Here is a 72,089-nt window from a genome sequence, read left to right as displayed (position 1 = left end):
ACTCAGAAAATATTAAAAAGGAAACCACGGATGATACAGTGAAAGGCGAGAAGGGTACGTACTCCCCCAAGCTTAGGCTTTTGGCCTAAGTTGGGCTTGGGTACTGCAGGCTCCAGGAGCTCCCTCTGGCTCCGGGGTGGTACTGGTAGCTCCAAGAATCATACGGGGCCTCGGGCGCGTAGACTGATGTGACAGCCCGATGCCGATGTTCCAGAAGATTCCCCTTCTATTCCGTTTTTGTCGTGTGGTTATTTTTATTTGTTGCATCATCGTCGCATCATGCGCATCATCTGCATTTCATCGGCATCTCCGTTGCCGCGCGTTTTCAAAACTTGCATCCGTTGTTAGTTGCCGGTTTGCGTCGTTGTCTGCTCTCAGCCCGACCGCACATGCACGCGCCCGCGGCATCGTCAAAACCCTGTTTTAAAAGTGTGTTGAAAACTTTCTCTGATTGGGTTGAGATTTGACGTGCGGTCTTATTTTAATATAGGTAGGCCACCTGTCAAGTTTCGTCATAATCGGAGTTCGTCTGGTACCCGAACGGTCGACCTTAGCGGCACCGTATTCGGTCTACCCTCGGACGTCTGTCGGTGTTTTAAAATTTGTTGCCGCGCCACCCGATCTCCCTCTCGTCTCCGGATATCCACTCTACACGGCCTCGTAACCGTTCCCGCATTCGGAATCGTCCGAATCTGACTCCACGCTTGGATCCAGAACGAAATTCCGGCTAACCTAGCCCCCCATTTTTCTATATATAGACCCCCTCTTAATTTAGACAACCTCTCTCCTTCTCTCCTCGAAATTCGTGCCCCCAAAACCCTAGTCATCCTCCACCTGCTCTCTCTCGTCCCACCAGCGCCGCTGGCCTGCCAGGCCTGAACCAGGCTGCCTGGGCCCAGATCCGAGCCGCCCCGCTTCTCCCGAGCTGCTCCTCCTGCCCGAGCGAGCCCTCGCCGGAGTCCTCCCGCTCGCGCCACCGGGCTGCAGCCCCGCCTCGCCCCGGAGCCGTGCCCCGCCTCCGGCCAGCAGCGCCGCTACCGGAGCACGCCCTCGCCGCAGTGGCCTGCATCGCCAGCCCCGCCGCCATGGCCGTCCTCCTGCCCGAGCTCCTCCCATCGGGGTCCCTAACCTGTAGAAGTTCGCCGCCCTGCTCGATCTCCGCCGACGCCGCCCAGATCCGGCCGGTTCCAGTGAGATCCGGCCCGGGATGGTGCATTCCCATCTCGAGTCGGCCCCGCCCTTGTCTGCTCGCCGGAGCTCCATCGAGCGGCTCTGCACCGGCCGCTGCCAGAGCTCGTGCGCGAGGAGATCGGCAGCGCTCGATCCCCCACGCTCGCGGCGCCTGGGCCTCCAGCGCCCCGCAGCTGGCCTGCACCGCTGAGGGCCGGCCCAGCTAGCTCCCGAGCGAGGCCAGCGAGGCCTGCCTGCCTCCAGCGCCCCTCCAACCGGCCCAGGTAAGCCTTGATGTATTCCATGCCCTAGGCTTTTCGCTATTATCGTGCGCCCCGTGTTCGGCCCATTAGGATTTAGGTCATTTTCTTAATTATTTAATTCCAGAGTATAACGTATATTTGAATGCCCGTAGTTTATTATCCGTATGTCAGATCGCGATGAATTAGATATGTATCTCGTGTAGAATTTCACGTAGATTACGATTTTACAACTTGCATGCTTGTTTGACGTAGTTTGAGCCGCCATATGCCTAGGTTTACGTGTTGTCTAGATAGCATAGAGCCCGTATTTATTTTTCGCACAAGACCGGATTGCTCGAATGACGTAGGTTAAATGTCCATGTTTTAGGAACCACTTTTCCATGTATTTTAGAGTAGACATTGGTATTTTTGCATGTAGGGATTGCCGCTAGTTTATTTTCCCGTGTATAGGTTATCATCTCGCATTTACGTGTGGTAATTTTTTTGTATTGCAACCCCACATATTTTATATGTTTCCGGGGTAGGAAAATCCATGGGACATTTCTGTGCAATTAGTTTTAGCTTTTGAGCAAGTTAGTTCGCGCGATATTTTGCTATATTGCCCTCTTGTCTTTTTTGTAGGATTTATTCCGTGCTTCGGTTGTTTAAGTTGTCAACTAGGGAGTTGTTCTTGGGTGTTTACTCTAGCCCCTGGTATTTTTGGTTGCAATAGGAATGCATGTTTAGGTGTGGTTTGCTTGCCCTCAAGTTGCTAGAAATAGTGCTGATTTGGAGGTGCTGAAATATTTCTAAGTCTGAAATCTGTTATATTTTGTTGATGTCTTGTCTTGCTTCTATCTTGTGATTTGTAGCTCTTTTGAGGTTGGTGCAATGGAGTTAGTTGTAATCCTTGTCATTCTCTAGCATTCTGTGAATTTTCATGCCATTTGGAGCCCTGTAGCTGTCAATATGCCTTCAGATCGAAAACTGCACTCTAATGAAGTGTAATTTTCACTAAGTCTGAAATAGTGTGTGAGATGCCATTTTGTGACTTCTTTCCCTAGTGATCCGTGATGCCATGCTAGTTGTTGTTAGTTGTTTGTTGTAGTGCTTCTTGCCCTCTTTCGTTTCATGCCTTGCTTGAGTTTATCGGAGTTTTGCAGCTCGTAGTTGTGGGGTGTAGAAAGTGCTATGTGGCTGATTTTGGCAGATTGTAGTGATATCTTGTTTTGCTCGTAGTTTTTGAACTTAGCTCCGTTTTGATCGTGTCCTCTATTGAACTTGCTTAGAATCTCGTGTAGTTTCATTTTATGTTGCTGGTTGTATGTTTTGAAGTGCTCATGACCGTCGTTGCACACATATTGCATTCATGCCTTCATATCTTGCGGTGCTTGTATCTTTTGATCCGTAGCTCCGTTGGAGATGATCTCTATGTGTAAATTGCTTGTAACGACGCGTAGAATCACGTGAGCCTATTTGTGTTGCTGTTTAACAACTTATTAAATGTGTTAGTTCAGATCTGGACAGAATTGTAAATTAACATGTGAGGTCGTTTCGGAGGTGCTATATGTCATTTCCGACCTAATTTAAAATGCCTAGATAGGTAGATTAAATTGCGCTTCACCTCTTGCCATGTTTAACCACATTTAATATTGTCGTGTATCTAATCGGGATAGAACTAAATAAATAAACATGGAGTTTCGTCAATATGCAATTCGTTGCATATTGAACTTCACTTAATGTGTAGTGTTTGTTTGTCGTGATTTTTCATGCCGTGACTTGCATGTATTCAGCTGCTCATGCATCATATGTGTTGTGCGTCGTGTGGTGAATATCGTGTGTTGATTTGTGTTTTCGGTTTGCTTCGTATCGATAGAGTTCCACAGCATATCGGATTGTGAGGACCCGTTCGACTACATCGCTTCGTCTGCTTCACGGGGGCATTCTTCTTCCAAGCGAGATCTCAGGCAAGATGACCATTTCCCCAGATACCATTACTATCATTGCCATGCTAGTTTTACTGTTTCTATCGATTATGTCTCGTTTCCTACCACATGTTAAATATCAGCCACTTAACAATGCCATGAAAACCTTCAACCTGTTCAACCTAGCAAACCACTTTTTGGCTATGTTACTGCTTGCTTGACCCTGTGTTAGCGTTGCTAGTTGCAGGTGCAGTTGTTTCCATGTGACAACATGGGTTCCTTGTTATATCACCATATTAAATGCTATTTAATATAATGCACCTATATACTTGGTAAAAGGTGGAAGGCTCGGCCTTTCTAGCCTGGAGTTTTGTTCCACCTTTGCCCCCTTAGTTTCGGCTACCGGTGTTATGTTCCATAATTGAGCGCTCCTAACACGATCGGGGTTGTTATGGGGACCCCCTTGATAATTCGTTTTAGATTAAAGCTGGTCTGGCAAGGCCCAACTTTGGTTCACATTTGCCCAACATAATAATTTTGTTAAGCTGAAATGCATAGGGAGTTAGCGCTACCCGAGGAGTAATTTTACATAAACAGGGGGGGCCAGTGCTGATGGTGTTGGTCCCAAACGGTCTGCCTGTGGGGCCACCGCGAGGAAACTCGAGGTTTGTCACCGTAGCTAGTTCCATCCGTCGTGTCCTGAGAACGAGATACGCGGCTCCTATCGGATACGTTGACACGTCGGGCGGCCTTGCTGGATTAGTTTTACCTTTGACGAGATATCTTGTGCATCGGGATTCCGGTGATGCTTTGGGTAATCTCAGAGTTGAGGTTTTCCACTAGGGAATCTGACAAGATCGCGAGCCTCGTGATTGAGGATTTCTATTCGGCTTGTGGTAATTTGTGATGGACTAGTTGGAGCACCCCTGCAGGGTTAAATCTTTCGAAAAGCCGTGCCCGCGGTTATGTGGCAACGTGGAAACTTTGTTTAACACTGGTTCTAGATAACTTGAAGTTAACTTAATTAAAACTTGCCAAACTGTGTGCGTAACCGTGATTGTCTCTTTCGTGAGTTCCTTCTCCGATCGAGGACACGGTGGGGTTATGTCTGACGTAGGTAGGTTTTCAGGATCATTCATTTGATCATCAGTAGATCACGTCCGTTATGCGTAGATCTTCTCCCTCCATATTCTTGTACTCGTAAGTTTAGCCACCAAATATATGCTTAGCCGCTGCTGCAACCTCACCACTTAACCATGCCTCACCCATTAAGCTTTGCTAGTCTTGTTACCTTTGGAAATGAGATTGTTGAGTCCCATGTGGTCACAGATTACTACAACACCAGTTGCAGGTACAGGTAAAGGTTACTTGACGCGAGCGCGTTGATTGTTCATTTGGAGTTGCTTCTTCTTCTTCTTCATCGATCTAGGATGGGTTCCAGGCCAGCAGCCTGGGATAGCAAGGATGGACGTCGTTCTTATTTTTCTCGTTTGTTTTCATCCGTAGTCGGACCCTGCTCTTACTCTTAATGATTATGTATTGTACTGTTGTGACTCCAATGTAGCTTGTGGCGAGTGTAGGCCAATTCTATATATATATATATATATATATATATATATATATATATATATCTTTTTTCAGTACATGTACTTGTAACGATATCCATACTTGCGACACGACGAGATGCGCTTCTATCGCTGACGAGGCCTTCGTGCCAAATTGAGGATAGGGTGGCATCTTGGGCGTGACAACTGATGCCCGACTGTCCTCCCAAGAAGAAGGCTCCTCTTCCTCGGGAACGATCCCCTCTATGGGGTTGTGGAACTACTGCTGGATCGCGAACTCGTCCAGCTCAATCGTGGTGAAGGGTCATCCATTTCTACTAGTATAATCAAACAAAAGTGGTGCAGGAAGACGGATCTCGCGAGTAGTCAACTCACCAAACCTCATAATATAAACAAGGTTACCAAACTCAGAAGTCCTAGTAACAAACTCATGCCTCTTCATAGCGGTAAGATCAAAGCTTATGAATGTAAAAGGCGTATCATCCATGCGTACAGTGCGCTCAAGGTGCTCGAGTATAAGCATGGCATAAATGCCACCAAAGTGAGGCCCTTTGCCGCGGTTAGTGACGAGGCGACGAGCAATCAAAGCACCAATATTATACGTGTTATCTCCTAAGAGGGCGGATGCCAAGATAGCAAGATCCGAAGCCGAAATGTTGCTCGTGTTGTCACAGATAAAACCCCTCGAGCACTATAGTATGCGAAATACGTGATGTGGAAAAACAATATGATGGAGATCTTTCCCCGGTGAATGTCTCGCGGATCCTTGCTAAAAAGGGAGGCGAATAGGGATTTCAGCTCGTAGGGCTGAACTTTCATTTTGGTCGTCTTCCCGACATTCCGCACACCTATAATGTCACAAAATTTTGCCAAAGACATGGTAAAGACATCCTTATATAATCTGAATTCAATCATGGAAGTTTTATCATTATATCTAAACCAGTTGACAAAATAATAGGTGAGTTTTGGATATTGTGGCACACGTCGTGTTACGAGACGTGTGAAACCTGCAGCTGCACAGAGGTTATCAAACTCATCCTTAATACCTGCCGCCGCAAGAAAATATGAACACGGGCATGCCATGGCACGTGTTGTGCCGTCTCGTGGAGCAACTCCGGTGGCACGATATCATCATTGTAACTTGTCCTCACAGTAGAAGGTGAAGCTGCAACTCTAGTTAGTCTATCGATAGGCTCTGGTCTCTTCTTCCCAAGCCATCCTTTTGTTTTTCCAAACAAAGTCATTTCTGAAATTTTTGGTACATCACAAAAATGAAGGTTTAAGCAAAATGAGATGGAGCAAACTATTCTACTCACTTCCCTGATGCATAAACTTGCGTCAAAACTTCATAAATAAATTTCTAAACATGCATGCAAGCTCATATGAACAGCACCAAGAACTCCTAAATACTCACAAATAAGACTACCAATCAAAATTCTAATTGGAGGGGTGGAGGAGTCACATACCAAGGAGCAAATGCTCAAATTCTCAATGCAAATGATGGGTTGTAGAGAGAGATCGAAATTTGCCACAAAGAACAGCAAGAACTCGAGCTCCAGGAGAAAAATCGGGATTTTTAGAGTGAGAGAGAGAGAAGGGAAGAGAAAGTACCCGGAAAGGGGACCAGGTGAGACCAGACGCCCTATGGGCGCGGTTAGGGGCCAGGCCGTGCCACCTGGCCGCCTGGACCAGGGGTGCCCCCTAGTTGGCCCCATGTGCCCCTGCGTCTCTTTTTTGATGGAAATTTTTATATAAATTTTCTAGAATTTTTTTGACAACTTCACTTTTGAAAAAAAAATCGAAGTACCGAAAGCTGCAAAACTTCCGGAAAGCTCGAAACAATGGTTAAACATATGAAGCTTCAAAAACATAAAACTTTCGTACAACAAGGAGAATGAAAGATAAAGGAAATGAAAACATGACAAGCTTCTCTTTTTACTCATATAAAACATGTTTGTTAACAAGGTTGATCAAGTCTTACTACCAAACAAGTGATATATCGAGCAAAAAGTTTCACTTCTTATAAAGCAATCATGGTACCTTTATTTTAATGGATATTGTCCCCACCATAATGGTTTTGTATTTGTGGTGCACATGTATAGGACAACCCACTCTCCAACCTTCAGGTCTCAATATTCTCAATAGAATTAAGGCCATGCCTTTTATCAATCTTCTTCAGAAAATATACCGTGCACTCCTCCTCATTAACATTGAAAGTTACCTTTCCTTTATTGCAATCAATAATAGCTCATGCGGTGTTAAGAAAAGGTCTATCAAGAATAATAGACATGCTCCCATCCTCGGGAATGTCAAGCACAACAAAGTCAGTAATGATCAAGCAATTAGCAACTTCAATAGGAACATCCTCACAGATACCAACAAGAACGGTTGTTGACTTATCAGCCATTTGAAGAGATATATTTGTAGGGATTAGTTTATCTAGACAAAGCCTTTTGTAAAGAGAGAAAGGCATAGAACTCACTCCTGCACCAAGATCACATAAAGCAGTTCTGACATAATTATTTTTTATGGAGCAAGGAATGGTGGGTATACCTGGATCACCAAGCTTCTCAGGAATCTTACCACTAAAAGAGTAATTAGCAAGCATAGTAGATATTGCCTCATTAGAAAATTTTCTTTTATTAGTAATAGTATCTTTCATATACCTTGAGTACAGAGGTAAATTAATAGCATCAGTCAAAGGAATTTGAAGAAAAAGAGGTTTCATCCATTCACAAAATTTATTGTAATGCTCTTCTTCTTTGGTTTTGAAAGACTTACCTGGGAAGGGCATTGATTTCTGTACCCATGGTTCTCTTTCCTTCCCATGTCTTCTTGCAACAAAGTCTTCTCTAGTATATCTCTTGCGCTTGTCGGGTGCTTCTTCTTCTTGTACTTCAGGAAGATCATTCTTCTCATTATCTTTATCAGGTTCACCACCATCTTCAGTTTCAGCATCGGAAATAGATATACTATTAGGATCAACAATAGGTTCTTCATCAATTATGAAATCATTGGAGTTGTCAGCTTCCTTGTGTTTCTTCTTCTTCTTCGGGGAGTTGACAACGTCTTCTTCCTGCAATTGAGAATCTTGCTCAATCCTCTTTGGATGCCCCTCCGGATAGAGGGGGTCCTGGGTGTGTGTACCACCTCGGGTCTTTATACCATATGCTTGTGTATCAACTTGTTTGGCATTATTAGCAAGCAAATCTTTTTGCACATTAGAAGTTTGTTCAAGCTGAGTTTGAACCATATGAAAATGCTTAACAAGACCCTTAACATCATTAACAGTTCTACTTAAAACATGAAGCAAGCTTTTGATAGCGAGGGAATTATCATGCAATTGGCTTTGAATCCTCTCATTAAAGTGACATTGCTTGACAATGAAATTATCAAGCTCATCTAAACATTGATCAACATTGAATTCTAAAAGAGAGTGTACCTCTACCATAGGTGGGTGAGTGGTAGGCTCGCATAATTTCTCAATAGGAGGTAGATTCTTCACATCTTCAGCTTTAATACCTCTCTCTTTAATAGACTTCTTGGCTTCTTGCATAACTTCGGGGCTCAAGAAAAGCATACCCCTCTTCTTTGGGGGTGGAGGTGGTTCAGGAACGGACCAATCATCATGATTCTTAGCTATCTTGCCCATTAGTTCTTCATCATCGTACGGTGTTCTTTCCCTGAAAACACAACCAGCACAACTATCCAGATAGGTTCTAGATTCATTGGTTAGACCAGCATAAAATATATCAAGTAATTCATTCTTAGGGACTCCATGTCCCGGTCTAGCCTTGAGTAAAGTGCAATACCTCCCCCAAGCTTTAGGGAGGTGCTCATCTGGCAACTGTTTAAAGTTATATATTCTTTGTAAAGCAGCATGTTGCTTATGAGCAGGAAAATATTTATCAACAAAAAGATTGAGCTAAATCTTGAGAACTATTAATGGAACCACATGGTAGTGCATCATACCATGCTTTAGCATCTCCCTTCAAAGAGAAAGGAAGTAGCTTAGTAACATAATAATTTCTCTTATTATCCTGTGTAGTGAATAAGCCACCCAACTCAGTGAGTTTGGCAAGGTGTGCAATAGCGTCGTCATTTTCTCTGCCATAAAAGGGGTCAACTTCAACTATGGATGTAAGTGAAAGATCGACAAAGAAATCAAAATCAGCATCCTCAATGAAAATAGGAGATGAAGCAAATTCAGGATCAGGAGTAAATTTGTTCTTCATAGAATGCTTTTCAAGCAGCTTCTTAATAGCAGCAGGGTCAGAGTCAGCACACTCTGTAAGCTCCCTGCATAAGTCATCATCAAGCTTAATATAATCATCATCAAGAATTCTTTCCTTGAGACCACTCAAGCCTGGGTAACCAAAGTATCTACCAATGGGGTAGCGTGTAACAGGATTTTCAATTCCAGACTGCTCTGCAGCCTTAGCAAACTCAGACTCAATAAAATAACCAAGTAAACCAGTCTCATCAATAGTAGTAGAAGCATCATCAAAAGTATCGGACATAGCGACGGACTCGGTAGAAGCAACATGTGGTGGTGGTGAAGCAAACTTACTCATAACAGAAGGTGAATCAAGCGTAGCGCTAGTGCTAAGAACAGTACCTTTTCGTGTAGTGGATGGTAAAATCGAAAACCTTGGGGTCTCCTTTCTTACCCATAGCGGATAAATCGCAGCAAGCAAAATAACTCCAATTGTACTTGTAAATAAAGCTATGCTCCCCGACAACATCGCCAGAAAATAGTCTTGATAACCCACAAGTGTAGGGGATCGCAACACTCTTCGCGTGTAAGATAACCCAATTTATTGATTCGACACAAGGGGAGCCAGAGAATATTTATAAGCTTTAATAGTTGAGTTATCAATTCAACCGCACCTGAAAGATACTTTCTTGGCAACGAAATATTAGTAGCAACGGTGATATGGAAGTGATGTTGGCAACGGAAATAATAGTGGCAAAGCAACGAAAGTAAAACAACAAAAGTAAAGCAACTTGTGACGAGCAGGATTAAAATACTGTAGGCTAGGGAGATGGATGGTTGGTCATGGATGAGAGATATCATGTATTTAACTTGGGGCAAGGCACACGGAAAAGTAATGATCGTCTAGGCAAATATCAAACATTAGGAATGTATCCCAAGGTAGTCGTGCGTGCTTGCAATAAGAACTCGCACAACATCTTTTGTCCTAACATCCCGCTACCAATGGGGCCAAAAGGAACTTATGTATATTAAGGTGCTCCTCTCAAAGAGCACCAGAACAAAGCATTAACAATCAATGGACACATGGAATCCTCAAACTATAGTCTATCCCCTTTGGTGTCCCAAGCTTTCACCATTGGGACCGCCGGTTCGGGACTACAATAGGTGCATACTACTCATAGATAGGATCAAGAACACAAATATATTCATGAAACAATAAGGTATTCAAATCTGAAATTATGACACTCGGGCCCAAAGTGACAAGCATTAAGAGTAACAAGTAGTAGCAAAGATGATAAATGCCATAGTAGATGATAGGCAACATGCCCCCAACAATCTGACGAACTATTACATGATCTAACTCATCCAATCCTTACCATCCCCTTCACCTAGAGCGGGGAATTACTCACACATGAAAGGGGAAGCCATGGAATGGTGATGGAGTGGTGATGGTGATGACGATGGCGACGATTTCCCCTCTACGGAGGCCAAGGCAGCCTGCAGATTAGCTCTCCGAGAGAAGAATCAAGTGTGGCGGCGGCTCCGCGTCGAGAACTTGCAAAACGACTTCGCTTTTGGGATTTCTCCGTCACGGGTAAAAATAGGAGCCAATGTGGGGCACTAGAGGAGGTGGCCCCCACCCAAGCGGCCTCCGTTTGCGGCTAGGGGGCAGGCCGCGCCACCAGGTCGCCTGGAGGCCTCGTGACCCCCCCTCTGACCCATCTTCTGGCCAAGGGTTCCTCATGATGCATGGATTTTCTCTATTTTTTATTGGAATTTTCCGGGACGCCTAAAAATCCATTTTTTCACACAAGAAAACCATACACGCACCTTTGCTGAAAACAGCGTCAGTCCGGGTTAGTTTCATTCAAATCATGCAAGAATGAGGCCAAAACAATAGCAAAAGTGTTTGGAAAAGTCATTACGTTTGAGACGTATCAGCTCCCTAGGGAAAGGCTCTAGGGTTCGGCCTAACCAAGAAAGGAGGAGGAGTCCTTTTCCAACACAACTTGGAAGGTGGAGTCTTCCTTCCCCAATTCGGTTTTGGCCCACCCTCCTTCCCTTTTCTCCCTTGGCTGAATTAGGCTTCCTTGGGCTGTCCGCCAACCCACTAAGGGTTGGTGCGCTACCCTTGGGCCTCTTTGGTTCTCTCACGGGTGGGTGGCCCCTCCCGGTAGAACTCGGGAACCCATTCGTCACTCCCGGTACTTTACCGGTAATGCCCGAAAACCTTACGGAAGCCAAATGGATACTTACTATATATTAATCTTTGTCTATGGACCATTCCCTAAACCCTTGTGACGTCTGGGATCTCATCCAGGACTCCTAACAAGCTTCGGTTACCAACCTCAATGATTCAACTGTACCAAAACGTCACCGAACCTTAAGTGTGCAGACCCTGCGGGTTCGAGAACTATGTAGACATGACCTGAGACACTCTTCGGTCAATAACCAATAGCGGGACCTGGATGCCCATATTGGCTCCTACATATTCTACGAAGATCTTTATCAGTTGAACCTTTATGTCAAGGATTCAGTTAATCTTGTATGTTGTTCCCTTTGTCCTTCGGTATGTTACTTGCCCGAGATTCGATCATTGGTATCTCCATACCTACTGCAACCTCGTTACCGGCAAGTCTCTTTACTCGTTCTGTAATACAAGATCACGTGACTAACTCCTTAGTCAAATTGCTTGAAAGGCTTATTGTGATGTTGTATTACCGAGTGGGCCCCGAGATACCTCTCCGTCATATGGAGTGACAAATCCCAGTCTCGATTCACGCCAACCCAACAAACACCTTCGAAGATACCTATAGAGCACCTTTACAGTCACCCAGTTACGTTGCGACGTTTGATACACACAAGGTATTCCTCCGGTGTCCGGGAGTTGCATGATCTCATGGTCATAGGAATACATACATTGACATGCAGAAAACAGTACCAATAAACACTACACGATCAGATGCTACGTTCATAGTTTGGGTCTTTTCCATCACATCATTCTCCTAATGATGTGATCCTGTTATCAAGTGACAACACTTGTCTATGGCCAGAAAACCTTGGCCATCATTGATCAACGAGCTAGTCAACTAGAGGCTCACTAGGGACAATGTGTTGTCTATGTATCCACACATGTATTTGAGTTTCCAATCAATACAATTCTAGCATGGATAATAAACAATTATCATGAACAAGGAAATATAATAATAACCAATTTATTATTGCCTCTAGGGCATATTTCCAACACTAGGAACTAGCTATGGACCTGTAAGTGTGTGGTGGACTACTCACACAACATCATGGAGGCATCAAGGTTGATGTAGATGGCTTCCGTGATTGATTCCCCCACCGATAGGGAACCCATCAGAATATAGACTTATGGCGGAAGAAAAAGTGTATTGGGTGGCTCTCTGATATTTTCTTGATATTTTAGAATTTATAGGGTGGAATTAAGTGAGGAGGAGCCATGGGGTGGCCCCAAGGTAATAGGGTGCGCCTACCCCCTAGGGCGTGACCTGTTTCCTTGGCGTCTTCTTGTGAGGCCTTCATCCTCCTTCTGATGCTTCCATGTACTCTTTTGTCCAGCAAAAATCGTCAAAAAGACTCATAGCATTTTGACTGTGTTTGGTGTTTGCTGAAGATCCAAAAACACACAGAAAACATCAACTCGCACTTGGCACTGGGTTAATAGATAAGTTCCCAAAAATGATACAAAACATTATATAAATGCATATAAAGCATCCAAGATTGGTAATATAATAGCATGGAACAATGAAAAATTATAGATACGTTGGATACGCATCAACATCCCCAAGCTTAATTCCTACTCGTCCTCTAGTAGGTAAATGAAAAAATAGAATTTTTGATGTGGCATGCTACCCATAAACATAAACATACACATAAACATAGTAGTATCCATAAACATAAACAAAATAATCATTCATATTCAAAATATATGATCCTTCAAGAATGTCATTCCCTACTCATTTTATCATATAAGCATGGAATGACTCCGTCCCCACTGTGTAAGTATAAATCATGAGCACCTCGGTGTCTTCAAAATATATGATCCTTAAAGAATGTCATTCCCTACTCATTTTATCATATAAGCATGGAATGACTCTGTCCCCACTGTGTAAGTATAAATCATGAGCACATCGGTGTCAAGTTAGGTAATTGGATCGTACTTCTAACATGCTTCAGCAATTTCAACCTCACTCAATACATGAGCGTGAACCATGGATATGTTATATGGGTGTAATAGAGTATGGTGGTAGGGATCAAAAGGAGTCAGAGTGGAAATAAAGTCTCACATCAACTAGGTGTTTGAAAGATCAACGAAAGTAAAGTGGGTGTGCATCGAACTTGCTTGCTCATGAAGACCTCGGGCATTTGAGGGAACCCGTCATCGGAATATACAAGCCAAGTTCTATAATGAAAATTTCCACTACCGTATGAAAATGATAAATCATGAGACTCCCTATATGAAGAACATGGTGCTCCCTCTAAGCAGAAGTGTGGAAAAATAAGATAGTAGCGCTATCCCTTCTATTTTTTCTCTCATTTTTATTTCTTTTGTTTCTCTTTTTCTTCTTTTATTTTTCTAATTTTTTATTTTCCCTTTCTTTTATTTTATTTTTCATCCGGAATCTAATCCGAGTTGTGGGGGAATCATAATCTCCATCATCCTTTCCTCACTCGGACAGTTTTCTAATAATGATGAACATCACACTTTTATTTACTTACAACTCGATATGAAAAACTACTATACAAGATGACTCTATATGATTGCCTCTCGCAGTGTACCAGGATGTGCAAGGTCTAACATAACATGTAGATAATGATGAACGGTGACTTTGGCACAAATACTACGTCAGCTACATGATCACGCACAACAATATGATGATGAAACACAAGTCATGAGACGGGACGGTGGAAGTTGCATGGCAATATATCTCAGAATGGCTATGGGAATGCCATGATAGGTAGGTATGGTGGCTCTTTGAGGAATATATAGGGTGTATTATGTGTGATAGAGTGCATCATAACACGGGGTTTGGATGCACCGACGAAGGCCGCACTAATCCTCGAGGTGAGAATGGGCAATGCACGGCACGAAAGAGGCTAGCAAAAATAGAAAGGCGAGAGTGCCCATATCCATGGATTCACATTAGTCATAAAGAACTCATATACTTATTGTAAAGCCTACTAGCTCTCTCGAAGCAAAGTACAACTGCATACCCCTAGGGAAAAGGTTGGTAGGAGTTAACAATCGTGCGCCTCCGACCCAAACAACACATAGGATTTCATTCAGACATAAGAATGCTCACACATCGTCATCATGCCATAAACAATATTTAGATGAGTAATTAGTAACATGCTTTAATACTGATATTTATACTCACAAACAATCATGTATTCATGTCCTTTCATATTACTACATTAATATAATTAACCCACAATTCTCCTTTAGTATGCTACATGAAAGTTTAATTATATCCTCCTTGAATATCTATCCTTTTTGGACTAGTCTTATAACCCATACATATTGCCATTACTCCCTTTCTAGACTCTCAAAAACATTTAAGTGTAGCTTGAGAGTACAATTATTTCTATAAAATTTACATGCTGTCGTGCTCTAAAAGATATAAGTGAAGCACTAGAGCAACTACCTAGCTCAAAAGATATAAGTGAAGCACACAAAGTATCCTAACAACTTATGATGAATATGTATCTATCTCAAATAGGCGTGTCCATCAAACAATGAGTGTGGTAAACTAAAATAAATTGGAAACTATTATACACGACGCTCCAAGCAAAACACATATCATGTGATGAATAAAAATATAGCTCCAAGTGACATATCGATAGAATGGAGACGAAAGAGGGGATGCCTTCCGGGGCATCCCCAAGCTTAAACGCTTGGGTTTTCCTTGAATATTACCTTGGGGTGCCTTGGGTATCACCAAGCTTAGGGTTTTTCCACTCCTTGTTCCTTCATCCATCGTTGTGTCACCCAAAACTTCAAAACTTCAGCACAAAAAACTCAAGAGAAACCTCGTGAGATCCGTTAGTATAACGGGCAAATCATAAATTTTAGGTATTGTTATAAATTTATTCATATTTAGTTATTGCATAAGGTATTGTATTCTAACTCCTCTATGACTCATACCCCCAATATAATCCATAACATCATCAAAACAAGCAAACCATGCAAGCAAAAAAGAATATGTCTAAAAGAGAACATCCTATAATGATGAATACTAAAACCATACTTCCGGAACTCCAAAAATTCTTAAAAATTAGTACAACCTGAATTTTTTTTGTATACCAATTATTTGTAAAAAAAATAAGATCAAAAAGACGTTCCAGTAAAATCAGAGAAATTTTGTACTTGAGGTAAAAGTTTATGTTTTTTTGCACATGATCAAATCTACTATCTTCCAAATAATCCCAAAAGCTTTACTTGGCATAAACACTAATTAAAACATAAAAACACAATCATAACAGTTGTGGTAATAATTTCAACTCAATATAACATAAAGTAGAACAAATTTTTGAGATAACTATTGGGTTGCCTCCCAACAAACGCTATCCTTTTATGCCCCTAGCTAGGCATAATGCATAGTATCAAGTGATATAGTCTTTGACATTCAGTCCATAAGTGGCCCTCATGATAGATTCATAAGGTAGTTTACTTATCTTTCTAGGTAAGTGTTACATCCCTTTTTTAATGGGAACTGGAATCTTATGTTTCCTTCCTTCATATAAATAATAACACCCATAGTTCGTAAGAAAGACTGATCAAGTATTATTGGACAAGACGGATTGCATTCAATATCAAGCACAATAAAATCTACATGCACATAATTTCTATTAACAATAATAAACACATCATCTATTCTACCCAAAGGTTTCTTAATAGTGGAATCCACAAGATGCAAGTTAAGTGAATACTCATGTATACCGGTGAGACCTAGCATATCACATAGAGATTTAGGTATAGTAGAAACACTAGTATCAAGGTCACATAAAGAATTACATTCATAAAGCTTAATTTTAAAAGTAGGTTCACATTCATCATGTAATTTTCTAGGCATTGAAACCTTTAATTCAACTTTCTCCTCATGAGATTTTACCATCTCTTCTACTATATGTTTAGTAAAAGCCTTATTTTGTTCATAGGAATTTGGGTAAGCTAATTATGGATTTAAACAATGAAATATATTCAACTAAAGAAAAACTTTCATGATTAAAGTCCTTGTGATCAAAATAGTGGTCACATCACAAGCTAAAGTTTTGACCTCTCGAAACCCACTTTTTCATTTTTATCATTACTATCATCACCCTCCGAACAAACGAACGCCTTCTAGCTAAAGTTGACCCATCTCGAGTCACTTTATCATCAGATTTTAGACTAGTAAACAAAGATTGAATAGGAGAAACTCCAATAATTTTAACATCTCGATCATGATTACCAATAGGGAAAGATTCCGGCTTAGCCACCATCCTATTTACTAAGGTTCTTTGTTTTTCTGAAATTTTTCCTATCAACTCTTCAATTTGAGCAAATTGTGGTTGGAGACTAGGTATTTCTAGATTAACTTCATCAAGTATTTTACTAATAGGATCTAGTAAAGTGAGGTGTTACTTGCTTTCCTCAACAAGGAATTTAGTGTGCTCATATTGTGTGGTCATGAAATTCTTTATGGAACTTTGAATTTCAGTCATCCTTTGATAATAGGAAGTACTATTGAATCTATCTCGAGACATAATGACAAAGCAAGCAAACAAGTAAACTAGCAATGATAAATATTTTTGTGTTTTTGATATTTTTAAGCAAGCAAATATAAAGGCAAATAAAAAGTAGAACAAGTGAATGATAATTTGTGCAAAGCAACCTGATAAAAATTTGATAATACTCCCGAGCAACGACACCAGCAGACTACTTTTGTACCTCCTCCCCGACAATGGCGCCATAAATTCTTCCTCCTACTTGTAAACTACGTTGGAATTTTCCCTGAAGAGGAGGGGAGATGTAGCACAATAGAATAAATATCCCCTTCAGTGAGAACCAAGGTTATCGAACCAATAGGAGTGTTAAGCAAACTCTCGTCGCTAGCACCTACACACACAGAAACAAACACTTGCACCTCACACATGCAAGAGGGTTGTCAAGCCCCTTGAACTTGTTACTTGCAAGGATTAAATAGTGATAGGTAGATAATATAAATATAGATATAAATAACATAAAATGAATGGCAACATATTTTTGTAGTTTTTGCAATATAATTCAAGTAGACCCCGGGGTCATAGTTTTCGCTAGAGGCTTCTCTCTTGAAGATAGCATACGGTGGGTAGAAAAATTACCGTTGAGCAATTGATAGAATAGCGCATAGTAATGAGATCTTATAAAAGGCAATGATGATGTATATATGTGTCACGTCCGTAAGAAAGTAGAACGACTCCTGCCTGCATCTACTACTATCACTCCACTCATCGACCGATATCCAACATGCATCTATAGTATTAAGTATGAAACAGAGTAATGCTTGGAGCAAGATGACATGATGTAGACAAAGTAAACTCAAGCAATAGCCAATATGAATAAACCCCGTCGTTTTATCCTTAATGGCATCAACACAAATATGTATCATGTCCCTTCTGTCACTAGGATTGAGGAATGCAAGATTGAACCCATCACAACGCACCACTCCTAGTGAAGATAAGTCAATCTAGTTGACAAAACCAAATCGATAGATCAGATAGAGATACGAAGCTACAATAATCATCATAAAAGAATTCAGAGAAGACTCAATTAATATTCATGAATAATATGATCCTAAACCCATAATTCATCGGATCCCAACAAACACACTGCAAAGAAGATTACATCGAATAGATCACTTCGGGAATTGCGATGAACTTTGTATTAAAGATCATAGAGAGAGAAGAAGCCATCTAGGTACTAGATATGGACCCGTAGGTCCATGATGAACTACTCACACAACATCATGGAGGCATCAATGTTGATGTAGATGACCTCCGTGATCGATTCCCCTCCGGCAGGGCACCAGAAAAGGTCTCCACATGACCTCCCATCGGAATAGAGGCTTGTCACGGCAAAAAGTGTTTTTGGGTGGCCCTCTGATGTTTTCTCGATGTTTTAGAATTCATAGTGGTGGAATTAGGTCAGGAGGAGCCACGAGGTGGGCCCAAGGTAACAGGGCACGCCTAGCCCCCGGGGCGTGCCTTATTGCCTTGGCGTCTCCTCGTGAGGCATCCAACCTCCTTCCGAAGCTTTGAGGTCATTTTTGTCCAAAAAAATCGCCAAATAGTTTCGTAGCGTTTGGACTCCGTTTGATATTGGTTTCCTCAAAAGCCAAAAAACACGCAAAAAACAACAGCTGACACTTGTCATCGAGTTAATGGGTTAGTTTCCAAAAATGATATAAAATAACATATAAATGCATATAAAGCATCCGTGATTGATAATATAATAATATGGAACAATCAAAAATATAGATACGTTGGACATGTATCACTTGTCCACCTAGTTGCATATCTAGATAACCTATTTTGTTATTGTTAAAAGAAGGTAAAAATAATTTGCCGCCTATTCACCCGCCACTAGTCGACCATATCGATCCTTTCACTAGGGTTGTGCCGCGGCTGGTGCGAAGTGGAACGACCAGAGGAGAGAATGGAATTGGGTGCAGATCACGTGTGGATTGGGCAAAAGCCTCTTGCACGTGAGAATGACCAACTCAACCAATACACACACATGGCGAGCCCATTCGTCATTGGACAGATAAAATAACTACATGGTGAATTTTTTTCATCGCAAGGTGAAGGTCCAACAGTCCGAACGCGGCAGAAGACAGATATGACGACCAACAAAGGTCCAATCGCACGACCCTCCTTGTGGCAAGTTGACGAACCACCTTATTGGCTAGAATAGTTTAAAATATATATACTTTAGAAATTGTTCTAGTCAAATTGAAGTCATGTGTGCTCGTATTTATTTTTTAATTTATTTCAAAAAAAATAAATGTGCATCTTCAATAAAAGGAGACGCTTTTATTGACTATGAAATGTTTTTGTTAGACATGAGCAGATGTGTAAATAGAGCGCTTTGTTAGAAAAAGAAAGGGGAGTACTATGGATCAGACTACTGATATTTAGCTACTTATCAGACTACTAGTCCATCCTTAGATTGATGCAACCTGGACGATGTGATTGAAGAGGTGGGCCTAGGTAGTTAGTTTGCATGTTGCACTAATTGTGATTTGTTTCCCCTCAACTGCTCCCTTAATCAGGCTAGACGTACATCACTTTAGCAGTAACCTCCTCACATCTTCATCTATACGTGCTTTCAAATCTGCACTAAACTAGGAGAAACCGATGCATCTGATGCATGCATGATGTTGGCCAGTTTTTTGTAACTCGGAAGCACATGCTATGATATATGGAAGCACGCTCTACTACTTGAAAAAATTCATTTTGCTTCTACATCCTAGCGAATTTGTTTCCATATCAATAGGAGATTGTTTTAATATGGTGAGATTTGTGTCCAGAACTACCTTTTTTAGAATACGGGGAATTTTTCGTCGAATGACCATACGACTATCACCAATGCAACGATAAAATGCTTCCAAAAATACAAATATATGATTCCATCAAACACCGTTTTTACCATTGTTATTACTAGTGGTTTCGAAGTAATTAAATTGGGACTCTGTTTCAAAAGAATTCGGTATTTTGGGTCCAAAGGAATGGGAATTTGCTTCCTAAAAAATTGGTATTTGTGTCCAACGAAATGGGAATTTTCTTCCTAATTTTTTTTATTTGCGTGCGATAAAATGGGAACTTACTTCCAAAGAATTTTAAACCTGCATCTAAAAAAGAGAGGATTTGCTCTATATACGACAGAAATAATTCATGTGACCAGATTTTGCATCGTGTAGGCATAATGCAGACACCATGCTTCCAAAAATATATATTCCGCTTATAAATCATCATGAAACGATTTTCATATATCCGAGATTTGCTTCCATACAGACATATATCAGTTTCAATCAAAAAGGGAAAAAACTAAAACATGGGGACATGTTTCCCCGATGGTGAACATTTATCTCAGCTAGACAGAGAATTTGCTTCCATGGTGGTCATGAAGCACTGCACCATCTACGGCCGGCAGTGGCACGATCTCAACGATAAGTGTGCGTGAACATTTATCTCAGCTAGACAGAGAATTTGCTTCCATGGTGGTCATGAAGCACTGCACCATCTACGGCCGGCAGTGGCACGATCTCAACGATAAGTGTGCAGACTGACACTGACGTCGTGGCCCTTTTGCACCTTACTAACTTCTTCTATGCTTCCTGCAATCCAAGACATAATCAGGTGATGAAGTTAACAATATTAGATGAACAAAACCTTGAGCGGTGGAGAAGATGTCTACCGTGCTTAAAATAATGAAAATGCCCCAATGGAAAAAGGAACAATACAAACTATGATTCCTCCATTCGTTCATGATAGATTAATGATACGTGCAATCTAGTTTCAAACTAGTGCATCAACCGGTACTCACATCTGCTTCACCCTTGTCGCCTACCTGCACATGCAATGCTGAGATGCAACGTCGCCCGATAATCCACCCTCCTGTTGAAAAGGATCGAGATGGACCTAGAGGGGGGTGAATAGGTACAGTTCCAAATTTTAATAATTACTTAGCAATTTTAGGCAAAAGTGCGGAATATGAGTGTAGGCCTAATAATTGCTACGACAAGGAGTAAGCTATTTAGAGTGAAGTAAGGCAAGCGGTAAACAACAATCAAATACAAGTACGTAATAAGGATTAACACAAGTAGAGAGTTAGGGTTAGGAATAACCGAAACTCCAAGAGAGACAAGGATGTATCCCGATGTTCACTTCCTTGGAGGGAAGCTACGTCACCGTTAGAGGGGCGGATGTTACCACGAAGGCACACCAACGCCACGAAGGCTCACCCTATTCTCCCTTTGAGATAACTCCACGAATGCGTTTCTCAACCACTAGTGGTAAGCCTTGAGGTGGCTTCCAAACCTTCACAAACTTTCCGGGGAAATCACAATGGTTTGATTCCTCTCTGAAGACTCCTACCGCCTAGGAGTCTCCAACCTCCAAGAGTAACAAGATCACGGGGATTGCTCAAAACTTCTTCAGATCACAAATCACCTTGGTGGGAAGGAGGAGAGGGAGACGATCTATCTTTTGATTGGAACAACACTCAAAGGGACTCACAAATGCTCTTGGGATCTAAGATTTGGTGTAGACAAGAGTGAGTGAGAAGAAAGGTGTTCTTGGATGTGTTCTAGCTGTGTTGAACACCCTCTCACCAAGTGGGAGAGGGGTATATATAGTGGGGAGTGTAAAACAGTCATTGGGGACACTTTAAGTCACACAGGGTCCGGACGTCCGGCGGTTTACAAAAGTCCGGGCGTCCGCAAGGGGTTGGACGTCCGACAAGGGTCGGTCGTCCGAGGGCTATAGATATGACTGGAAACACTGTGAATTGAACAACGATCGGACGTCCGGAGAAGGCCGGAAATCCGAGTTATTTGACTCAACTTCTTCTGGTGGGAGGTTCCGGATTTCCGAAAGGGGACGAACGTCCGGCCCTCGGACGTCCGGAGGGAGCCGGAAATCCGAGTTATAGAGCTCACGTTCTTCTGGTGCAGGGCTCCGGATTTCCGAAGCAGGTCGGTCGTCCGGCCCTCGGATGTCCGGAGGGAGCCGGAAATCCGAGTTATATGACTCAAATTCTTCTGGTGGAGAGCTCCGTATTTCCGAAGCGTGTCGGACGTTCGGCCCTCGGATGTCCGGAGGGAGCCGGAAGTCCGAGGCAATAGACCTGTTTTGAGATAGGAGCAGAGTAGAGAATATGTGGTATTGAGCAGGATAGTGAAGATGTGGTATGAGCAAGTTCATCGCAAAACGTGTGATCCCCTCTTAATAGTGTGGGATCCCTATACTCAATAATAGTAAACTCAAAAGGATAGTCTACATCATCTTTTATCAATCCCGAGCCTTCTTGACATATAAATCCCGATCTTCTCAGACCACCTTTGGCACATAATTCTCAATCTACTAAATTACTTGCCATCCTGAGATACACTCAACAAATAGGATTAGTTTCCTATGTATGTGTTGTCATTAACACCAAAAGTCGATTAGTGGCATAGCATGCACTTTCAATCTCCCCCTTTTTGGTAGTTGATGACAACATATACATAGGTCTCAAAAAGGTTTAACATACATTATAGCCTAGGAGATATTTAGTACGGAGCTCCCCCTTAGTATGTGCATGATAAAATATCGGAGCTCCCTTTTAATGTGTTTATCGAACATATAATGGATCATCATGTAAAGATAATAGATCATCATAGAAAGACAATAGATCATCATAGAAGTAGTCGAACAAAACATAATAGTCTATGATGATATCATAGCAATCCATAGCAATCACAATCATTCATAAGTAGCCATACATGAGTTTATCCATTACATTAAATCTCGAAAGACTAAAAACTATGATACATTACTCCCCCTTTGGCACCAAGTACCAAAAAGGGAGGCACCAACAGCATCAACCATGCTCAGAGCTCATCAGCATCATCATCAGCATCATCATCAGCATCATCCTCATCGTCAGGCAAGCCACTGCCACCAGCCTCGTCAAGGAAATCAGCCCACTCAGGACCAGATGGGAAGCCAAAGTCAGAAGGAGGAGCAGCAGGAGGGGCCTCATCATCACTCACATCAAGAGCGCCCGAGGCTCTCAGACGAGCCTTGAGGGCATTCTTGGAGGAGACTATGCGAGAAACCACATCATGGGTTTGACCACACTGGAAAGAGATGGCCTTCATCATAGCAGAATCTGCCTTGCCAAGGAATTTGGCAATGCGACCGAGAGGAGCGGAGCTAGATGAGGGGATGGCTGACCGGGCAGCAGTGCGGCGAGTGGATGTGGAGGATGCGGCTTTCTTGGGAGCATAGTTATCCGCCTTGTGAGCGGGAATGACCCACTTGCGATGTGTGTGAGTGACAGCAATAGAGAAATCAGCAACATGATTAATAAGAGCCTGGATGAAGGGGGCATGAGGAAAGGCTCGCTTGTATTGAAAGCTAGCAAGCCGAATCTCATGCCATAGAAAGTGAGGCACATTAATTTTGCTCTTGGGGTGCTCGTATAAGTGAGACATGATGTCAATACAGTAGCCACTACAAGAGCCCTTATCACCCATCTTGGGATAGAGGGTGCGGATAAGACACTGAAAGATGATGAAGTAAGGTGAGAGCCAGATGGATACCTGGTTAAGAACCTTCATGCGTTCATCCGCATCAAGCTCACTTAGTGGTTTTAGAAGATACCCACACGCCTCAATGGACTTAGGCGCATGGTTAGGATCATCCCTATGTATTTTGAAGCCGGAGTTGGGGAAACCAAGTGCGGCAACAAATGTATCATAAGAAGCTGTGAAGCGAACGTCAGAGGTGATCTAGCTAACAGTGTGGTTTGGAGCAAAGAAGCATGTGGCATAGAACTGGTGAATGGCAGCAGCATTAAAATCGCGATGAAAGGCAAACGGGGCGGCAAGCCCCGATGCCTCAATAAGCTCAATGGCATCCGGGTATTTCGCCGGGTGCATGCGAATATGCTCAAGATCTATGTAGAGATGAACAGAGAGACCCTTAGGAACTATGATTGTAGTAAAAATGTCCGTCTGGACGTGTGTGCGGAAACGTGAGTCTGTAGAGTCACGTACGACAGCGAATTGATCAATGTCGCGGCGGAAAGTGAGGTATGAAGACTTGGCAAGTGTGGTGAAGTTCGTGATTGCACGACCTAAGGTAGCAGGGGGTTCTAGTGAGATGCGACGAGCTTCACCTGCGGGCTGAGCAGGAGGAGGTGGTGGCATATAGGACGCCCTGCGAGTCCCGGGCTTTGGCTTGGACCTCCGATCGGCGGGCTGGTCAGCAAGGTCCTCGGCGGCAAGTTCATCCTCGAAGTCGGCGTCATCACCATCAGACGACGAGGGGAGCTGTGGAGACGGAGAACGCCAGACAGTCCGTTTGAAGGGACGACGTGGCCCTTCCGAGTCCGACCCCGTGCTAGTAGGGGCGTGAGAGGATGAGCCAGCGACGTTCTTCCGAGCGGCGTGCTTGACCTTGGGCATGGTGCACAACAACCTACACGGATGGAAACCCCAAATGAGGAACGAACATGGTCAAACCATAGGAACGAACACGTGGACTTGGGAGAGAGGGAACCAAACGCGAGGGGAACGGAGGAGATACCTGTAGACGGATCCCGCGGAGGAAGAAGAGGAAGAAGAGAAGGATCCGCGGAGGAGATCGGGCAGATCTCGGGAGTGGCGGCGCTGGCGAGCGCACTAGAGCTGGCGGCGGCGGCAGGGGAAAATGGGGGCGCGTGAGGGCTAGGGCAAAGCCCAGCCCCGCGGCCAGCTATTTATAGGCCCCGATGCGTCGGACGTCCGACAGGCGTCGGACGTCCGGAGAGGATTGTGCCGTCGGACGACCGACACTGGACGGACGACCGGAATGGGATTTGCCGCCGGACGTCCGAGACACGGTGGACGACCGAGAGAGAGGAGGAGGCAGAGGCTGATTCTGGAATTTTTGATGATGAGATGATGATTTTTCATGGTTTCTCACAAAAAGTACGAACATAGTTGCCTACAAGCATTACATATACTACTTGTGGACAGAAATTGATTTGTGCGTACTTTGTAAGCTCAAAAACAGAAAATTAAGACTCACTCCCCCTAAATGCATGCCCACATCAAGACACAAACATAATGTGAGTGTGTGTATGTGTGCAAGGTTTCAAGTTATGTTGTCAAGCTCCAAGATACCAAGTTCACGCCTAAGTTGATAGAACCTAGCTACGCTTAGTGGCTTGGTGCAAATGTCGGCTAGCTGCATGTCGGTACCCACATGGGTAATATCAATGTCACCCTTTTGCACATGGTCTCTTAAGAAATGATACCTAATATCAATATGTTTTGTGCGAGGGTGATCAATGGGGTCCTCAGAGATCTTTATGGCACTTTCATTATCACAGAGAAGAGGAACGTGTCGATACGTGATACCATAATCCTTTAGTGTTTGCCTCATCCATAGCAGTTGTGTTGCACAGCTTGCGGCTGCAATATATTCGGCCTCGGCCGTGGAGAGAGAAATACAGTTCTGCTTTTTCGAGGACCAACTTACCAAGGAGCGTCCAAGAAACTGACATGCACCGGAAGTGGATTTCCGTCCCACTTTGTCACCGGCCCAATCCGCATCGGAGTACCCAATAAGATCGAACTTTGCATCCTTAGGGTACCATAAGCCTAACTTTGGGGTGTGAACAAGGTATCTAAGAATATGCTTAACCGCCGTATGATGGCTTTCCCTAGGGGAAGCTTGAAATCTAGCACATATGCCTACACTTAACATGATGTCCGGTCTAGATGCGCAAAGATAAAGTAGCGAACCAATCATGGAGCGGTAAGTAGAAGGGTCAAAAGGAATACCGTTTGTGTCTTCATTTAGAACTACATTTGTGGCCATGGGTGTCTTCATTAGTTTAGCATTTGTCATATCAAAATTTTCAAGAATGTCCTTGAGGTACTTAGTTTGAGACAAGAAAATCCCTTCTTGAAATTGTTGTATTTGAAACCCAAGAAAGAACTTCAAGTCCGTGTTGAGTGACATCTCAAAGGTCTTGGTCATGGAAGCCGCAAACTTCTTGCATAAATGGATGTTAGGAGAACCAAAAATGATGTCATCTACATAGATTTGGCATAAGATCAAATCACCATTTTCCCTCTTAGTAAAAAGAGTGGGATCGATCACCCCCACCACAAAGCCATCATCGAGTAGGAACTTCTTAAGATGATCGTACCAAGCACGGGGTGCTTGTTTGAGGCCATACAGAGCCTTGTGAAGTTTGTATACATGGTGTTTGAGGTGAGGGTCAACAAACCCAGGTGGTTGTGATACATATACCTCTTCTTGTAGAGGACCCTTAAGAAAAGCACTTTTCACATCCATTTGATGCAAAGTAAAACCATTGAAAGCAGCATAGGCCAATAAAATGTGAATGGACTCAAGACGAGCAACAGGGGTGAAAGTTTCACCAAAGTCCAAACCTTCAACTTGAGAGTACCCCTGTGCTACTAACCTTGCCTTGTTGCGTAGGACAGTCCCATTCTCATCTTCCTTGTTCTTGAAAATCCATTTAGTTCCAATGACATTATGTTTCTCAGTTGGTCGTTCTACCAATGACCATACTTCGTTGCATGTAAAACTGTTTAACTCCTCTTGCATAGCAAGGAGCCAGTCATTGTCACACAATACATCCTGAACCCTGTGTGGCACGGTACTAGAGAGAAACGAAAAGTGAGCACAAAAGTTTGTTAATTGTTTACGAGTCACTCTACCTTCCGACACGCCGGTGAGGATTTGATCAATATCAACACGACCGGCCACACGTGGCATGATGGAGGTCGGGGTTTCATGAGGTTTGACTTCGTTTCCATCATCAACGTCCTCAACATATGGATCATTTATGTGCGGAGGAAGATATTCCTGTTTGCGTTGCACCTGTTGAGGTTCATCATCAAACATACCCATATTTTGGTCTAGCTCTTGAAGATCAACTTGTTCTTGAGTGTGATCAGAGTGAGAGACATGTTCTCCCACTTGTTTCTCAATAACTGGCATGATATGTATGCTAGTATCTTGTGGAGGTACGGGCAGTGAACTGTCTTGAGGATGAGAAATACTCTCATCATCTTCATCATCATCATGGGTCTTTGTTCATGGGAAGAAGTGCACCTACACCCATGTTCAAGATATCTTGTGAGGAGTCTTCTTCATCTGCATCATTTAGATCAACTTGCTCCCCATGGGAGCGGTTAAATTCATCAAACGTCACGTCACAGGTTTCTATAACACATGCAGTGGATTTGTTGTAGACTCTGTAGGCGTGAGAGTTTGATCCATAGGCAACAAAAATCCCTTTAGTTGTTTTGGATTGAAATTTTCCTAACCGTTCCCGTTTGTTGAGGATGAAACACTTGCATCCAAACACACGAAAGTACTTAACATTGGGCTTGTTCCCAGTTAGGAGCTCATATGGAGTCTTCTCCAATATTGATCGAAGGAAGAGCCGGTTTGATGCATGACATGCTGTGTTGACGGCCTCAGCCCAAAAACTATGTGGTGACTTGTATTCATCTAACATGGACCTTGCCATTTCCACAAGTGTCCGGTTCTTCCTCTCTGCCACACCATTTTGCTGAGGGGTGTAAGGTGCGGAGTACTGATGTTCAATTCCCTCATCACTAAGAAATTCTTCTAGGGTGTAGTTCTTGAACTCAGAGCCATTATCACTTCTTATTGCCTTGATGTCCTTGTCAAACTTCTGCTGGGCTTGTTTGGCAAAATCAATGAAGGTGATCTTCGTCTCGTCCTTGGACTTGAGAAAGAACACCCATGTATATCTTGAGTAATCATCAACAATGACTAGGCCATACTTTTTCCCTCCAAAACTTGCCCGTGAAGGGGGCCCAAACAGATCCACATGAAGGAGCTCTAACGGCCTCGAAGTGGATACAATGTTCTTGGGTGGATGTTTTGATTTATGCTGTTTCCCAGCTATGCAAGCATTGCACACACGATCTTTCTTAAAAGATACATTTGTTAGTCCAAGGATGTGATTGTCGTTTAAGAGATTTTGAAGATTTCTCATGCCGACATGGGCGAGCCGGCGATGCCACAACCATCCCATGTCGGCCTTGGCCATTAGACAAGTTGTATGGAAGATGCTCTCTTTCGAGAAATCAACCGTGTAAAGGTTGACATCCAAATCTCCAACAAAGGCCACTTCGAGAGTGTCTCTCTTAAAGACTTTCACATCCGTTAGTCCGAATAATGTGTCATAACCAACGGAAGCCAATTGACGAACTGAAAGTAAATGATATTGAAGGGATTGGACAAGCATGACATTTGCAATAGACATGTCATTAGTGATTGCACCTTGCCCAACCCAATTACCTGTCCTTTCGACCCTCCACCAAATACAATGCTCATGTATGGTCGAATGGCTTGCATGAAGTCATAGAGCAAGTTACTATCTCCGGTCATATGATTGGTGCATCCACTGTCGATCACCCATTTGGCTCCTCCGGAGAAAACAGCCTGTAACGAATTAAGACTTGGTTTGAGGTACCCATTTCGTCATGGGGCCTTTCACATTAGTTACAAGACTCTTAGGGACCCAAATAGCATAGAATCGGAATGCATTACGGGGACCAACGAATTTAGCATAAACCTCTCCTTCCTTTGATTTGCGTAGTACATAGGATGGAGGCATGAATTCGGTTGTCTTGTTGTGAGTAGGCGAACCCCTAGTGGCCGACCCACTCACAACCTTACCTTTCTCCTTGTGTCCCTCTCGTACAAATATTTCTTTAAGCGGAGTGGTACACTTGAGAGGATATGCACTTTTCTTGGCGGTGCTTGGGTTGAACCGAAGCCCTTCCTTGGCAAGGCCTCCATTGTGTCGACTTAAGATCTCATTGAGAGTCTTTTGTCCTTGTGCACATGTCATGAGACCTCTGTCTAGCTGTGCCTTTAGCGAACATTTTTCCTCAAGGATAGATGTCAGTTCACTACTAGAGTTAGTAGTGCAGGTATCAACATTAATAATAGGTGAGGAGTAGGCCTTAGCTAAAGTGTCAAGATAAGTAACCTTGAGTGCCTCAAAGCTCTTTGTAAGAACAGTGAGTTTCTCTTCCTTGTCTTTGAGAGACAAGGATAGATGCTCACAGTCCTTAGAAAGGGAAGCATGAGAGTTCACTAGTCGGTTTTTATCATTTAGTAACTCTTTGCACACAGATTCAACCTTTTTCAAGGAGGCAAGATCATTAGCATGTTTATCAAGGTTTTCACCTACTTTTGAGCATAATGCATCATTTTGTGCTTCATCATACATGACTTTCTGCTCAAGGATTTCATTTCTTTCCTTCTCCTCAGTGACGAGGGTTTCGAGTTCCTTGATGGTATTGGTGTGCTTACTCACCATTTCCATAAGTATGCGAAACATAATGAGCTTCTTTCCTTTAAGAGAGCACATAAATTTGTTTATTTTAGCAAACATGGGATGATCTAAGTCATTATCCTCATAGTGATCTTCCGCATCAAGATACTCATCAGATGGGGTAGAAGCTAGACTGAAGGAGTTTAACCGTGGAGTTACCTTAACCTTATCATGGGAGCTTTGGTCTTCCTCATCTCCCATGGCTGTCTTTGCCATCAAACACTTGTGAGCGTTGCCCTTGTAGTCCTTCATATAGTTGTAGTGAACAACATCACCACTTTTGTTGACTAGCCTCAAGGTGTTTTGTGTATCCTGAGCTACCCCGGCAACCTCACCAACATCTTCTGGATCTGATTCTTCTTGTGCAACCATTGCTCTTCCATCTGTCCTCTTGAGCTTGGAGTTCATAGGGTTTGGCAACTTCTTCTTTACAAAGGTCTTTGGAAACCTTGGTTTGTCTTCTCTCTTCTCATAAGGGCAGTCATTGGAGAAGTGGTTGGTTTCCTCACAGTTGTAGCATTTCCTTACCTTCTTCTTTGGGAATCTTCCCTTGAATTTTCCTGCACTGAACTTCTTTACAAAGAGAGCAATGTCCTCATAAGATGGGCTTTCATCAGAGTCAACATCATCACCATCTTCGCAGTCATCATCACCCTCTTCTTCTTCACTTTCTTCTTCGTCACATTCATGCTTGGCTTTCAAAGCAAGATTGATCTTTGATGTTGAAGTGCCATGCATGGCAAGGTGCTTTGTTGCATTTGCCTTTGACTCTTCAAATAATTGGAAAGTGGATATGATGTCATCTGGAGTCATTTCTTTGAACCCATGGTGCTGCCTCATGTCCCATACCATTTGATGGTGATACGGAGCAAGAGCATGAAGTAACTTGTCCACGAGGAATCTCTTGGTCAGATTGAAACCATCTCGCGTCTTGTCACAGTCACATGACTCAATGTCTGCGGCGAGAGTCATGAGCCGTTCTAGCAGTTGCTTGGGAGATTCACCCTTTTCCATACAAAAATTCTGTAATTGCCCCTTGGCAATTTCATATTGAGCAAGCCGAAGAGTGGAGGTACCGGTCTTGGTCCTTATAATGCTATCCCACGGTTCCTTGGCACTTGTGATGTGAATGTAAGGTCTCCGTTGCTTGTCATTCATTCCTTTTCTTATGCACATGATCGTAGTATCATTGAGATGCTTGTCATAAGTTTCTCTGGGAGTGAGGCACCTTGGATCTACAGGATTGTACCCATGCTCGAGGATGTCCAACATCTCATCATTGGCGTACATAAGATGATCCTGCATACCAACTCTCCATAAAGCAAAATCGGAATTGTCATCAAGCAAGGAAGGTTTTCCTCCAGGATTGTACTTAGGTTTCTCAATTTGAGATCTAGCATAAAGCCATGGAACACTGGTTTGGTTCCTTTCCGGAGGTTGTTGGCCAAATGAAGAACCGTGCACATGTGGCCGTGAGGCCCTCGGGGACGTGGTTGTCCCCGTGGTTAGTGATGCCAGTCTCATTTGGACCATGGCCTCAATAGAAGCATCATGCTCCTCTTTTTGATTGGCAAGGGCCCGTTCCAGGTCCTTAGAGGTGAAAGACTTTACTTCCGTGGAAGTCCCGTCCCTTTGCACTAGAGCTACCGTAGCTGGAACCCCGTCCATCTCGCTCTAGGGCGGTTAAGCCACAAGAATAGAGCACGAGGATCTGATACCAATTGAAAAGGATCGAGATGGACCTAGAGGGGGGTGAATAGGTACAGTTCCAAATTTTAATAATTACTTAGCAATTTTAGGCAAAAGTGCGGAATATGAGTGTAGGCCTAATAATTGCTACGACAAGGAGTAAGCTATTTAGAGTGAAGTAAGGCAAGCGGTAAACAACAATCAAATACAAGTACGTAATAAGGATTAACACAAGTAGAGAGTTAGGGTTAGGAATAACCGAAACTCCAAGAGAGACAAGGATGTATCCCGATGTTCACTTCCTTGGAGGGAAGCTACGTCACCGTTAGAGGGGCGGATGTTACCACGAAGGCACACCAACGCCACGAAGGCTCACCCTATTCTCCCTTTGAGATAACTCCACGAATGCGTTTCTCAACCACTAGTGGTAAGCCTTGAGGTGGCTTCCAAACCTTCACAAACTTTCCGGGGAAATCACAATGGTTTGATTCCTCTCTGAAGACTCCTACCGCCTAGGAGTCTCCAACCTCCAAGAGTAACAAGATCACGGGGATTGCTCAAAACTTCTTCAGATCACAAATCACCTTGGTGGGAAGGAGGAGAGGGAGACGATCTATCTTTTGATTGGAACAACACTCAAAGGGACTCACAAATGCTCTTGGGATCTAAGATTTGGTGTAGACAAGAGTGAGTGAGAAGAAAGGTGTTCTTGGATGTGTTCTAGCTGTGTTGAACACCCTCTCACCAAGTGGGAGAGGGGTATATATAGTGGGGAGTGTAAAACAGTCGTTGGGGACACTTTAAGTCACACAGGGTCCGGACGTCCGGCGGTTTACAGAAGTCCGGGCGTCCGCAAGGGGTTGGACGTCCGACAAGGGTCGGTCGTCCGAGGGCTATAGATATGACTGGAAACACTGTGAATTGAACAACGACCGGACGTCCGGAGAAGGCCGGAAATCCGAGTTATTTGACTTAACTTCTTCTGGTGGGAGGTTCCGGATTTCCGAAAGGGGACGGACGTCCGGCCCTCGGACGTCCGGAGGGAGCCGGAAATCCGAGTTATAGAGCTCACGTTCTTCTGGTGCAGGGCTCCGGATTTCCGAAGCAGGTCGGTCTTCCGGCCCTCGGATGTCCGGAGGGAGCCGGAAATCCGAGTTATATGACTCAAATTCTTCTGGTGGAGAGCTTCGTATTTCCGAAGCGTGTCGGACGTTCGGCCCTCGGATGTCCGGAGGGAGCCGGAAGTCCGAGGCAATAGACCTGTTTTGAGATAGGAGCAGAGTAGAGAATATGTGGTATTGAGCAGGATAGTGAAGATGTGGTATGAGCAAGTTCATCGCAAAACGTGTGATCCCCTCTTAATAGTGTGGGATCCCTATACTCAATAATAGTAAACTCAAAAGGATAGTCTACATCATCTTTTATCAATCCCGAGCCTTCTTGACATATAAATCCCGATCTTCTCAGACCACCTTTGGCACATAATTCTCAATCTACTAAATTACTTGCCATCCTGAGATACACTCAACAAATAGGATTAGTTTCCTATGTATGTGTTGTCATTAACACCAAAAGTCGATTAGTGGCATAGCATGCACTTTCACCTGTGCCCTGCATGGTGTAAGAGCTTATCCCAGCTAGCCTCTTTTCCATCCTGAGACGACCCTCGGGCGAGGTGGATCAGACGCCAAAACTGCAGGTGGAATATGGCCCAATCCTAACAGAGTAAAGGCTCGTGACGAGGGAGGTTACAAGCTCCTCGGTGAGGAGGTGGCGGGTCAGTCCCTGCGCAGTCGCCGGACAAGATGGCGTAACGACCAGGTGGAACGGAGGCCTCAGATCTATGGGTAAAAAAAACTCGTGCTGGGCGATAGAGGAAAAGCGTCGACTCGTATGGCAATCTCGGTGACGTGTATGGAATGGACATGAGAGATGAAGAGAGTTAATTCACGGAGAGATTATAGGGTGTGGACCAATAAATCAGATAGTTAATATGAGGCTTGATTTAAGGCTAGCTATAGTAAGAGTAACTTAGGTACTAGTATCATGTACTTGAAACTAACAAACATGCTGATGTGGCAGACAATTAAAGAAGAGAGAGAAAATGTTAGAGTAACATAAATAGATACCGTAACATGTTAAATGTTAGTCTACTATGTGTCACGCATGTTAATAAATAAGGTCATCTATTCTCCATCATGACCAGCCTAAGGGCATCTCTGAGCAGTGAGATTAAATACACATAAACTTTTCCCGACGAGTGTGACAGATGGTTTCCCGACGAGACCAGACTTTTGTAGGGAAGTGTTTCCCAAAAAGAAAGTGCCGTGGACGCTACCCGTCTCCTCGCGTTCTCTGTGGCGCAAATCAAACCTCCTCCGTAAGAAGCCAAGCGAGGTGGGACTCTACCGTAATAAACACGCGGTGCTGCCGACGCGCACAAAGCCTGACCTCCCATCTCCGCAGTCCGCACCCCTTCCTCCGGCGGCCATGGCGGCCTCCACGTCAGCGACGGCCGCCGTGTCCTTCTCTCTTCCGTCGTACCCGCGCCGCGGGCTGCGCCGCCTCCGCCGCCGCCCGTCCCTCCGCGCCGCCTCCACTGCGGCGCCCCCGTCCCCCGACCTCTCCATCCAGCTCTCTCCCCGCCCTTCCCCGCGCTCCTCGCCTCCCGTAGTACCCTCCCTCGCCCGCGACCGGGCAGATGACCTGCAGGCCGAGTCCCGCGCCATGACCCGAGCCGCTGCCGCCACCGTCTACACCCCCGAGCTACTCGCCTCCCGCTACGGCTCCCAACCTTTCCAGGCAAACCCTGGACTCAATCTCCAAGCATTCTTTAACCTCGATCTAGCTAAGGGTAGCATCCGAGGCTCTCAGAATCTGACATACATGGTGTGGATTGCCTGCTGTGTAATTAGGTGGCGCTGAGAGCGGCGGAGGTGCTCTCGAAGCTGGGGGCATTCGGGCTAACGCTGCTGCTCGACCAGCAGAGGGGGGAGTCGTCCTCATCAGCGAAGAGGCGTGCCAGGGCGGTCGAGCTGCGAACCATACTGACAAGGCTTGGCCCGACGTTCGTCAAGATTGGACAGGGGTTGTCCACGCGGCCTGATCTCTGCCCGACTGAGTATCTTGAGGAGCTCTCCGAGCTGCAGGTGGACCTTCTTTCTTGCCAGTGCTTAGTGCTCATGATACGAAATTATTGTTGTGAAAATACTGAATAATTCTTGCTTTCTCCGGTCAGATATGGTTAATCCCTGTGTACGTTCTTTTAAGATAGAAATGTTTGATAGAATACTTTGGATCGGATCGGTTTGATCTTCTGCTAGTAGAGAGTAGAAGATGGGAGTTATACCTACTCCTTGGCTCGAGGACCCCGAACCTGACGCCATCGCAGAGGGGCGACGGTGATGACGGCAGAGAGAGAGGTGGTGGCGTCGGTTGTCAGGCTCAGCACAAGTGCAGAAACAGAGTCCAGTTAAGTTCAGTTATCCAACGGTGCAGACCCTCTCCTCGCGTACCGCTTCGTCGAGAGCCGTAGGATATTTACTGTAGTAAGTCCATTGTCGGGCTGTAGCATTTCTTACCCCTTTTCGGTAAAACCTTTGAGCCTATTAATAGCTGCCGGGATGTGGCTAGCTGGACATGAATTGATCTTCTTCCTTGTCTGAGAACAAGCATATACTGGGAATATACGTTAGCTCGGGAGAACTTTCCCCTTTCCTTCCTAAATACATCTCTATAGTTCATCAGGTCATGACATAATTGGTATCAAATGCAGGCGATCCTCAGCCACAAGGTGATGGAGTGACATAATTCGTTCCCCGATCCACGAGTCCCACCCCTTTCCCACCCTTTTCCCACCCCATAGTGGACGATCGGCATAGTTATGGCGGCGTTGGCGGCGGTGTTCGAGTCCTGTTAGTTTTCTGGTGGCGCTGGTGGCGGTGTTTTGTTCGGGCATAGATCAGTCGAGCAGGAGTGGTTGATCGAACAAATTGTTTGATCGGTAAAATTCCAGGTCCTTGCGCTGATTTGTATGCTTTTGGAGGCGTGGATCTAGGCGGCGGCAGGATCTGAGTTGTCTGGAAGGGTTGCTGATTATCCAGTGGTAAAATTCCTAACCTGTGACTTAGATCGAGGCGATGGGACGCAAAGCAGCTTTAGATGAAGCTGATGTGCAAGAAATCTTGTCCTTAAGGGATGAATTCGGTGTTCTGCAAAAGGACAATGCTAGCCTGCGCAGTGATGTGTCCAAGTTGCAGGAAGACATGCATTCCATCGATTCCAAGCAAGGTGACATCTCAACACATGTGGGCAGTATTGAGAAAGCAGTCTTAGATCTGAGTAAACAGTTGTCAGCTATCAGTCAGTCTTTGCAAACCTTGATTCCACCTGGGGGACAAATTGGAGGAGTCACTAATATAGCCAGTTCTAGTCAGACAGCTCGTTCCCCTACTCTGCACCAAGAAGATATACAAGAGCAACAGTTGAGAAAGGAATTCTTGAGGAAGCAGTTGGAGTTGGAAAAGGAAAAAACCAAACAGCTGGAAGAGATTCAGACACAACAGTTACCACCTCTGAAGGTACATAGGCAAACTTTTCCTCCTGGGTATGACAATCAACAGAGAACAGATCATGTGAGTGCTATGGGAACACCTGCAACAGCAAGAGATGGTGGTCACACCCCTGTTTTGAACAAATATTACCAAACCAATAGAGACAGACAGATGTGGCAGGGCTATTATAGGAATTATGAGAATGACATGCAATCTCAGTTTATGAAATCTATGACAAAAGGGCCAAAACTGGATTTCCCTAGATTTGAAGGAACAGATCCAGTAGGGTCGATCAGGCAGTGTAACAAGTACTTTCAGATGTCAGCAACTCCTGAAGAATATAAAGTTTCTCTAGCACAACTATATGTTATTGGTGAAGCTGACACATGGCTAAGAAGATCTGGAATTCTTAAGAAACAACTGACTTGGAAATAATTCTGTGCTGAACTGATCAAGAGATTTTCTGCACAAGGTTCTTATGACTTAACAGAGAAGTTTAACTCTGCAAAGCAAGGGAACAACACTGTATCTGAATATACAAAAATGTTTGAGGATTTAATGGCTGATGTGCAAGAGGAAAACCCTGAACTTAATGAGTTATGGTTTGTGAGATGCTATGTTAATGGCCTCAGAGAAGGAATCAAGTTTCAAATCCGACCATTGAGACCACAATCTCTCACTGATGCTTACTGGCTGGCCAAAGATGTGGAACCTTGTCACCCTCCTCTTCCTAGCTTTCCTAAAAGAACTGGGTTAGCATATTCCAATTTCTATCAAAAACCTAACAGCAACAATGTGGCACAAAAATTTTCTACTGTGTCTACTGCTTCTGGATCACAAACTACAACAAAGCAACCTGATACTTATCAAAAAATCAGGAAGGTGGGAGAGTGTTGGAGATGTGGTGATAAGTGGATGCATGGTCATAAATGCAAATTAGTTCCTAATGTCCATTTGATGCAACCAGAAACAGAAGAACCCATGCCACAAGAGATGGAAGAGATGAACAATCAGGAGCCTCCTGAAACCTTATCTGAAGGAGAGCAAGCTATGTTTATCTCTGCTTTTGCTATGGGTCATCAAATGACTGTTCCTACTCCTACTGTGGTGATTCACATTAATGGAAAAAGAGCTGTTGCATTGCTTGACTCTGGTAGCACATCTTCTTTCCTCAACCAAGATTTTGCAATCAATGCTAATTGTCAGTTGTTACCAGTTAAACCAAGAACTATATCTGTAGCTGGGGGAGGAACCTTGATTTCTGATGCAGTATCACCAAATTGTGAATTTCAGTTGGGTAAACTTAAACTACAACACAATTTCAGAATTATATCACTTCCAAGTCATGATGCTATCCTAGGGTATGATTGGTTTATAGCTGTCAGTCCTGTTTCTTTTGATATACCCAAGCAACAATTCAGTTTTACTGTACAAGAACAACAAACAGTTACTACTGCCATGTTTACAAACGCTACCAATGTTAAGGAAGTGAAATCTGAGAAAATGAACAAGCTGTTGGACAAAGGAGTGGAAGTGTTCTTATTGCAAATCCAGAATATCATGATGAGTGCACCTGAGGGTTGCAAAACTCCACCACAAGTGCAAAAGCTGCTAATGGAGTATGCTGATCTGTTTGAAGAACCTAAAACCCTTCCACCCCAGAGAACACTGGATCACACTATTCCTCTAGCCCCAGGGGCCACTCCTCCTCAGTGTAGGCCTTATAGAGTGCCTCAACACCAGAAACAAGAAATGGAAGAGCAGATTAAGAAGCTACTGGCTGCTCATTTTATCAGGCATAGCCAGAGTCCTTATGCAGCTCCTGTTATATTAGTTAAGAAAAAGGATGGATCTATGAGACTCTGTACTGATTTCAGAAGGCTCAATGCATTAACAGTTAAAAACAAATTCCCTATACCTGTAATAGAGGATCTGTTAGATGAGTTACATGGAGCTGCCTACTTCTCTAAGCTGGACCTTAGATCTGGTTATCATCAAATCAGAATGAAACCTGAAGATATACACAAAACTGCATTCAGGGCATTTTTGGGTCATTTTGAGTATTTGGTGATGCCTTTTGGATTATCAAATGCTCCTGGCACTTTTCAAGAACTTATGAACACAATATTTGCTCCCTACTTGAGGAAGTTTGTGTTAGTTTTCTTTGATGATATTCTGATATTCAGCAAAAATCTCAAGGAACATTTGGAACACATCAAGATTGTTTTGGAAACATTAAAGGAACATAGCTTGTTTGCCAAACTATCTAAATGTGTTTTTGCTGCTCAACAAGTGGAATACTTAGGTCATGTCATTTCTGCTGAAGGAGTAGCCACTGATCCAAAGAAAATATCTGCTATTGTAGAGTGGCCTGTGCCTGATACAGTCACTAAGCTCAGAAGCTTTTTGGGCCTAGCTGGGTATTACAGGAGATTCATAAAAGGATATGGATTAATATGTAGACCCTTGCATGATGTTCTCAAAAAGGGCAACTTCTCCTGGCAATCAGCACAAGAGGCAGCCTTCAGACAGTTACAACAAGCATTGATTTCTGCTCCAGTCCTAGCTCTACCTGATTTTTCTCAACCTTTTGTATTGGAGACTGATGCTTCTGGCAAAGGTATTGGAGCTGTGTTAATGCAACAAGGAAGACCCATTTTTTACTACAGTGCTGCATTATGCCCTAGAAATGCTGCACTATCCACCTATGAAAAAGAAGCTTTAGCTATTCTGGAAGCTTTGAAAAGATGGAGACACTATCTATTGGGAAATAATCTTACTATCAAAACAGATCAGCAATCCTTAAAGTTCATCACTGATCAAAAGTTGACTGAAGGAATCCAACATAAATTGATGATGAAGTTGCTAGAATTCAATTTTACTATCCAGTATAAGAAATGAGTGTACAACAAAGTAGCTGATGCTCTTTCCAGAGTACTTCCTGGATGTATGGCTATTTCTACAGCAACTCCTATGTGGGCTGAGGACTTGCTGGACAGCTATCAAAGAGATGCTGACAGTAAAAACTTGTTGGAAAAATTACTCTTACAGCCTGATCACAAAGATGGTGATTATTCTCTTCATTCAGGTATTATCAGATACAAAGGGAAAATACTAGTGGGGAATATTCCACCCTTAAGAAACAAACTGTTAGCAGCATTACATAGCTCCCCAGTAGGAGGACACTCTGGAAACAGGGCAACTTACCAGAGTGAAATCAATTTTGTACTGGCCTGGGCTTAAGAAAGCAGTGGAAGAATTTGTTGCTGCATGTCCTATATGTCAAAGGGCCAAGCATGAGAACTGCCTCCAACCAGGATTACTTGACCCTTTACCTCTGGCGGATTTAGCTTGGCAACACATATCTATGGATTTTGTGGAAGGGTTGCCAATATCAAAAGGATATGATGTGATCATGGTAGTGGTGGACAGATTTACAAAATATGCTCATTTCATCCCACTGTCACACCCTTATACAGTCCTAAGTGTAGCTCAAGCTTTTGTGGATCAGATTATTAGGTTACATGGTCCACCTAAAATGATTATATCTGATAGAGATAGAATTTTCACAAGCAAGTTATGGAAGGACATATTTGCTGCTTTGAAAGTGGAGCTGAGATATAGCACTGCTTATCATCCTCAAACAGATGGGCAAACAGAAAGAATTAATCAGTGTCTGGAAACATATTTGAGGTGTATGTCTACTACTGCTCCTAGCAAGTGGGCTTCTTGGTTAGCATTAGCTGAGTTTTGGTACAATTCCACTTATCATACCAGTCTCAAAATGCCACCATTCCAAGCTCTTTATGGCTATCCTCTTCCTCTCATTAGTGAGCTGGCTATTCCTGGTCCTGAAGATGGGGAGGCACTTGATTTTCTGACAGCCAAACAACACATGTTGGATCAACTAAAAAACAATCTGGTGCAAGCTCAAAACAGAATGAAGAAATATGCTGATATGAAAAGAGTGGAGAGATCCTTTGAAGTGGGAGATATGGTTTATCTCAAGATGGCCCCTTACAGGTTGGCAGCTTTTGGTTTCAGAGGAGCACTTAAGCTACAATACAAGTTTTATGGTCCTTTTCTTGTCATACAAAAGGTGGGCAAATCAGCTTATAAATTGCAGTTTCCTGATCATGTTAAGATCCACCCTGTCTTTCATGTCAGTCAACTAAAGAAACATGTGGGTTCTCAGTCCATCCCTAGTCCCAATCTACCTATGGTCAATCAAGATGGGGCAATCAAAACACGGCCTGCTGGAGTTCTTCAAGTCAGACAGATTCCAAGGCAGAACCTGCCAGTAGTACATTGGTTAATCCAGTGGGAGAACTTGTCACCAGAAGAAGCAACTTGGGAGGATGTAGATTTTATCAATATACCTTCCCTGAATTTTTCAAAGCAACAACCCTACAGTGGCGCCAAGATGCTACAACACCGTGAGGACACGTTGTGTTCAAGAAGGGGGCAATGTCAGGCTCAGCACAAGTGCAGAAACAGAGTCCAGTTAAGTTCAGTTATCCAACGGTGCAGACCCTCTCCTCGTGTACCGCTTCGTCGAGAGCCGTAGGATATTTATTGTAGTAAGTCCATTGTCGGGCTGTAGCATTTGTTACCCCTTTCCGGTAAAACCTTTGAGCCTATTAATAGCTGCCGGGATGTGGCTAGCTTGTGGCTAGCTGGACATGAATTGATCTTCCTCCTTGTCTGAGAACAAGCATATACTGGGAATATACGTTAGCTCGGGAGAACTTTCCCCTTTCCTTCCTAAATACATCTCTATAGTTCATCAGGTCCTGACATCGGTGGAGCTTTTCGTGAGCACCGCACAGCCCTAGATCGGTAGGGAGTGTAGGTGGGGTAAGTGGCTGCGGCAAACCTCGTAAGTCGTGCCCCGGCCCCCACCTCTATTTATATAGCGCGGGTCACAGGGGCCCACCAACCATAACGGGTTGGACTCCCCCGATCAGGGCGCATATGGATCAAGGGTCCGGTGGGCCGTTGGGCCCACGCGGAGAGATCAACCTAACATTCTTCCCCTTGATCTCAACTTTTACTTTAACTTTATACTTTCTAGTTTATTTGTTCCATCACATATAGGTATGTAGAGCATGTCTCATCGTCACAGCTTAATTGCCGATAGAATCATACAGCCACAACACGCAGTTATCCTCAACATTTTCTTGAAATCCAAATCTTTTAATAGTATCGCTAAACTTTAGATGCCACTGTCTAGATGCTTGCCTTAGTCCATAAATGGATTTCTTTAGGCGGCATCCCATGTCTTCCTTGTCTTCCATGATAAAACCCATGGGTTGTTTTATGTAGACATTTTCTTCTAAATCTCCGTTCAGAAATGCCGTCTTTACATCCATTTGATGCAACTCTAAATCAAAATGTGCAACTAATGCCATTATGATTCTGAAGGAATCCTTACATGAGACTGGGGAAAAAGTCTCATTGTAGTCTATCCCTTCTCTTTGTGTAAATCCTTTTATGACGAATCGTGCTTTATACTTTTCTATATTCGCATTAGAGTCATACTTTGTTTTGTAGACCCACTTACAACCTACTGTTCTGGCTCCTTTAGGAATAATTTCTAAGTCCCAAACATCATTGGAACTCATCGATTTCATCTCGTCTTCCATTGCCTCCAGCCACTTCGATGAGTGAGGACTTCTCATCGCTTCTTCATATGAAGTGGGATCACCTTCCATATGAACCAATTCTGTGTTATATCAGCAGAAATGGTTGATCTTCTTGTTCTGTTAGATCTTCTAAGTGCCTCATTCTCTGGCACATCCTCTAAAATTGGCTGCTGTACCTCCCTTTCATGCTCAACGACAGGTTCCGTCGGATCCTGAAGGACAGGTTCCGGATCTTCTTTCATAGTTGTCATGGTTGGAGTTACAACAGGTAGTGCGAAAAAATGGCTCTTGAATCATCGGATTAGGTGCACGCACACTCTTCTCCTCAAGATCAATTTTCCGAGCTACCATGCTCCCCCTCATCATTTCGTCCTCTAAGAAGACCGCATGTCTCGTTTCTACAAACTTTGTGTATCTTTCTGGACAGTAGAAACGAAAACCTTTTGATCTATCAGGATAGCCAATGAAATGGCAACTCACTGTTTTGGGATCTAACTTTCCAATGTTTGGATTAAATATTTTGGCCTCAGCTGGGCATCCCCACACCCTGAAGTGTTGCAGGGACGGTACTCTTCCTGTCCATAGCTCGTGCGGTGTTTTGGGCACTAAAGTGTTGCAGGGATGGTACTCTTCTTGTCCACAGCTCGTGCGGTGATTTGGGCACCGACTTGCTTGGTACTCTATTGAGAATGTGAATGGCGGTTTTAAGCGCCTCCATCCATAATCCCAATGGCAGGTTGGAGTAACTCATCATGTTGCGTACCATATTCTTAAGGGTACAGTTACGCCTTTCAGCTACTCCATTTTGCTGAGGCTCGCGCGACATTGAATATTGGGCAACTATGCCAGTCTCCTGCAAGAACTTTGCAAAAGGTCTATGGACTTGGCCATATGGATTGTGTCGACCGTAGTACTCCCCCCACAGTCAGACCTCACTATGTTTATCTTTTTGTCAAGCTGATTTTCTACTTCAACTTTGAATATTTTGAATTTATCCAATGCTTCATTTCTTTCTTTGACTGGATAAATATAACCGAAGCGGGAGTAATCATCCGTGAATGTTACAAACGAATCATATCCATCCACACTTTTCACAGGAAATGGTCCACAAATGTCAGTGTGAATAATTTCTAGTGTTCCCGTGCTTCGGTTTGCACCCTTTTTGATTTGTTTTACATACTTTCCTTTAACGCAATCTATGCATTGTTCCAAGTCAGAGAACTCCAACGGAGGAAGAATTTCACTTTTGACTAATCTTTCTATTCTTCCCTTGGAAATATGGCCCAAGCGACAGTGCCATAATTTCGATGAGTCGTGAGTTCTCTTTCTTTTCTTTTGTTCTTTGTTCGACGAGGAACTTTGCTCATTCACATTATACGCATAATGCACTTTTTCATGAAGTGATAATAAATAAAGCTCATTATGGAGGAAAGCATCACCCACATAAGCATTATTATACCAAATGGCACATTTGCCATGTCCAAAATGGCATTCATAATTGTCTTTATCCAAACATGAGACGCTAATTAAATTTTTATTACATGAAGGAAAACAAATAGAACATCTCTAAGCAAAAGCTTGAATCCTTCGGTTAGCTCCAAGGAGACGTCACCGACAGCTTCAACTTCTGCTTGGACACCATTTGCGACTTCAATACTTCTTTCTTTTCTTTGCATAATCCTCGTCGAACTGAATCAAGGGTTTGCAACATGAACAGTTGCACCTGAGTCAATCCACCAAGTAGATTTTGAAAACTGTAAATACAAAGATTCATTGACAAAGGAAACAATGTCGTTACCTCTCTTTGCCGTGAAGGCCTTTTGCCACTCAGGGCAATCCTTCTTGTAGTGCCCCTGTCTTCTTGCAGTGGAGACAAGTGTCCGTGTCCACTGAAAGAGGCTTTTGCTGATGCTGAAAATGCGCTGGGCCTTTACCATGTGGCTTTGAAGGAGAACCTTTGCTGGTGGGTTGGAATTTCTTTTTTTCCTTCACATAGTTCAGGGAGCCACCATTTAAGGCTTTAATTCTCTCCTCTTCTTGGGCACACATTGCTATTACCTTTTCTATGTCCCATGTATCAGGCTCCATGTTGTAGTTCACAACAAAGGTCTCAAATTCCTTTGGCAGTGAAGCCATGACCAGGTGGACGAGGAGAGCTAGTTTGATCTCCAGATCCGCGTCCATGGGCTTTAGCTTTGCTGTCATGTTGCTCATCCGCAGGATGTGCTCTCTTATGCCATGGCCACCTCCAGTGTAGTTCTCTGTGACCAGTTGTTTTATCAACTAGGTGGCATATGTCTTTGAAGAGCCAGTGATCCGACTCTTTAGCTTGGCTAGCAACTCCCCTGCGGAAGTGCACTCTGCAACTGAGCCCACAATGGCGTTCTCAATTGTATTCTTTATAAATGCCAAACACTTTTGTTGGCATTTATCCACTTTTGGTTGCTGAGGGAGTAGGACATCTCCACTGGAGCATAATCCCTCTGCTTTTTTGCCCATGCATCATCATCATCATCATCGGCCTCTGTGACTGGCCCTGGAGGTTTTACTGGCTGTGGTTCCCCCAGAACCCAGTCCACCTCAGCACAGATAAAAGCCATGTCAACTTTGAGTGTAGGAACGTCCTTTAGGCAACTCATCAGGTGGAAGCCTCCTGAAATCACAATTTAAGCGAGATCAGTACAACAATTATACGCATTAATATAATGTTGGTCAAATTAAACATACAATTGTCTATGCAAATAAATCTATATTACTGTTGAGCAAATAATAGAAATAAATGCATCTTTAATGCCAATAATGCAACATGGTCATGTTATTAACAACGTTGATCAGAAAAATAACATAACCATATTTATTTCAACAATCACTTTAATATGCTCTTAAAGTTTATTCTCTCTAAACTTTTATTTATTTCGTAAAAGAGCACTATTAAATCACTTTGCAGCGGAAAACGTGAATATAAAATTCATGTACTTTTCTATTTTACAGAATTTTTTTTCTGTTAAAAAATAAAAATCCATGAACTTTGCTTTTTCTGAAAAATCTCTATTTTATTTTCAGAAACTTTATTTTTCTTTTCAGATTTTTTTTAACTTTTCTGTCTACTTTTACAGAAACTTTTTAACTTTTTCTTTTCTATTTTCTAAACATAATTTTCGTTGGAAAAACATGCATAGAAAAACTATTTTCAGATCTGTCCAAAACTGGACAGAAAACAGAAAATAAACAAAGGAAAAAATGCGGCTTGTGGCTATCTCGGCCAAAACCGGCCTGCATCGAGCCTGCTCCCGCCGGCCTATGGCCTCGCCTCGGCCTGGGCCGGCTCTCTCCCCCTTGGCCCAAAAGCCTGCTGGCGGCTAGGGTTTCAATCCCAGCCGCCCGTTTTGATCCGGTGGTCACCTGTGGGGATCGGAGAGACCAAAAGGTGGCCCGAGCCGGCGGGGCGGGGGGGGGGACCCTAGCGTTCATTCCCTCCCCCCAGCGCCGCTTGACTCTGTCTCCTCCCCGAGCGAGGCCTTCGGCCGCTTTGCTCCATCTGCCATCAACATGGCAGCGAGCCCGGGCCACCGGCGACGGCCGACCCCTCCTTCGTTGCGCGACCAGCCCCTCCTTCCCCATCTTGAGACAGGAGCGGAGCCAGCCTCTGCTCCCTTTTTTTTTCCTTTCCACACGACAGAGGTGTGGGTGCTCGCCGGCCGCCGCCGATGATGTCTAGCACTGCACCGCGCGGTCCCTTTCTTTTCTTCTCCAACCACCAGCCCACAATGAGCAGAAGTGGCAGACGGACAGTGGCGCCCCCTTGGCCCCCTTGCCGGCGTGCGCGTCCACCTTCGGGTGAGCGCGTCATAGTCAAGTGGCCCCAACGGTGGCGCCCGTGGACTTTGCTTTTGCGCCGTTGCCTTCCCTTTCGCTGGTCGCACGTTCCCTTGTGGTGAGCGCGCCGCCGTCGAGTGGGTTGGCCGCGGCGCCCCTTTCTCCTTTGCCTGCGAGCCCTGGGGCTTGCTCCGGTGGTTCTTCCGGACGGCTCGGCTTGCCGATGCCCGTCCGGTTCGAGAGGAACGACACGGCCTTGCGGTGGCGCTACTTTGCCGGCGGGCCCGAGGCCCTTCTCCGGTGAACTTTTTCGTTTCTTTTGATTGTTCTTTGCCGGTGAACTTTTGATTGTGGGGAGGGGATCCGATACTTTTCTTTGCTACTACCGAAAATCATTACCGAACCTGGGCTGATACCATTGATATAATACTTTGGATCGGATTGGTTTGATCTACGTGATAGTAGATAGTAGAAGATGGGAGTTATACCTACTCCTTGGCTCGAGGACCCCGAACCTGACGCCATCGCAGAGGGGCGACGGTGATGACGGCAAAGAGAGAGGTGGTGGCGTCGGTGGAGCTTCCCGTGAGCACTGCGCAACCCTAGATCGGTAGGGAGTGTAGGTGGGGTAAGTGGCGGCGGCGAACGTCGTAAGTCGTGCCCCGGCCCCCACCTCTGTTTATATAGCGCGGGTCAAAGGGGCCCACCAACCATAACGGGTTGGGCGCCCCTGATCAGGGCGCATATAGATCAAGGGTCTGGTGGGCCGTTGGGCCCATGCGGAGAGATCAACCTAACAATGTTATTTTTAAGGAACAAGAATGGACCATTAGTTTGCTGTTAATTACTTATGTGGTGAATAGTTAGTTACACAGTCCAATCCGATAACCATTCACAAGTTTTTCCTTACATCACACGGTTCTTGTTGTTTTGAAGTGGCTAGATGATTTCCAAAAGGGCAGTACTCTGCCCCGGCGCTAGGTTTGGGCCGGTCGGTGCCTAGTTGTCCGATTTGGACGCATTCAGTCGTTGGATTGGGACTTCCTCCCCCGTGTCTTCTTTCTTCCTCACGCTCCCCACGCTCACACCTCCATGGACGAGCAAAACAACCGACCTCGAAGCACCATCCTGTGCGCTTGCTCGTCGCCGCCGGTCATCATCCTCACCACCGATCGTCGTCCTCGCTTGCAGTTGCAGCTCCCTTGCTGGACCCACACATGCAACAACTTTCCTCGCCGGATCCACACATGTAGCAACTTCCGTTTGTGGTTGCAGCTCCCTCGCTGGCGATGGTAGCGCCGGTTGCCGGTCGCAGCACCCCGGTCACCGTCACGGGTCGCAGCTCTGCCGTGATAGATGTAGCAAAACGTAATGCCGGTTGTAGTAAAATGAAACACCGGTTGTAGCAAAAATCGCGACGCCATGTGCGATGTAGCAAAATGCGACACCAGTGGTAGCAAAACACGGTGCCAGTTGTAGCAAATTTCGATGCCAAGCATGTAGCAAATTACGCCTTTGGCCATGGACGCAACTTTGCCGGCCATGGAGCAGTTGAGAGAGGGGATGCAGCTTGCCATGTCGTCGGTTGTAGCAAAATGAAACACCGGTTGTAGCAAAAATCGCGACGCCATGTGCGATGTAGCAAAATTCGAACTGGTGGTAGCAAAATGTGGTGCCGGTTTTAACAAATTTCGATGCCGGTTGAAGCATGTAGCAAATTACGCCTTCGGCCATGGACAGAGAGAGTGAGATCTATGGGGGGCAAGAGGGCCGGTTGCGGCGGTGACCGGTGGTGCGGGTGGTCGGAGCTGCGACGACGCCATGGCGTGCGCCGGGGAGGGGGGGGGGGGGGGTGCTGCGCGTGGAGGAGGAAGGGGAGGGATGCGCGATGGATCCCGCGGCCCGCGTGCGTAGAGACGTTTCCCTTTCCAAAATGGTTGTTGATTCAAATGGAAGTCACCGGTACCACCTAGACTTTATCATTTGGGGATATTTCCTGGTAACCTTGGGGCATTACTTCTATCGCTGCTATACTTTTTCCCAAATGGTTGACACGAAGCTGTCTTGCAGGATTCTCTTCCCACATTTCCAGATGAAGAGGCATTTGCCTGTATCGAGTGGGAGCTTGGCTTCCCTCTTGATTCAATGTACTCAGCAATGTCACCTTCGCCGATAGCTGCAGCTAGTTTAGGTCAAGTTTACAAGGCACGGTTGAAATACTCCGAGCAGCTGGTAGCTGTCAAGGTGCAAAGACCTGGCATCGAGGATGCCATAGGCCGTGATTTTTACCTACTGAGGGGACTTGGTTTTCTAATAAATAAGTATGTCGACATTATAACTACTGATGCTGTTGCTCTGATAGATGAATTTGCCCGAAGAGTTTTCCAAGAGCTTAATTATGTCCAGGTATTTTGTCTTTGCGTATATTCTATTCATACAAGTATAGCCTACATATCAACTGTACCTGTAAATACTAAACAGAATGAGTAAAATAGAATCAAGAGGAATACTTACAACATAGATTGCTGAATCAGCAGAATCAAATGCTATTATGTGTCCTGATTGTATGTTTTTATTCATTATTAATGGTGTTAAAAAACAATGAATGTAGGAAGGCCAAAACGCACGAAGGTTTAAAAAGTTATATGCTGACAAGCAAGACATATTGGTCCCTGATATATTTTGGGATTACACAAGTGCAAAGGTACTGACAATGGAATGGATTGAGGGTGTAAAACTTAATCAACAAGCTGCCATTGAAGGCCAAGGCTTGAAGGTCTTGGACTTGGTGAACATTGGTATCCAGTGTAGCCTAAGGCAGCTACTAGAGTATGGTTACTTTCATGCTGACCCGCATCCTGGTAATATTTTGGCAACACCTGAAGGGAAGCTTGCTTTTCTTGATTTTGGCATGATGAGTGAAACCCCAGAGGATGCAAGGGTAGCCATCATAGGGCATGTCGTTCACATGGTCAATCGGGATTATGAAGCGATGGCTCGTGATTATTATGCACTTGATTTTCTGAAACCTGAAGTGGATGTTTCTCCAATCGTACCTGCCCTCAAGAATTTTTTTGATGATGCTTTGGATTCAACAGTGAGTGAGCTAAACTTTAAAACCATAGTGGATGGCTTAGGTGCTGTTCTTTATCAGTACCCATTCAATGGTAAGTCATACTTTGTTTTAGGTGGTATGAGGTTACATCTCAATTTTGTTGAGGCAGTGATATAATTCTTGTCTATTCAAATGTAGTACCGGCCTATTATGCATTGATACTGCGATCACTCACTGTGCTGGAAGGTCTGGCGCTCTATGCTGATCCTAATTTTAAGGTGCTTGCTGCCTCATATCCTTACTTTGCTAAAAGATTACTCACAGATCCCAATCCATATCTCAGAGATGCTCTGATTGAGCTGCTATTCAAGGATGAAAAATTCAGGCATGTACATATTCTGCTAAAACTAGCTTGTGCATTTTATATATTCCTTGTACCAGCAACCAACCTTTTACGATAGTATTGAGAATCACCTTTTGCTTTGCTGCAGGTGGAATAGGCTTGAAAATCTTCTTGTTCAAGGACGCCAGGATAGAGAGTTTGTAGCGAAGGATGCGCTACAACCGGTTTTGAAACTTCTACTTGGTCCAGATGGGGAGAATTTAAGGGTGCTTGTTGTGAAAGAAGCGGTTCGTGTCACAGAAGCCATCACCTTTGGAACACTGATTGGTTCATACAATGCAGCTCCAGAATTTTTGAAGCCATTAATATCCAATGGAAACCCAGCTGGACCCTTTAAGATAAGTGATGTTGAGCGGGAACAAATGTTGGAGCTACGAGACACTGTTCTCAGAATATGGGGTCTTTTGAGATCCTCTGATACCTTTGATCCAAGTCTTTTGCAGCCAATTGTACAGGTACACTGCAGCTTCATTCCTTTTATATGTATTTCAACAGCTCTTGATAACTCTGCAACTCATAGCAATTTTAATATCTCAGGTGCTACAAGAGCGTGAAGCCCGTGTGTTTGGTTCTCGTATCGCAGGAGGTGTCTCCCAGCGCCTTGCAGCTCGCTTGTTGCAACAGCTGCTCAGGATCCCACCTGCACCTGTTCCTGGATCTTCTTAGAATCTTTGTAGATAGGCTCACACTAAACCATGTAAATTCACACGATACTTTCTGCACCAAAAGGAAAAAGAAAAGCAACTATAATTCGTAACCAGTACATAAACACCCCCTAATGTCAGCGTCTGTTTTATTTTCATTTGATGTTAGATGCAACACATTAGTATGTCTTTTTCTTTTACTGCTTGATCTTGCGTACCAAGAGTTTCAGAAAGTAACGGCTAAGTAGTACCTAGTGGAGACTAAACCTGATAATGGTTTCAAAACTGAACCATACTTGAACCATATCCGTACATCTAGCTCTTTGAATTATACTTGAACCATATCCGTACATCTAGCTCTTTGAATTATACTTGAACCATATCCATTTAATGTTATTTTCAACCCAACCAAACCTGAACCCACTGCTTTTTGCACTTAAACCGTTTCAAACCGAATACATAACCATGGGTTAAACCCAATACATAACACTATAATCTGGATGAATTACGGTGTGTACAACCAGAATAAAGATAAGTACTCCAGCATTTCTCCAAATAAACATGGATATAAGATCAAAACAGTAGTGCATCTCTGAACATTTTAACCTCTTAGAAACTGACTTGGCAACCATTAGACATGGATATAAAACTAAAACTTGTAATGAAGTGAAGTCAATCGAGACCATTAGACGGGTGGAGTTCAAATAGTGATTTTGATAACACTATAACAAACCATGCTAAAGACATAAGTTTGTACTCCATTCATAAATATAAGATGTTCTATTTTTTTCCTGAATTGTATGTGATTTATTTTATAAAAGGGTGTGGCTAGGTCTTAGTTGACGGGATTTAACCAAGTCTTAATCAAGTGACGTAGTATATAAAGACAAAAAGAAAAAAAATGAGAAGAACAAAACTGTACGGATCTCCATGCAAGATCAAAGGTATATAGCATCGATTGAGACATAACGAAGTCTAAGTCGATTGAGACTTAGCAAAACTGTTTATAAAAGGGTGTTTTTATTAACTTAAAATGTAGCATCGAGCGGATACAAATCATGACAAACAACACCAACCTCTGCATATTTGAGATGCACACAACAAACATCAATAGTCTTACAAAAAAAAATCTGACATGCCACCATGCCAATATTGAAGGAGGTGATGAACCGATCCGGAGATTATGCTACCACACCCATGTTGTGAAAACCTTCATGACCACCCGCTCCAACCGCATACACACCACTAGGAACAACGGTTGTCACTCCATTTGGTGTAGCATAGACCATATACAAATCGAGTGTGTACGACGGAAAATAATCTGCAAAGGAGAGCAAATTTTGCTAAAAAACCAAATCATTTCTACATAGCCAAAGCAACCATAACAAGGCGTACGCTTCCACCCTTATGTAATGCCCAAGATGCGATACTATCCTCATTTTGGCTCGAGGACCTCGATGCGTATAGAAGCCCATCTCGTCGTTATGCAAGAATGGATATCGTTACAAGTACATGTAAATAGGAGATGAGTAAATGAAATTGGCTTACACTCGCCACAAGCTAAATCATGATCATATCAAATACAATCATCCATAGCAATCATAATACATAAAAGCAGGGTCTAACTATGGACGAAATCAAACTATAAAAGTGACATCCATCTTGCTATCCTAGGCTGCTGGCCTCAAACCCATCCTATGATCGTTGAAGAAGAAGAAGAATAAGAATAAGAAGAAGAACTCCAAATCAAACAAGCATCACTCTCACGTCAAATCATCACATTACCTGTACCTGTGATTGTTGTTGTAGTAATCTGTGAGCCACGGGGACTCAACAATCTCATTTCCAAGTGTATCAAGACTAGCAAAACTTAATGGGTAAGGTATGGTTAAGTGGTGAGGCTGCAACAAGCACTAAGCATTTGAATATGTGGCTAACTTACGAGTACAAGAATAAGAAGAGCGATCTATGTAAAACACACGTGAACTAGTAATGATCAAGAAGTGATCCTGAACACCTACTTACGAGTCAATCATAACCACACCATGTTCTCTTCCCAAGCTCCCTCAAAAAGAGATGGTCACAGTTATGCACACGGTTGGTGTATTTTAATTGAGTTTACTTCAAGTTTACTATAACCGGGTATTATAAAGTTTTCAAGTTGCCACATAACCGCGGGCATGACTCTTAGAAATATTTAACCCTGCAAGGGTGCTCCAATTCATCCATAAAAAACTAGCCACAAGCTGCGGTGGAAAACCTCAACCTCGAGGTAGTCCAAAGTATCCTTGAAATCCCGGCGCACAAGATGTTTCATCAATGGTAAAACAAGTCCAGCAAGGCCGCCCGACATGTCACGAACTCGTTAGGAGCCGCGTATCTCGTTCTCAGGACACGACCGGATTGGCTAAGTTTCCGGCTAGCACACCCGTTGGTGGCCTCGACTAATGCCATTTTGGACCAACACTCATGAGGAGCACTAGCCCGGGTTATTGATGAATTATCCACGGGGTCCCGAAAGTCCTTATGCAAGTTTTATTAGGTTGGAGAATAGTAAAACCAAAGTTGGGCCTTGTGAGGCGAGTTTTAATCAAAGAAGAATTATCAAGGGGGCCCCCATAACAACCCCATCATGTTAGGAGTGCTCAATATGGAACATAACACTGGTAAATAGAACTAGGACATCAAAGGTGGAAGAAAATCACCGACCAAAAAGCCAAGCCTTTCACCCTTTATCAAATATATAGGTGCATTAATTAAATAGCAATGATAATGTGATATTCCAATAATATCCATGTTATCACATGGAACAACCTGCACGTGCAACTTGCAACGCTATAAGAAGGGCTGAGCAATCGGTAACATGGCCAAATGATGGTTTGCTGGAATGTGGAGGGTTAGAGGCTTATCATGGCATTTTGGGAGGCTTGACAAACAAGTGGTAGGAAGCGAGACATAGCGATAAAACGAGACAAATAACATGGAAATGATAGTAGTGGTATCCAAGGAAATGATCATCTTGCCCGAGATCCCGCTTCAAAGAAGAACGAATCCGTGAAGTAGATGAACGAGCTTAGCCGAACGAATCCTCACACTCTGAAACGCTTTCGGAACTTATCGAGAAGAAGCAATCCGGAAATAAACAAATGACACGGTCAAAACCACAACATATACACGACATGATGCTAAAAAAGGATGATGCATGTCTAGTTTAAATATGCAAGCCACGACAATCATGACAAACAAATGCTACACATTAAGTGAAGTTCAATATGCGACTAGTTTCATATTGACGAAACTCCACATTCAAATATTTAGTTCACTCTTGTTTATTTACTCGACAAGTTTAAATATTTTTGATATGGAAAGAGATGAACATTAACAACTACATCATCTAGGCATTTTAAATGAGGCCGAAAACAACATATAGGCGATTCCCAAACGACCCCATATGTGATTTTTGGATTTGGTCTAGATCTATATTAATCATATTTTATGTTTACTAAACAGGTAAACAAAATGCGTCATGTGATTCTACATGTTATTCTAGGCAATTCACACACACAAACACACACACACACACATCATTTAATTTGAAGCTACGATTAAATAGATATGAGACAAACCGTGTTAATATGGCATTTAGGCAATTTTTAATGCAAATGATTTTTTTAAATGTTTTCAAACATGAGGATGACACATTTGAATTAGATGCAACTTATATGAAAACATAGGCATATAATATGATATGGATCATTTATCACCATGGTGGAAGGAAAAGGGTGCCACGACGAGGAAAACGAAAATGGTGCCGCAAAAACGTTTAAGTTTCGGTAACCCGTTCAGATACCGATGCAAAAGAATTGTGGGTGTGTGTGTGTCATGCAAATATGGTGGGGTGATCCCGGTTACCCGGTTCCAACGTGTCGAGGGCTTGACATACGAGGAACGTGCGAGTATCAAATCGGACACGGTGCAACCATATGGTGCATCTTAGCGAACACATGCATTCGACCCCGGGTGATCGTCTCAGCATTTGTACCTTCGAAGCATGCAATCCGAGCGGTACAGTTTCGACGCGATGTAGGGGTTCAAGGGTTGTCGTGGACGTTGTGGAAATAGTGGTACATGCGGTCTTTGTGTATGGTAGTGGTACACTTGCCGAAGAAGAAACTTGACGAATCCAAGGTCGTTGGAGTCATTGTGGAACCTCACAAATCCGTGTAGTCGTTCATGAGTCATGGAGGAAGTAGTCATTGTTGGAGAATGTTGCATGGGAAATAAATTTTTTCCTACGCACACGAAGACCTATCATGGTGATTTTCATCTACGACAGGGAGATCGGATCCACATACCCTTGTAGATCACTAAGCGGGAAGCGTTAAGAAACGCGGTTGATGTAGTGGTACAGCTTCGTGATTCAATCACAGTCGTCCCACGATCCGTCCCGATCTAGCACCGAACAGACGTCACCTCCGCGTTCAGCACACGTACAACTCGATGACGATCTCCGCCATCTTGATCCAGCAAGAGAGACGGGGAAGTAGATGATTTCTCCGGCAGCGTGACGGTGCGCCGGTGATGGTGATGCTCTATTCCTGCAGGGCTCCGCCCGAGCTCCGCAAAAATCCAATCTAGAGGAAGAACTACGAGGTATAGGTTTGAGTTGCACGTGACAAAGTTGTGTCTCAGAAACCCTAAAACCTCTAGTATATATAGGAGGAGGGGAGGGGCTAGCCTTAGGGCTCAAGGGATCCCCAAGGGCGCCGGCCGAGAGAGGAGGAGGAGGACTCCAACTCCAATTCGGTTTGGAGGAGGAGGAGTCCCCTCCTTCTTTCCCACCTCCCTCTTTTTTTCTTTCTTTCCTTTGGTTTTTTCCTTCTAGGTAACATAGCCCACTTGGGCTGGCCTCACCAACCCACTACGGGCTGGTGCGCCACCCTTGGGCTATTAGGTTCACTCCCGGGTGGGTGGGCCCCTCCGAGTGAAAACCCGGAACCCATTCGTCACTCCCGGTACACTTTCGGTAATGCCCGAAATCTTTCCGGAGAACAAATGAAACAATCCTATATATCAATCTTCGTTTCCAGACCATTCTGGAAACCCTCGTGACGTCTTTGATCTCATCCGGGACTCCGAACAACCTTCGGTCACCAATACCTATAACTCAACTATACTGAAACGTCACTGAACCTTAAGTGTACAGACCCTACGGGTTCGAGAACTATGCAGACCTCACCTGAGACACTCCCCAGTCAATATCCAACAGCGGGACCTGGATGTCCATATTGGATCCGAAATATTCTACGAAGATCTTATCGGTTGAACCTTGATACGTCTCCATCGTATCTACTTTTCCAAACACTTTTGCCCTTGTTTTGGACTCTAATTTGCATGATTTGAATGGAACTAACCTGGACTGACGCTGTTTTCAGCAAATTGCCTTGGTGTTATTTTTGCTCAGAAATCAAAGTTCTCCAAACGTCCTTAAAATTTACAAGGAGCAGTTTTGGAAAATAAGAAAAATATCTGCGCCAAGTTCCACCTCAGGGGGTGGGCCAGTGGGCCACAAGCCCTGGCTCCGCCACCACCCCCTGGTGGCGGTGGGCAGGCTTGTGGGGCCCACACGGCTCTGCCGCCCCCAATTCTAGCTCTATAAGATCCCTTTCATCGCAGAAAAAATAAAAAGAGAAGTTTTCATCACGTTTTCGATACGGAGGCGCCGTCACCACCTGTTCTTCATCTGGAGGGCAGATGTGGAGTCCGTCTTGGGCTCCGGAGAGGGGAAATCGTCGCCATCGTCATCATCAACCTTCTTCCCTCTCCAATTCCATGAAGCTCTTCGTCGTTCGTGAGTAATCTATTCGTAGGCTCGCTGGGCGGTGATGAGTAGGATGAGATCTATCATGTAATCGAGTTAGTTTTGATGGGGATTGATCCCTAGTATCCACTATGTTCTGAGATTGATGTTGCTACTACTTTGCCATGCTTAATGCTTGTCACTAGGGCCCGAGTGCCATGATTTCAGATATGAAATTATTATGTTGCCACCAATATATGTGTGTTTTAGATCCGATCTTGCAAGTTGTAGTTACCTACTATGTGTTATGATCCGGCAACCCCGGAGTGACAATAACCGGAACCACTCCCGGTGATGACCATAGTTTGAGGAGTTCATGTGTTCACCAAGTGCTAATGCATTGGTCCAGTTCTTTATTAAAAGGAGAACCTTAATATCCCGTAGTTTCCTTTTGGACCCCGCTGCCACGGGAGGGATGGACAATAGATGTCATGCAAGTTCTTTTCCCTAAGCACGTATGACGACACACGGAATGCATGCCCACATCACATTGACGAATGGGAGCTAGCCACATATCTCTGAGTGTTATAGCTGGTGCATGATGAATATCATCCAAACAAATCACCGACCCATTGCCTACGAGTTTGTCCTACTGCTGTTACTTGTCTTGCTCTATTGCTGCTGCTGCTACTATTGCTACTGCTGTTACTTGTTTTGCTCTGCTGCTGCTGCTACTGTTGCTACTACTGTCGCTTGCTACTGTTGCTACTTGCTACTACTGTCACGACTGCCGTTCCTTGCCGCTGCTATTGCTCGTTACACTGCTGCTACCTGCTACAATCTTGATTCGCTCGACGTTGACGGGAACTGACAATTTCCGTCAACGGGCAACTTGGCGCCGTTGATACAATCGTTAGAAATAGTCTGCCGTGTCAACAGATCGTTTCTGACACCGTTGTTATCATATTACTTTGCTGTTACTACTTTGCTTGCAGATACTAATCTTTCAGGTGCGGTTGAATCAGACAAATTCATCTGCTAATACTCGAGAGTATTCTCTCACCTCATGTCTGGCGTACCAACAAATTTGGGTCGAATACTCTACCCTCGAAAACTGCTGCGAACCCACGTGCTGGTGGGCCATCAACAACATTCTTCTAGTTTCGTTGCCGGGGAGTGCTAGCAGCATTCTTCTGGTGCCGTTGCAGGGGAAGGTTTGTTGTCATTAGCATTCGTCTAGCCATTGCCAGAGATTGCGATCAAACCTCTGTGCTAAGGATTAATCCCGTATATCACTCCCTTTGTCCTTCGGTATGTTACTTGCCCGGGATTTGATCGTCAGTATCTCTATACCTATTTCAATCTCGTTACTCGCAAGTATCTTTACTCGTTCCGTAATACAAGAACCCAGGACTAACACTTGAGTCACATTGCTTGCAAGGCTTATATGTGATGTTGTATTACCGAGTGGATCCCGATATACCTCTTCGTCACACGGAGTGACAAATCCCAGTCTTGATCCATGCTAACTCAACGGACACCTTCGGAGATACCTGTAGAGCACCTTTATAGTCACCCAGTAATGTTGTGACATCTGATACACACAAGGCATTCCTCCGGTGTCAGTGAGTTACATGATCTCGTGGTCATAGGAATGAATACTTGACACGTAGAAAACAATAACAACAGAATAACACGATCACATGCTACATTCATAGTTTGGGTCTTGTCCATCACATCATTCTCCTAATGATGTGATCCAGTCATCAAGTGATAACACTTGCATATGGTCAGAAAACCTTAACCATCCTTGATCAACTGGCTAGTCAACTAGAGGCTTACTAGGGACATTGTTTTGTCTATATATCCACACATGTATCTATGTTTTCATTCAATAAAATTATAGCACGGAAAATAAACGATTATCTTGAAACAAGAAATATAATAATAACTATTTTATCATTGCCTCTAGGGCATATTTCCAACAGTCTCCCACTTACACTAGAGTCAATAATCTAGTCTCACATCGCTATGTGATTTACATTGGAATGAATCTAACACCCATACAGTTCTGGTGTTGATCATGCTTCACTCGTGGAAGAGGCTTAGTCAGCGGATCTGCTACATTCAGATCCTGTGCACTTTGCAAATATTTACGTCCTCTCCTTCGACTTAGTCGCGGATGAGGTTGAAGCGTCATTTGATGTGTCTGGTCTTCTTGTGAAACCTTGGTTCCTTTGCTAAAGCAATGGCACCAGTGTTGTCACAGAACAAAGTTATTGGATTTAGTGCGCTCGGCACCACTCCAAGATCCGTCATGAAGTGCTTCATCCAGACACCCTCCTTAGCTGCCTCCGAGGCAACCATGTACTCCGCTTCACATGTAGAATCTACTACGACACTTTACTTGGAACTGCACCAGCTTGCCGCACCCCATTAATAATAATTACGTATCCGGTTTGAGACTTAGAGTCATCCGGATCAGTGTAAAAGCTTGCATCGACGTAACCTTTTACGACGAGCTCTTCGTCACCTCCATAAACGAGAAACATTTCCTTAGTCCTTTTTAGGTACTTTAGAATATTCTTGACCGCTGTCCAGTGATCCACTCCCGGATTACTTTGAAACCTTCCTGCCATACTTATGGCCAGGCTGACGTCTGGTCTTGTGCACAACATTGCATACATGATAGACCCTATGGCTGAAGCATAGGGGATGATACTCATCTTTTCTCTATCCTCCACAGTTATTGGACACTAAGTCTTACTCAACTTTATACCTTGTAATACTGGCAAGAACCCCTTCTTGGACTGCTCCATTTTGAACTTCTTCAAAACTTTATCAAGGTATGTGCTTTGTGAAAGTCCTATTAGGCGCCTCGATCTATCCCTATAGATCTTAATGCCTAATATGTAAGCAGCTTCTCCTAGGTCTTTCATTGAAAAACATTTGTTCAAGTAATCCTTTATGCTCTCTAAAAACTCCACATTGTTTCCAATCAGCAATATGTCATCCACATATAATATTAGAAACGCTAAAGAGCTCCCACTCACTTTCTTGTAAATACAAGATTCTCCAACAACTTGTATAAACCCAAATGCTTTAATCACCTCATCAAAGCGTTTATTCCAACTCCGAGATGCTTGCACCAGTCCATAAATGGATCGATGGAGCCTGCATATTTTGTTAGCATTCTTTGGATCGACAAAACCTTCGGGTTGCATCATATACAACTCTTCCTTACGAAAACCATTAAGGAACGCCGTTCTGACGTCCATCTGCGAGATTTCGTAATAGAAAAATGCAGCTATTGCTAACATGATTCGAACGGACTTAAGCATCGCTACCGGTGAGAACGTCTCATCGTAGTCAACTCCTTGAACTTGTAAAAAACCCTTTGCCACAAGTCGAGCTTTATAAACGGTCACATTACCGTCTGCGTCCGTCTTCTTTTTAAAAATCCATTTGTTCTGAATAGCCTTGCGACCTTCAGGTAATACTTCCAAAGTCCACACTTTGTTTTCATACATAGATCGTATCTCGGACTTCATGGCCTCCAACCATTTGTTGGAATCCGGCCCACCATTGCTTCTTCATAATTCGCAGGTTCATTGTTGTCTAACAACATGATAGATAAGATAGGATTACCGTACCACTCAGGAGCAGTACATGATCTTGTCGACCTGCGAGGTCCGATAGTAACTTGATCCGAAGCTTCATGATCACCATCATTAGCTTCCTCCTCAACCGGCGTCGCCTCGACAGAGGTTTCCCCCTGCCCTACGCCACCATCTAGAGGGAGCAGAGGTTCTACAACCTCATCAAGTTATATCTTCCTCCCACTCAATTCTTTCGAGAGAATCTCCTTCTCAAGAAAAGCTCCGTTCTTAGCAATAAACACTTTGCCCTCGGATCTGAGATAGAAGGTGTACCCAACTGTCTCCTTTGGGTAACCTATGAAGACGCACCTTTCCGCTTTGGGTTCCAGCTTTTCAGGCTGAAGCTTTCTGACATAAGAATCGCATCCCCAAACTTTAAGAAATGACAAGTTTGGTCTCTTGCCATACCATAACTCATATGGTGTCGTCTCAACGGATTTTGACGGTGCCCTATTTAAAGTGAATGCAGTTGTCTCTAATGCATAACCCCAAAATGATAACGACCAATCGGTAAGAGACATCATAGATCGTACCATATCTAACAAAGTACGATTACGACGTTCGGACACACCATTACGCTGTGGTGTTCCACGCGGTGTCAACTGTGAGAAGATTCCACATTGTCTTAAGTGAGCACCAAACTCGAAACTCAGATATTCGCCCCCTCGATCAGATAGTAGGAACTTGATCTTCTTGTTACGATGATTTTCAACTTCACTCTGAAATTGCTTCAACTTCTCAAACGTTTCAGACTTGTGCTTCATCAAGTAGATATATCCATACCTACTCAAATCATCAGTGAAGGTGAGAAAATAACGATATCCGCCGCGCGCCTCCACACTCATTGGACCGCACACATCAGTATGTATGATCTCCAACAAGTCACTTGCACGCTCCATTGTTCCGGAGAACGGAGTCTTAGTCATCTTGCCCATGAGGCATGGTTCGCAAGTGTCAAGTTATTCAAAATCAAGTGACTCCAAAGACCCATTGGTATGGAGTTTCTTCATGCGCTTTACTCCAATATGAGCTAAGCGGCAGTGCCACAAAAATGTGGCGCTATCATTGTTAACTCTACATCTTTTGGTCTCAATGTTATGTATATGTGTGTCATCACAATCAAGATTCAATATGAACAAACCCCTCACATTGGGTGCATGACCATAAAATATATTACTCATAAAAATAGAACAACAATTATTCTCTGACTTAAATGAGTAACCGTCTCGCAATAACAAGATCCAGATATAATGTTCATGCTTAACGCAGGCACTAAATAACAATTATTTAAGTTCATAACTAATCCTGATGGTAATTGAAGTGAGACTGTCCCGACGGCGATTGCATCAACCTTGGAACCATTTCCCACGTGCATCATCACTTCACCCTTCGCCAGCCTTCGTTTATTCCGCAGTTCCTGCTTCGAGTTGCAAATATGAGCAACAGAACCGGTATCAAATACCCATGCACTACTACAAGAGTTGGTTAGGTACACATCAATAACATGTATATCACCTATACCTGGTTTTACGTTGGCCGCCTTCTTATCAGCCAAATACTTGGGGCAGTTGCGCTTCCAGTGACCCATCCCCTTGCAATAGTAGCACTCTGTTTCCGGCTTAGGTCTAACCTTGGGTTTCTTCGTCGGATTGGCAACAGTTTTGCCGCTCTTCTTGGAGTTACCCTTCTTGCCTTTGGAGTTTCTCTTGAAATCAGTGGTCTTATTGAACATCAACACTTGATGCTCTTTCCGGTGTTTTGACTCTACGACTTTCAGCATCGCGAATAACTCGTGGGGTGACTTGTTCATCCCTTGCATGTTATAGTTCAACACAAAGCTCTTGTAGCCAGGTGGCAGTGATTGAAGAATTCTGTCAGTGATAGCCTCTTGCGGGAGTTCAATCCCCAGCTCAGCGACGGTTTGAGTACCTAGACATTTTGAGCACATGTTCACTGACAGACGAATTCTCCTCCATCTTGCAAGCATAGAATTTACCGGAGGTCTCATACCTCTCGATCCGGGCATTCTTGTGAAAGATAAACTTCAAATCGTGGAACATCTCATATGCTCCATGACGCTCAAAGCATCGTTGAAGTCCCGGTTCCAAGCCATACAAGACTGCACATTGAACTACTGTGTATTCCTCCTTACGTGATTGCCAAGCGTTCAAAACATCTTGGTCATACGTAGCGGGTGGTTCATCTCCTAGCACAACATCAAGGACATAATTCTTTTTCCCAGCTTGTAGGATGAGCCTAATATTACGATCCCAATCTACAAAGTTGCCACCATCATATTTCATCTTAGCTTTCTCTAGGAACTTATTCAAATTCAGGGTTGCTACTGCGTGAGCCATTGATCTACAACATAAAATATTGCAAAGTGGACTTAGATTATGTTCAAGACAATTAGAGTTTAACTAATCAAATTACTAATAAACTCCCACTCAAATAGACATCCCTCTAGTTACTTGAGTGTGGCATGATCCAAATTCACTAACTCAAATCCGATCATCACGTGAGTTGAGTGTAGTTTCAGTGGTAAACATCTCTATGCTAATCATATCAACTATACGATTCATGCTTGACCTTTCGGTATCTAGTGTTCCAAGGCCATGTCTTCACATGCTAGGCTCGTCAAGTTTAACCCGAGTGTTCCACGTGTGCAACTGTATTGCACCCGTTGTATGTGAAAGTTGAGTCTATCACACCCGATCATCACGTGGTGTCTCGAAACGAAGAACTATCGCAACGGTGCACAGTCGGGGAGAACACAATTTTATCTTGAAATTTAGTGGGGGATCACCTTATAATGCTACCGTCGTTCTAAGCAAGATAAGGTGCATAAAAGGATTAACATCACATGCAATTCATAAGTGACATTATATGGCCATGATCTTGTTCTTCTTGATCTTCATCACCAAAGCACCGACATGATCTTCATCGTCACCGGCACCACAACATGATCTCCATCATCATGATCTCCATCATCATGATCTCCATCATCGTGTCGCCATCGAGGTTGCAGTGCTATCTATGCTATTACTACTAAAGCTACAACCTAGCAATATAGTAAACACATCTGCAAACACAAACGTTAGTTTAAAGACAACCCTATGGCTCCCACCGGTTGCCGTAGCATCGACGTGCAAGTCGATATTAACTATTACAACATGATCATCTCATACATCCAATATATCACATCATGTCTTTGGCCATATCACATCACAAGCATACCCTGCAAAAACAAGTTAGACGTCTTCTAATTTGTTGTTGCATGTTTTACGTTGTTGCTATGGGTATCTAGTATGATCGCATCTTACTTACGCAAAACCATAACGAGATGTGAAAATTTCTATTTAACCTCTCTCCAAGGACCGCCTCGGTCAAATCCAATTCAACTGAAGTTGAAGAAACAGGCACCCGCCAATCATCTTTATGCAACGAGTTGCACGTTAGTCGATGAAACCGGTCTCTCGTAAGCGTACGAGTAATGTTGGTCCGGGCCGCTTCAATCCAACAATACCGTCGAATCGAGAAAAGACTAAGGAGGGCAGGAAATCGAACATCAACACCCACAAAAACTTTTGTGTTCTACTCGAGATTACATCTACGCATGAACCTAGCTCATGATGCCACTTTTGGAGAACGTTGCATGGGAAACAAAAATTTTCCTACGCACACGAAGACCTATCATGGTGATGTTCATCTACGAGAGGGAGATCGGATCCACATACCCTTGTAGATCTCTAAGAGGAAAGCGTTAAGAAACGCGGTTGATGTAGTGGTACAACTTCATGATTCAAATCACCATCATCCCACGATCCGTCCCGATCTGGCAGCGAACGGACGACACCTCCGCGTTTAGCACACGTACAACTTGATGATGATCTCTGCCTTCTTGATCCAGCAAGAGAGACGGGGAAGTAGATGAGTTCTCCGGCAGCATGACATCGCGCCGGTTATAGTGATGATCTATTCCTGTGGGGATCCGCCCGAGCTTCGCAGAAATCCAATCTAGAGGAAGAACTACGAGGTATAGGTTTGAGTTGCACGTGGCAAAGTTGTGTCTCAAAAACCCTAAAAACCTCTAGTATATATAGGAGGAGGGGAGGGGCTAGCATTGGGGCTCAAGGGAGAACCAAGGGCACCGACTGAGAGAGGAGGAGGAGGAGGACTCCAACTCTAATTCGGTTTGGAGAAGGAGGAGTCCCCTCCTTCCTTCCCACCTCCCTCTTTTTTTTTTCTTTCCTTTGGGTTTTTCCTTCTAGCCTACATAGCCCACTTGGGCTGGCCTCACCAGCCCACTAAGGGCTGGTGCGCCACCATTGGGCTATTAGGATCACTCCCGGGTGGGTGGGCCCCTCCCGGAGAAAACCCGGAACCCATTCGTCACTCCCGGTACACTGCCGGTAATGCCCGAAATCTTTCCGGAGACCAAATGAAACAATCCTATATATCAATCTTCGTTTCCGGACCATTCTGGAAACCATCATGACGTCCGTGATCTCATCCGGGACTCGGAACAACCTTCGGTCACCAACATCTATAACTCAACTATGCCAAAACGTCACCGAACCTTAAGTGTGCAGACCGTGCGGGTTCGAGAACTATGCACACATGACCTGAGACACTCCCCGGTCAATATCCAACAGCAGGACCTGGATGTCCATATTGGATCCTACATATTCTACGAAGATCTTATCGGTTGAACCTCTGTGCTAAGGATTCATATAATCCCGTATATCATTCCCTTTGTCCTTTGGTATGTTACTTGCCCGAGATTTGATCGTCGGTATCTCTATACCTATTTCAGTATCTTACCGACAAGTCTCTTTACTCGTTTCGTAATACCAGATCCCGTGACTAACACTTGATTCACATTGCTTGCAAGGCCTATATGTGATGTTGTATTACCGAGTGGGCCCCGAGATACCTCTCCGTCACACGGAGTAACAAATCACAGTCTTGATCCATGCAAACTAAACGGACACCTTCGGAGATACCTGTAGAGCACCTTTATAGTCACACAGTAAAGTTGTGATGTTTGATACACACAAGGCATTCCTCCGGTGTGAGTGATTTACATGATCTCATGGTCATAGGAATGAATACTTGACACACAGAAAATAATAGCAACAAAATAACACGATCACATGCTACATTCATAGTGTGGGTCTTGTCCATCACATCATTCTCCTAATGATGTGATCCAGTCATGAAGTGAGAACACTTGCATATGGTTAGAAAACCTTAACCATCCTTGATCAACTGGCTAGTCAACTAGAGGCTTACTAGGGACATTTTTTTGTCTATATATCCACACATGTATCTATGAATTCATTCAATACAATTATAGCATGGATAATAAACGATTATCTTGAAACAGGAAATATAATAATAACTATTTATCATTGCCTCTAGGGCATATTTCCAACAGTCGTTCATGAGTCGTCGAGGAAGTTATTGTTCACAAGTCATCGAGGAAGTAGTTTTACTCGACGATGGTAGTTGTACTCGTGATCTTGACAATGGTAGTCGAGGTTCGGTTCTTGCAAGGCTTGGTGTATGATAGTTGTGATCTGCGTTTGGTTTTCCATGAAGAGGAATGGGTTATCGCAACACAATGTGGGTAAGTATTTCTTGCGATTAAGAAACCAATGTTTATCGAACCAATAGGAATATCAATCCTCAACCGGCTTCAGCAGCTGCGCACAAAAGAGAAAACAACCTGCACCCAATGCGGGCAAGTGGGTTGTCAATCCCCTTGATCTCGTTATTTGCAAGCGAATGAGGTGTGTAGACAATTGTATATAATTGTGACTTGCAAAATAAAATAGAAGACAAATACTAACAACTAGGAAATTATAAGTTTTCTGAATATATAAGTAAATAGACCCGGGGGCCATAGTGTTCTCTAGTGGCATCTCTCATGAAAGCAACATATGGTGGGTAAACAAATTACTGTTGGGCAACTGATATAACATCAGATAGTTATGTGATTTTCATGGCAATGATCATGTATATATAGGTATCACGTCCATAAGCAAATAGGCCGACTCCTGCCTACACCTACTACTATTACTCCACCCATCGACCGCTATCCAGCATGCATCAAGTGCATTAAGTAAAAGAGAGTAATGCTTGGAGAAGAATGACATGATGTAGACAAAGTAAACTCAACCAATATGAATAAACCCCATTGTTTTATCCTTAGTGTCAGCAACACAAGGATGCAACTTGTCCCCTTATATCACTTGGATATAGAAAATTGCCACGTTGAACCCACTACAACGCACACCTACCACTAAAGAAATATCAAAGTACTTGGCCAAAGAAGTTCGATAGATCGAATAGATTTACGAAGCTATGATGATCATGCAAATCAGAATCACAAAACTGAAAGAAGACTCAAATACTTTTCATGAATAATCCGAACATAAACCCACAATTCATCGGATCCCAACAAACACACTATACAAAAGAATTACATCATATAGATCAAAGCGAAGATGCGATGATCATTGTATTGAAGAACAAGAGAGACAGAGATAGCCATCTAGATACTAACTACCGACCCATAGGTCTATGGTGAACTACCCACACATCATCACGAGGGCACCAAGGTTGATGAAAAGGCCCTCCGTGATTGACCCCCCTCCGACAGGGTGCCAGAACAGAGCTGCATATGGGGTCTCCGTGGAACAAATACTTGCAGTAGAGTAAAAAGTGTCTGCGGATGATATTTTGGGTTTCTAGAATATTTGGGAATTTATACGCCGAAGATCAAGGCAAGTGGGGCCACAGGGAGGCGCCAAGGCATCAGGGCACGACCACCCCCTTGGTCGCGATGTGTTTCCTTGGGGACTCCTCGTGTGGCTTCAGGTTTCCTCCCGAAGCTTCCAGGTCTTCTTTTGGTCAAGAAAAAATCATAAAATAGTTTCGTGGAATTTGGACTTTGTTTGTAACTAAAAACCTAAAAAAGAAAAAAAGATGCACAAAAGAACAACTGGCACTAGTCATCGGGTTAACAGGTTAGTGCTGAAAAATAATATAAATTGGTGAATTATGACCCAAAAAGTATGCTAGGATGATAATATAACAACATTGAACAATAAAAAATTATAGACACGTTGGAGACGTATCAAGCATTCCCAAGCTTAATTCCTGCTCGTCCTCGAGTAGGTAAATCATAAAAACAGAATTTTTGATGTGACATGCTATCCAACATGTAATCTTTTGCATGCATGCTCATTAAGAAATGATGAATCAACAAACAACAACATAGTAATAATTATAAGCACAAGTAACAAAATCATCAATCTTTCAAATTATATGATCCTCAACGATTGTTTATCCCTATCAATATTTCATATTAGCAAAGTATGGCTACATCTTCACCACATTAATACAAATGTTAAGCACCATGGTGTCTAATTGAGGCAATTGAATCATACTTTTTCAATGTGACTCAATTTTGTGGTGGTAGGTATCAAAGAGGTAAAAGTGGAGAAGATAGTATCACATCAACTAGGCGTACCGATGGGCTATGGAGATGCCCATTTGTAGATGTCAATGCAAGGAGTAGAGATTGCCATGCAAATGATGCACTAGAGCTATAAGTGTATGAGAGCTCAAATGTACCTAAGTGGGGTGTGGATGCAACTTGCTTGCTCATGAAGACCTCAAGCATTTAAGGAAGCCCGTCATTGGAATATGCAAGCCAAGTTGATAATAATGATAATACTATTCCCACTAGCATATTAAAATGACATATCATGAGACTTCCTATATGAGGAACATGGTGCCACTTTGAGGCACAAGTGTGGTAAAGGATAGTAGCAAAGTCCCTTCTCTCTTTTTCTCCCATTCATTTTTTCATTCATTTTTTTATGGTGGGCTCATTTGGCCTCCCCATGTTTATTTTTCATTTGGAGAATCTTCCCAACTTCTGGGGGAATCATAGTCTCCATCATGCTTTCCTCACTAGGACAATGCTCTAATAATGATGATCATCACACTTTAATTTACTTACAACTCATGAAAGCTCAATATGAATGCCTCTGTGGTGTACCAGGATGTGCAATGATCTAGCGTGACATGCATCAGCAATATAATGAATGGTAGTTTGCCACAAATGCTATGTCATCTCTATATGATCATGCAAAGCAATATGATGATGAATGAACTAGTCATATTATGTAACATTGGAATTTGCATGGCAATATATCTCGGAATGGCTATGGAAATGCCATGCTAGGTAGGTGTGGTGGATTTTTTGAGGAAGATAAAGGAAGGTTTATGTGTGATAGATCATATCATGCCATGGGGTTTGGATACTATCGGGCCCGTAAGACCGGGGGTACCCAGGCCCGTCGGCCTGCGGACCCAAACACGACGAGACATGATAAGCTTGGTTCGACCCGTTGGCGAGCTTTGCAAGGAGAACCCTCGCGAGGGCCTATGCCTCGCGAGGCGAGCGTTTGAAGATCGTCACCAAGGGCCTCAGGAGGGTGTCCTTCGCGAGGTTCCCCTGAGGCCCTCGTGGAGCGGGCCCGCCGAGGAATACTTGGTGGGGTCCTTGTGGGGACCCCGAATTACGAGTCGAGATCTCCGAATGAATGAGCTCAGTGATCCGAGTGATCAATGCTCACTGAACACACATATACCGAATATTAAGAGTCTTACATTCAAACATACCGTTTGATACAACAAATGACCACCGTGGTCAAGTCTCACATAGGTAGGGCCTATAAGGCCAATCACACCGATACATCTACTCGCGAAAATCTTGGTAATAAACATGAGCCCATGCTATCAGCCTTCACCAACAGGCATTCTGACTGGGAAGCGTCCTAGTTCGCGTGTCCGCCTCCAATGATGAATTCTCCTCCAAACTCCGATTCCTGCATGTCCGGTCAATAACATAACCAGTGGCAAGCCAATGAGTACTTTGAATGTACTCGCAACAGCCCATGATATGGATAATGCAGTTGGTACGATAATAAAGTAATATGCAACTTTGCGGAAAGCAAGTTTTAATCTGAAACATGTGCATGGTCAAATACGTGTATGGATATGCATCATAAGCTAGATGGTAATGTTAAAAACAGGTCACGGATATCAACATATCTGTTGAGGATTGAACACCACAGGTTCACCCTATGTGCCAAGTCACCAAACTTGTCATATCATCTTTTCAAGATAACACCTTTAAACACACACACACACACACACACACTTGGTTTATGCGGAAACGTCTGGACGTAGTTTAAGCAGGATTACCCAATGATACGTCTCCAATGTATCTACTTTTCCAAACTCTTTTGCCCTTGTTTTGGACTATAATTTGCATGATTTGAATGGAACTAACCTGGACTGCCGCTGTTTTCAGCAGAATTGCCTTGGTGTTATTTTTGTGCAGAAATCAAAGTTCTCCAAACTTCCTCAAAATTTACGGGGAGCAGTTTTGGAAAATATCAAAAATATCTACGCCAAGTTCCACCTCAAGGGGTGGGCCAGTGGGCCACAAGCCCCTGCTCCGCCACCACACCCTGGTGGCGGTGGGCAGGCTTGTGGGGCCCACAGGCACCTGCCGCCCCCAACTCCAGCTCTATAAGTTGTCTTTCGTCCCAGAAAAAATAAAATAAAAATTTCGTCGCGTTTTCGATACGGAGGCGCCGCCACCACCTGTTCTTCATCTGGAGGGCAGATCTGGAGTCCGTCTTGGGCTCCGGAGAGGGGAAATCGTCGCCATCGTCATCATCAACCTTCTTCCCTCTCCAATTCCATGAAGCTCTTCGTCGTTCGTGAGTAATCTATTCGTAGGCTCGCTGGGCGGTGATGAGTAGGATGGGATTTATCATGTAATCGAGTTAGTTTTGATGGGGATTGATCCCTAGTATCCACTATGTTCTGAGATTTCATGTTGCTACTACTTTGCCATGCTTAATGCTTGTCACTAGGTCCCGAGTGCCATGATTTCAGATATGAAATTATTATGTTGTCACCAATATATGTGTGTTTTAGATCCGATCTTGCAAGTTGTAGTTACCTACTATGTGTTATGATCCGGCAACCCCGGAGTGACAATAACCGGAACCACTCCCGGTGATGATCATAGTTTGAGGGGTTCATGTGTTCACCAAGTGCTAATGCGTTGGTCCGATTCTTTATTAAAAGGAGAACCTTAATATCCCGTAGTTTCCTTTTGGACCCTGCTGCCACGGGAGGGATGGACAATAGATGTCATGCAAGTTCTTTTCCCTAAGCAAGTATGACGACCCACGGAATGCATGCCTACATCACATTGACGAACGGGAGCTAGCCACTTATCTCTCCATGTTATAGCTGTTGCATGATGAATATCATCCAAACAAATCACCGACCCATTGCCTACGAGTTTGTCCTACTACTGCTGTTACTTGTCTTGCTCTGCTGCTGCTGCTACTACTGTTGCTACTGCTGTTACTTGTCTTGCTCTGCTGTTGCTACTACTGTTGCTACTGCTGTTACTTGTCTTGCTCTGCTGCTGCTACTACTATTGCTACTGTTGTTACTTGTATTGCTCTGCTGCTACTGCTGCTACTGTTGCTACTACTGTCGCTTGCTACTGTTGTCACTACTGCTGTTCCTTCCCACCGCTATTGTTTGTTACACTGCTGCTACGTGTTACACTGTTGGTTCACCTACCGTTGACGGGAATTGACAACTTCCATCAACGCGGCAACGAAGGCGCCATTGATACAACCGTTAGGAATAGTCTGCCGTGAACAGATCGTTTATGACACCGTTGTTATCATATTACTTTGCTGTTACTACTGTGCTTGCAGATACTAATCTTTCATGTGTGGTTGAATCCGACAAATTCAGCTGCTAATACTTGAGAGTATACTCTCACCTCCTGACGTGCAAACCAACAAATTGGGCCGAATACTCTACCCTCGAAAACTGCTACGAACCCACGCGCTGGTGGGCCTTCAACAACATTCTTCTAGTTTCGTTACCGGGGAGTGCTATCAGCATTCTTCTGGTGCTGTTGCAAGAGAAGGTTCGTTGTCATAAGCATTCGTCTAGCTAACGTCAGAGATTGCGCAGATCAGCATTTTTCTGGCGCCGTTGCCGGGGAGGTATTGCTATATTCTCTAAGTCACTTGGGATTTATATCTGCTGATCACTATGAAGAATCTGAAGGATCCGAAGACCAAAGTATTGCCCTAAACTACGAGGGGAGGTAAGGAATTGCCATCTAGCTCTGCACTTGATTCACCTTCAGTTATGAGTAAGTTTGCGACATCACCTCCTGCTAGAAATCTTGATATGTCGCTTGTGCTTGATGATGCTTGTGATAATACTGCTAGAGATGCTATGCTTGATACTATGCCTGATACTGCTAGAGATGCTATGCCTGATACTGCTTTGCCTGGTACTGCTTTGCCTGATGATGCTAGAGATGCTATTTTTCCTGATGATGCTATGCTTGATACTGCTAGAGATACTCCTTTGCCCGATGATCCACTAGGAGTGTTCCTTGATGCTCATATTGTTAGAGTTACTGCCAATGCTCGTGATGCTTGTGAAACTACCGATACTATTGAGATAGAACTTGCTTTTGCTCCTACTAGATCTAGCTCTCCTAGATATGAATTTCCTGAAATACCCGAGGGTTACGTTATGGAGGGAGAGATAGCTGAGGATTTTGTTGCGTGTAAGGATGCCTATGACGCTGAGAAATTAATTCTCAAGTGGAAGGAAAAATCTCGTGAAGCTAGGATGAAAAATGACCCGAAGTTTGCCACTTCGCCTATCTTTGTCACCAATAAGGATTATGAATTCTCTGTCAACCCTGAGATAATCTATCTAGTCGAATCTGATCCTTTTCACGGTTATGAGTCTCAGACGGTCATAGCCCATCTTGCCAAACTATCCGAAATAGCCAACCTCTTCACTAATGAGGAGAAGATCCGCCACTACTATATCCTTAAGCTGTTTCCTTTCTCTCTAAAGGATGATGCTAAAGCCTGGTTCACATCTCTTGCTCCTGGATGTGTGCGTAGTCCCCAGGAGATGGTCTATTACTTCTGTGAGAAATATTTCCCTGCCCATAAGAAGCAAGATGCCTTGCAGGAAATATACAACTTTGCTCAACTCCAAGAAGAGTGTTTTCCACAAGCTTGGGGGAGGCTTGTCCAGCTACAGAATGCTTTGCCTGATCACCCTCTTAAGAAGAACGAGATACTTGATATCCTCTATAACGGACTTACCGATGCCTCTAGAGACCACCTAGATAGTTGTGCCGGTTGTGTCTTTAGGGAACGAACTGTAGAACAAGCTGAGACCCTACTGAATAACCTCCTGATCAACGATAATGCTTGGACTATTCCCGAACCACCTCCTAAGAAAAGAGGTATTATATTCCTCAGTCCCGAAGATATGCAAGAAGCCAAGAAATCTATGCAAGAGAAAGGCATTAGATCTGAAGATGTCAAGAATCTACCACCTATCGAAGAGATCCACGGTCTCGATAACTCGATACAGGTAGTAGAAGTGAATTCTCTGCGTAGGTTTGATGAGAGTGATATTCCTTCTGATAAACCTGCTAGCCTATGCTTTGATGAATTTGAAAACTTTGTTGCCAAACAACTGAGTTTCAATGATTATGTTAGCAGACATTTGGAACAAAGTGCTCGTATGCTTAGCCATTTAAGTGCTTGTGTAGACAGAAATGTCAATGCTCTGAAGCTCCTGAGTAAACATGCCTCTATGATTACTACTCAGGTAGAACAAGTACTTAAAGCTCAGAATGACTTGCTCAATGAATTAAATGACAACTTTGTCAGAGTCATTACTAGAGGAGGCAAGATGACTCAGGAACCTTTGTATCCTGAAGGTCATCCTAAGAGAATTGATCAAGATTCTCAAGGAATCAATGCTGATACACCTATTCATCCTAAGGAGAGGAAGAAGGATGATAGAAACCTGCACACCACTTCACCAAACACTGTCACACCTGAAGAACCTAATGATATTTCTGCGTCTGATGCAGAAACACAATCTGGTGATGAACATGAACCTGGTGACAATATGGACAGTGATGTTCGTAATAATGCTCAACCTAGCAATGACGAGGATGTGGAGATTGAACCTACGGTTAATCCTGATAACCCACAACCTAAGAAATACGACAAGAATGACTTCACTGCTAGGAAGCATGGTAAAGAAAGGGAGCCATGGGTTCAGAGACCTATGCCCTTTCCTCCTAAGCCATCGAAGCAAAAGGATGATGAGGATTTTGAGCGCTTCGTTGAGATGATAAGACCCGTCTTTCTGTAGATGCGGTTAACTGATATGCTCAAGATGTCTCCTATGCCAAGTACATGAAAGATATCGTGACTAATAAACGAAAGATACCAGATCTTGAGATCTCCACCATGCTTGCCAATTACACTTTCAAAGGTGGAACTCCTAAGAAACTTGGTGATCCCGGAGTGCCCACTATACCTTGCTCCATTAAAGGAAACTACGTAAGAACTGCCTTATGTGACCTTGGAGC

General features: G+C 43.7%; 1 protein-coding gene across 1 annotated transcript; it reads left to right on the top strand.

Annotated features, from left to right (window-relative positions):
• Window positions 1–33,294: 33,294 nt before the first annotated feature.
• Window positions 33,295–49,197, top strand: LOC123428881 (protein ACTIVITY OF BC1 COMPLEX KINASE 3, chloroplastic). The gene is made up of 7 exons (XM_045112993.1): window positions 33,295–33,764; window positions 33,878–34,111; window positions 47,047–47,382; window positions 47,588–48,143; window positions 48,230–48,416; window positions 48,523–48,889; window positions 48,972–49,197. The coding sequence occupies exons 1-7, from the start codon at window positions 33,453–33,455 to the stop codon at window positions 49,098–49,100; spliced, it is 2,121 nt and encodes a 706-aa protein (XP_044968928.1). The 5' UTR covers window positions 33,295–33,452; the 3' UTR covers window positions 49,101–49,197.
• Window positions 49,198–72,089: the final 22,892 nt, after the last annotated feature.

The sequence above is a fragment of the Hordeum vulgare genome, chromosome 1H (assembly GCF_904849725.1).
Source record: "Hordeum vulgare subsp. vulgare chromosome 1H, MorexV3_pseudomolecules_assembly, whole genome shotgun sequence".
Lineage (NCBI taxonomy): Eukaryota > Viridiplantae > Streptophyta > Magnoliopsida > Poales > Poaceae > Hordeum > Hordeum vulgare.
Note: the sequence above shows the minus strand (reverse complement) of the source record. Positions and strands in the feature narration are given on the sequence as shown.

Coding starts and splice junctions, on each gene's coding strand:
- LOC123428881 (XM_045112993.1), top strand. CDS start 33,453: ATGGCGGCCTCCACGTCAGCGACGGCCGCCGTGTCCTTCTCTCTTCCG. Junction 48,144..48,229: donor TTATCAGTACCCATTCAATG/GTAAGTCATACT, acceptor ATTCAAATGTAG/TACCGGCCTATTATGCATTG. Junction 48,890..48,971: donor TTTTGCAGCCAATTGTACAG/GTACACTGCAGC, acceptor TTAATATCTCAG/GTGCTACAAGAGCGTGAAGC.